The following is a 71,623-nucleotide window of genomic DNA, read 5'->3' on the forward strand; positions in this document are numbered from 1 at the left end:
GCTGGGACTGGCCTGGGTTTGCCTGAGCTTCCCTCTCGGCTAAAGGCTGAAGCAGGGATTTTTCTTGCATCAGCAGAAGGCTAGGCAAGTCCTGCATGCTAGTGGCCAAACCAAAGAGAATTTTTAGCTTCCTAATTTCCCCTTAGACTCCTGACTTCCAACCAGTCATCAGAGCAAAAAATCTTCACAGAAATTTTATGGTTTTGGACTTTTGTCTTTTTGGTTGGGGATTTTTTTTTTAGGGGGCTGGTGGTTTGGGGTTTTTTGCTTTTTCCCTGTTTATTTTTTATGGGGTTGTTTTTTTGGTTTTCTTTTTGCTGGGTTTTTTGATTTTGTTTGTTTCTTTGTAGGGGTTTTTTTTTGGTGGAGTTGGTTTATCTCCATCCTGAAGGAGCCCTTCTGCCCCACATGTCTTATTGATGTCATTTTTATGACATTTTTATGTTGCCACTACTACATATACAGTTTCTTTTCGTGAGAATGCTATATTTTTGTCAATAAAAAATACTGTGAAAGAATATCAGGTTACAGGAGAAATAGAGAGCAGGAGGTGTTTCCCGTGTGCCCCCAAAGAAAAAAACAGATACTTTTATAAAAATCTGTATTTCATATCCTAGTTTTATGCCTCTAAAGATGTGTCCAAGAGAGACACATCGAAGTGGCGCGATCAGATAAATCTGTACTGCAGGCATTTCTCAGGAGACAGCCTCCAGCCCATCCATGGTATATTCCTCAGATCCATGGAACTTTTTCGTACCTTCCCCACTCTTTCCCATGACTCTTAGAATCCTACCCATTGGCCCGAGCCCTGCTCAGATCCGTCTCTAGGAAAACACATCAAGTCCTCTGGGATTCTGCAGCACAGCCCAATGAATCTGCTTCTTGCCCATAACAGCTGCCAGTGCTGAACTCTCAGATAAGACCTGGTGGGGCTGAGAACAGAGCCCAGTGGATTCTGTGTCTACCATCACCTGTTGGGACAAAAATGGCATTGATCTGCACCTCGGTGTGTCTGATCTCAAAGCCCATCCTGTTGTGGCATGAATGGGGGCAACACTTTGTACGGGGCCCAGGCTGCCTGTGGCTTCTTCCCATTGCTTGTCAGTACACATGCTTGGGCTTTGCCAGCCTTGTTGTGGTCGCTGCCCTGTCCCTGAGGGCTGGCGGGACAGGGCTGGAACCTTCCTTAGCTCCAAGATGGGTGTCTGTGAGCTCAGCCTGCTCATGAAGGGTGAGGGTCCCGATGCTGAAAGCACTGTCGACATTGGTTATAGCATGAGCTGCTCTGGATTACAACTGGAAAGGCATTGTTTGGGCAATGTTTTGGCTGAAAGCTGGAGAAGATGTGCTCCTCTCCTGGGAATGCATCTCTCTGTGCTTTGTTTCCTGTCAAGAGAACTCTTCCAAGGGCTCTACACAATCAGTCTCTGTGCCAGCCATCTGCACTGCAGGGCTGCCTGTCCTGTTGATGTTGTTGCTGTTGTTGCAAGTAGCTGACTGCCTCCAGACACTGGGGCTGCCTTTTGTATCTCCTGGAAGCTGGGATCTATGCTTTAAAGTGAGCATCTTGCATTTTGTTTCCCTCAGGGAAAATGGTGAACGTGGAAAATCCCAAGATGAAATACACTGAAATGGAATATATTGGCAAGGGGTGAGTCCAGCCACACTTACTTCTACACAACCATGGGCCAGGGGTTCTTCTGCTATATCACTGGTATATCAGGTGTTCCACTGGAATATCTATCCAGTGTGAAGTCAGGTCAGCTGCAAACATGTTCAGACACTGGAGATAGATTGTCCTATCTCTTCAGTGCTGCTCAGAACTTGTGAGTGTGCTCAGAAGGCATTGTCAGAGACATCTCCATGCTGCCAAAGTCTGCCTACATCAAGGAGCAGGACCTGGAAGATCTCCTTGTCTCTCAAGTGTGGGACAGCTCTGTGTTAATTTCTTCAGTATTTTTGTATGTCTCAAAACCACACTGCCACACTAATGAATAAAGAAGAATCTTGCTTGCCTGAAAGGGCAACCTAGCCCCTCTCAAAGCTATGAGATAACAGTTCCCAGGAGAATTTCATTCAATCCACGGTTCTTGGAAGGAAATGCTCCATGCTCAGAATAGGAACCACAGAGTTTAGAAACTCAAACCTAAGATGAAAGAATAAATTCCCTTTAGGAGCTGAGGCAGTAAACCCCAGCGCTTCTGCAACCAGCCCAGGCACTGCCCATGCACTTGAGAGGAAAAAGCATCATCTGCCTTCTGGCAGAGCCCTCCTGCATCCTGCAGGTTTTAGGCATTTACAGCAGAGATCTCCTGTGTGGGCCAGCTTTCACTCTAAGAAATAAGCAGCTTCTCCTTTCTCTGCTTCTGTTTTGTTTCTAGGCATTTTGGATCTGTGGTTAGAGCACTCAACCAAGCCACAGGAGGAGAGGTAAATGTCAACATCCCCCACAGACTCTGCTGCACTCAAGGCCTTTCCCCTCTGGTGCGAGCAGCTGTGGCTGGAGCTTTGGGTCGAGCTGTGCTGAAGAGGCACAAGAAACACAGACTGGTACCAGCCTGCAAAATACATTGGGGACAGTCTTTGTCCTTTTCAGCTGCCAGAAGGAAGTCACGCAGGGCAGCAGTTCATTTCAGAGAAGGATGTGCTCACTCGCTCTCAATTGCTAAAACAAAGGTGGTGCCTTAGAGCATCTCACTGCTCTTTGGGGCTACAGCTTCAGAGTCCTGAATTCTCACTTCTGGTTGCCAGCAAATACATCTGAAAGTTACTGGTAGTTCTTTAGCCACCTGCAGTGCTGCACTTGGGAACTGCACATAGGGAGAGATCTAAGAGGTGTCCCTAGAAACTCGAAGCCCTGCCCATAGCCCAAGATGTAGCCACAGAGCATTAAGGCATGGATTACTTCTTCTGAATCCCATACAAAGCAGCAGGGAGTGGGCTCAGAGGTTTGTGGGTGATAGTTGAGACACCAGTGTCACCAAGTGTTCAGGGCAAAACCTCAGTGGCCACATGTCCTGTAACTGGCCCCCAAGGGAGTGGAGAAATGGGCTATTGCAATGTCATTTCCTAATTACTGCAATGCCTAATCACAAGGCAGTTTGGCACAGCTCAACTGTGTCATTGCAAAATCACTTGCTCCATGTGCCTTGTGGCCTTGTGCCACCAGCTTCTCAAGTTACTGATTTTCAGTGTCATTTTAGGTGGCCATAAAGAAAATAAGCCTTAAGGGACAGCAGAGGAAGCAACTAACTGTTAATGAAATCACAATCATGAAGAAGCATAGGAGTCCCAGTGTTGTGAATTATTTAGACAGGTGAGTGGTCATGGTCTTATCCTGTGAATATGCATGTACATACTGCAAACATGAGAGGTTAAAAATCCACTTTGGTCACTTCTAGAAAGTAGAGCTGTTAATTATAATGTATTAATATTTCTCTACTCATCTGCAATGGATGAGAAGAGAGTGCATCTTGTCTGCATGAGTCTTCCCTGGCACACGTAGTTTGAAAATTATTCCAAAATTATTCAAAACCTGGATCAGCTGTATCATACGAAGTTAATACATTCTAAGTTCACTGCCTCCACATTCTTTTGGGATTGATTTTTTAAAGTTTCTTCAATGCTGAATGATGAACCATCCTAAAGTGGATTTCCCTTGGATTGTTGCCCCTCTTTTTCTTTGCTATGCATGCCAGGAAGACTAGGTGCTTATTTCCAGAAACACCACACGTGACAGGCTTTTGATCTGGGCTCTTACTAAACCACACTTTTCACTTGCTGGCCATCTAAGACATCTCCTTTTTCACAGCTGTGCCTTTCTCCCTGAGACTGCACAGATTGCAAACAAAGCACAGCCAGGAGGGAATGTCTATTCCTTTTATTCTGTCCTTGTCACAAAGGGCCTTGGAAACAAGAAGCCCGGAAGCAAAAAATCAACCTAGCCATGCATGTTTATCTTCACGCCCTTGTTTCTTTCCTTCAGCCACCTTCTGGGTGAGGAACTCTGGCTGGTCATGGAGTACATGGATGGAGGCGCTCTGAGCGATGTCATCAGGAAGACCTTCCTGACTGAAATCGAGATAGCAGTCATCAGTCGGGAGGTCAGCAAGCCCACCTGTGCTTCCAAGGGTTTGGGCAGGATTATCTGAGAAATAGGGGCTCAGAACAGGAGAGGTTTCACGTGCCAAACTTTGCTTCTGCGTTGCTGGTATGCTATGGGCACGTAAAAGCATCTCCAGTGAAATGCCTGGAGTGCCCCTGCACTCACTCTACTCAGTTCTTGTACTCTTATCTCCTGCTGTTGTATTCTCACTCTGCCTCTTGTATCTGCTGTTCTCCATCTTGCCTCCCTAAATTTTTGCCTGTCTTCACTGCATTCCTCACTTGTAGAAGCAAGGTGCTGGTAGCAGGATTTGAAATGAACAGCAAAGGTAAAAAGAGAGACTATTTACTTTCAGTCCTCAGCTAAAAAGGATACTAGTGCAGCCAAAATGCTCTTTGCTTCTGAGCACATTCACTGCAGCAGCAGTCATCCTGGCTGGTTTGCAGGGGACAGTCTACAACAGCAGGTGCTGTTGCTCTTTCAAAAGGTGACATGCCTTTCCTTAGAAAGGTCCTGCTCTGCAAGTGTTGGAGCAGCAAATCTTCCTCTCAATGGCACTGTGTTCTGCCATTACTCGCCATTCTCCTGGGGAATGGGAACCTTTTAGAGTCTCTGTTTCTTTTCTGGTGTGATGAAATCACTGGGTTTGTCCCTCCTGGTTCTGTTTACTCTCTCAGTGCTTGCAAGGATTGGCTTTTCTTCACTCAAACCAAGTGATCCACAGAGACGTGAAGAGCGACAACATCCTTCTCAGAACCGACGGCTCTGTCAAGCTGGGTCAGTATATTCCTGGTCAGGTGCAGCTTTCAGGGATGTGGGGTGAGGGGCTGCTTTGAGTGGCTGCCAGCTCCCCAGGAATGGTGCTGGTGGCAGTGCGGGGACCCCCCGCTCTGAGCTGATGACATGGTTGCAAGGTGCACAGAGGTATGACAAGGAACAAGCAGTCAAAAGGGGTGTTGCTCCGTGTGTGTCCATTGCAGAGGGAGGGAGCAACAAGTCTAAAGCTTCCATAGAACAAAAGCCACTGCTGAAGGCAGTATACAAAATGTGGGGATTTGGCTAAAATCCTGAGGAGACAGAGCAGGGACAGTTGTCCAGGAGATTCAACAGCACATTCTCAAAGTTCTTTTGTTTGGCAAATTCTTTTGTTTGGTTTCCTAATTGCACAGAATTCAAATAAAAGCAGTATTTTGCTTTCCCCTCAGCTGATTTTGGCATCTCTGTTGAGCTCAGCCCTGGGAAGAATAGACCGTCCTCGGTGGCCGGGACTCCTTGGTGGATGGCGCCTGAAGTGGTGATGCGTCAACCATATGGCCCCAAAGTGGACATATGGTCTTTTGGAATTGTGGGAATCGAAATGATAGAACGGAAAGTTCCCTACTGGAGCCGAAGTCCTGCCACGGTAAGGAGCAAATACTCACTGATCCCGCTTGTCTTTCTCACCTGCCCTGTGTTCTGCATGCCATTGGACAAAATCCCATTGCTATCTGCTGGAACTACTGCCACCAAGGTCCACTCCTTAAAATGTCCCTGCAACACATCAGCATCTGCTGTAGTTTTGGTTGCATCAGTGTGGAACTCAAGCTATACCACATGCAAACAAACCCCATGCTCAGGCAACATTTTCCTTTGGGCTGTAAGTGGTTCCAGTTCTTTGGTCTGTGTAGATGGCCACAATAACAGGAAACAAGCATCTTAGAATTGGTGCTATACTTCCAGAAATGAAGGAAAGAAAGCCAAACCTAACAGAGTTTCTAAAAGAGTGGTTTTAGTGAGGAACTGCATCCCCTGTGCAGTTTCTGCACACTGAGAAACATGCCTGGAACCTGAGCATGAGGCTGCAAGGGCCACAGAGTCTCTTCTACTTCTTGTGCAGTGTTGCTGAAACACTTAGTGACTGTGTTTCTCTCATAGCCCAAGCCACCTTCTCCACATCACCAAGCTGGAGCCTGGTGAGAGGGAGAGCCTGCCAAAACCTCCTGTTTGTTTCCTGGCATTTTCTGGGATGGGCCTTCCATTCATGCATTGACTTGTGTAGCTAAATGAGCAGAGGGTGTCCACAGGGATGGCACCTCTCCATCTTCGGAGCAGGAAAAGCTTTTCTGTTGCTGCGTAAGGAAGCTGAAATTTTCAGGCTGCTGAGAGACAGAGCTGCAGTGGCTCCTGTGTGCCCAAGCAGGCATTTTCATCCCCATACATTAGTGCATGCACCTTAATGTGTCTGTGTTGAATATGAGATTATAAATGTTTGTTTCCTTAGCTGGGGGTTAACTGATGGATTTCCTTTCTCTTCTTCCAATTACCATTGTTTTCAAGAACAGGGCAAAAAACTTGATGAGTCTTGTTGTATGGCAACTGGGCTGAAGGGACCCACAAGCACTGCAGAGATGCCTTTCATGTCCTAATCCTTGGAAAGAGTTAACATAGCAAAGTCCCCCTTCCAAAATGCTGCCAAGTTGGTGTGAATCTTCAGAGAAGCAAATGTGCTTTTGCTGATGTAGTTCCCAACTAACTAGGTCAATCAATGAAATTGGCTGCCAAGGCAAGATCTGTGGGATGATGGCAAAGCTGTGGCTGCATCAGAGTTTGTTTTTTTGTTGGTAAAGGAAAGTCATCTCTGGGTCTCTGCCAGGGCAGAAACTGCCACTGAAGAAGAGAGGTTAAACAATGGGTTCTGGGAGGGCAGTTAGAGATGGGAAAGAAGCAGGTGTAGCCTTGTGTTTCCTGTTTCTCCAGACTAAATTCCTGATAGCCACAGCAGGGACGCCACAGCTGCGGCAGCCCAAGCTCCTCTCGGCTTGGCTGCGTGACTTCCTGAGCTGCTGCCTGCAGAGAGACGAGGAGCGGCGCTGGTCTGCCAACGAGCTGCTGCAGGTAAAATGCCAAGGGGCTGAGGTGAAACAGTGTGCAAGGGATGGGCTCCTCCTCCACCAAGGTCCGAGGCCTCAGATGAGCCCCCTTCCTCCTCACCTCCACTCATGGTGCTCTTCAAATGAAAATGCTGAGGAGTGCTAGACTGGGCTGGGCTGGCAGGGCTCTGTAATGTCCTTTGGTCCAAGTGTCCTGCAATGAGCAGGGACATCTTTAGAGGGATCAGGTTGCTCAGAGCCCTTTCCCACCTGACCTGGAATGGTTCCGGGGATGGGGCACCTACCAGCTCTTGGGACAGCCTGTGCCAGGGTGGCACCCTGCTCTGAGTAAACAAGGTCTTCCTTAGACCTACTCTGATTAGATCCCCTTTGTGTTTGAAACTATTTGCCCACATTCTATTGTAACTGGCCCTGTTAAAAACGGTGTCCCCCACTTTCTTCAAAGCCACTCTGAAGTCTTGCAAAGTGGCAATAAAGTCTCCCTGAGTCCCGTTCTTCACAAAACTGAATACTTCCACCTCTCTCTGCAGAAGATAGGACAGGTGTTCTATTTTCTTATTCTTTCTGTTGCCCTGTTTTTTAATTTGGTGGTGTATTCTGTTTTATCTAACAGCAAAAGAATTGACGTAGAGCATTGTAGAGAGACATGAAATGGTGGTGGAGGAAGCCACGGCTGCCAGTCCTGGCAGAGCACTCTGGAGAGATTTGGCTGTGGGCAGGAGGGGCTGTGAGGGACTCACTGTGAGCCTCTGAGGGGCCCTGGTTTGTGCCCCCCACCCCACCCTTAGAGGTTTCTGGCACACAAACAGGGACAGCTGAGAGGAACTTGTCCCAGCCCCATGTGCTGCCTGGCATGCTCAGGCAGAGGGGAACTGGCCCAGGCTGACTGCCAGGTTGTGTGGCAGAGAGGGAACTGCAGGACCCAGCGCCACTCGGCTGGCCCTGCTGGGAAGGAAGGTGCCATGCAGCACAGGAGGGGCAGGGCATGGAAAGGCAGACACTGCTCTGTGTGCCTGTGGAAATTAGCACAAGACAGGGACCTATGGGAGTCATTGGAGCTTCTTGAAAGGAAGAAACCCCAGGGACAGAAAGCACCATTTCTAGAGCACTGGCAGGGCAAAAACCCCAGCAAGATGGAGAAACCAGAATAAATGGATGAGTGGGATTCTGGGCCGGGTTTGCCTGTGATGGCAAGGTCCTGCACATGACAATTGAGGAGCAGATGGTCCCATTGTTTTCCTTTCTGGGTCTTTCTAGGACCTAGAGGAATCCTGATGGAGTATGTGAGGCACTGAGCTTGGAAGGTCATGGTTCACTGTTCTTTGTTGTTTTTTTTTCCCTTTGGACAGCATCCATTTGTAACATCAGCCAAGCCAGTATCCATCCTGGCACCACTTATCACCGTCCTGAAGAGGATGCAGCAGAGAAGAATGTAACAAACACGTAGAGATGTCATCACCACAAGGAATTTTGAGGACTGGAGGATTATAGGAGGAGGATTGTTGATAAGGTTTTATAGAATAGGATTTTAGAGGAGGATTGTAGAGTAGGATTTTTGGAGAGTTTTGTGGAATAGGATTGTAGAGTAAGATTGTTGAAGAGTTTTGTGGAATAGGATTGTAGAGGAGCATTGTGGAGTAGGATTGTTGAAGAGTTTTGTAGAATAGGATTGTGGAGTAGGATTGTGGCGTAGGATTGGTAGAGTAGGATTGTTGAAGAGTTTTCTGGAATAAGATTGTAAACAAGGATTTTCATTAAATAAAATTTCTGAAAAATAAACTCACTTGGAAGACTGCCCTCTTTCTGACCCCTTCAGAAAACTCAACATTTCCTTCTGAATTACCAGCTGGTTTTTATGGGTGTTAAGTCACACTTATGGCTTCTTTTGTATGTTTTTTAAGTAGGGGAAGGCTCTTCTTCATTCATCCTTTCCAGACCACACTGTCTTGGGAATGTGGCCAACTAGGCAGCTTTTGGCCAGCTGTAGTATTTCTAGTTGAGGCAGAAAGGGCAATGGCATTTGCAGGAAAAAGCAAAGGGCAAGTGGTGCAGCCAAAACATCCTGTGCAGATGCAGGCCTTCAGCTGTGACTCGAGAGCATTTGGGTGCCTGCCACTTGGATTTGTATCGTGAAGGGCAATGTCTTTGGCTGGAGGAGAGCCTCGCTCAGCGGAGAAAGCAGAAAGATCAGAGAGGTGCTCTGAAAGGTCTCCTGCGGTGCAGAGCTGTCAGCGAGTGTGAGCTGAGAGCGGGCCCGGCCCTGCCCGGCGTGGAGCCGCAGCAGAGCCCTGGCAGAGCCCGGAGCAGCCTGAGCCTCGGCAGGGCCAGGCTGCAAGGAGGCCCTGGTAGCTGCAGGAGGCACAGCCCGGCCCTGCGTGCCTCTTGCTGGCAGCGGGCGCATCCTCCGCTCTCAGAGCCCAAGCGCAGCCGGCTGCTCCCGAGGGCAAGCGGAGCCCTGCTGGGCACAGCCCAGCCTGGAGGCATTGGCCCTCTGGAGTCTGCCCGAGGAGAGAAAGGCCAAGGGCAGCCGAGGCCCGCTGGCCTGGCTCAGCATTCCCACTCTTGTGCCGCTGCCCTGCGACTCCTGGCAAAGGTCAGCAGTGTGTGCAGCACCCTGGGCACCGGGGCAAGGAGCCGGGCTGCTCGGCAGGCTGGAGCACAGGGCAGCGTCCTTCGGGCACGGCACTTGTGCCAGGGGAGCCGAGGCCAGCGGGAGGCAGGGACAGCTTGTCAGCTCACGGCTGCAGGAGCCAGTGCCTCACACAGCTCTGGGAGGCAGCGCCTGCAATCCTGCAGCTCTGCACTGAGCCACAGCAAAGCTGGGAGCTGCAGAGTGCTCTGCAGAAATATTCAGGGCCGGCAGGCCAGCCTGCTTTGTGCTCCCTGGCACACAGCAAGCGCTGTGCCACACCGCAGCTCGGAGCTGCTGGGAGAGAGGTGTTAGAGATAAACTCTTAGGTACAATTAAATGGTGGCAAAGTCATTAAAGTAAAAGAGAACCTTCTTCTTAGCAGAAGGCTCCTCTTGAAGCCAATAGCAGGTTTCTGAATATAGCAGGAATTGGATTAAACCTAAAAGTCTGCCACTGCTATGACTGAAATACCAATTTGCATGTTTTCTTATTTCGGAATCAAAATATGACCATGGGCTTTTAATGTTGGGTTTTTTGCAGCTAAGAGTGCAGATGCAATAATCACAGAACTCAGGTCATTTGAGATTACAGAAAGGTTAAAAACTATGCATGGGAAGGTAATAACAGGAATTTCTATCTAATAACAAATGGATTGTCCTGCAGCCTTGAGGTCATATCCTTCTACCCTTCCCAAATGAAAACCTATTCACTGAAGACCCATCATCATCCCAAAACCATGTTTAAATTAATTGGACCTGTTGATTAGCCCATGTAAATTAGATCTTTCCCTTTTATTTTCACTGACAAACTCTGATTCAATGTCAAATTATCAATCTTTCAAGGAAAAACTGTACCATGCAGAGTAAAACCCAGGGCAGAGGCTTCTATACATAGGGTTGCCAAACCCTCTGTGACAGCTCCTGCTAGCTTCCTACATCAGCCAGAAGGCAACTTCGCTGCAACACAGACTTTCTTTGTATTGGTGACATTTTCAAATCCATAGACACTGCTTGTTTTCAAAGTCCTGAAAAGTGCATTCTAAGTTCATGAAAGCAAACACAGAAGCACTGATTTGGTTTAGGAGAGAAGGTGTTTGTACAGTTGGATAACAGCTTACATGTTGAAGTGTCGGGGGGGATTTCTATGTTTGCGCTCACCTTGTTTGAGACAATGAGCGCAGTGTCACCTGTGCATCCCTGGATATGCCTTGAAGGTGCAATGATTAATTTGCAATCAAAGGGGAAATGTATCTAAATTTATTAGGATAACCAGTTACTTTGTAAATAGACTGATAGAGAATCTTAGCAATTTTTGCTGGAGAATGGTTGCAGGAGAGGGGTCATGGATCAATGGAACAGTTATTCATTGATACCACTGTTTAAGACCCCAGAATCAGAATCAGCCTGTGTCTGGCCTGGGAACAAAGCTTGGGAAACAGGCTCTGTGTCTAGGCCTGGGAAACTGTACAAGGTCTCTCTAGGCCTGGGAAATAGAGCAAGTTCGGAATGAGATAATAAGGACAGGCATAAGGACAGCCTCGAAGATATGCTCTGTCCTTGGAAGGCATGACTTAGCAATGAGAACTTGGCTTGGAGAACTTAGCTACATCTGTAACCACCCGTAGGAGAAGTAAAACAAAGACCTTTGTAAACTTGACCAATGAGAGCTGTTGCTGACTTTGCTTGTAGCAAACCCTCTATAAACTGACAGGATTTTTGAATAAAAGAAGCTTGCTTATCAATCATACTGACTGTGCTTGTCTTCCCTGCACCCGCGTAATCACCACTTGTCCATTCTTTGTACAGAACAATCTTCTAAACCTTTTTAACTTAATGTGACCATGATACATTCCTAACCTTCATATTGCAATATATTTTCTAATTACATGATTCTGTAAGCCCTTGTAGACCATGTGCAATTTCTACCGGAGGTTGTCGTCAGCCTCTGGTGGTCGTTTTGGATGAAGGCTCAGAAGGCTTCCTCGGGCTTCAGCTGTTTTACCTCTGTTTCTGCACATGCTCTACAAGATTGTCTGCTCAAATAGGCACTGGTGAGTCTTTTGAAGTTAGCTTGTTCTGCTAAATTTGCTGATTTCTAGAAAGTGCTTCATTCCCATCCCTGGGTACAAAGTAACTACTTCTTTCTGCACAGCTTTTAGCATAGCTCAAGCATTATCTCATTGCCTCGGCACCTAAAAGAAGGTAGGGAGGAGGGGGCAAACCAGTGAGAGTGATGGGTCATTATCTTGTTAGCCAGGTATCAATTCTTAGATTAACTAAGGGCTATTCTTGTCCATAAAGTACGTGCGGGGATACCACAAGGACAGAGGCAACGCGTGGATTTGGAGCGCTGGGCTTGGCACCAAAGTCCTGCTCTTGAGAGGGGTGCAGGGACACAGGGAATGTCAGAGGACAATGAGAGACGGGGACATGAGGCCCTAATGGGCCAGGCATGATCCTGCACAGGATGGCAGCAAAGACACTTCCTCACCATGGCTCTGGCACTCCAGGGCACCCCAGAAAGGGCCGAGGAGTCCTATGTGTAACCAGGAGAGAAGACTGACATCACTGTGGGTCCCAGCATTCCCCAGTCCCTTGCTGGCCAATCAGTGCACACTGGGGACGCTGGGCATGTGTGGGACATGGGGATGGGGTGCACGAAGTTAAAGGGGGAACCCAAAGTGGAAGGAGTGGAAGCCAAAAATCGCTGGGTGGAGATGCCCAAAGAGGAGGTGTGGTATCCCAAAATGAACGGAGGACACCAGAAAATTGGAGCGATCCCTCAAAAGGACACACAAAGCTGTTCCCTCCCTCCATTACTTACCAACAAGAACTATCTACCAACTGTGATAATCACATCAGGACCATTTACTCCATAACCAGCTAAGAACAGGACTGAAGAGTAGTTTTGTAGAGTAGGATTGTAGAGTAGGATTATAGTTTAGGATTGAAAATAAAGCTTCTGAAACTTTAACTTGCCTGGAAGATTCCCTTTTTTTCAGCCTGTGAATACACTCAGCATTTCCTTCTGAGTTGTCAGCTGTCTCTTAAAGCTACAAAGTGACATTTCTTGGTGCCTTTGGTAAGGTTTAAAAGTGGGGATGGCTCTTCTTCACTCATGCCCTCCAGACTACACTGCCCTTGGCATATGGGCCACTGGCCCCACTTGGCACATCTGTGGCACTTCTAGATGCAGGCAGGAACCAAAGCAGAAGTGGTGCAGCCACAGATATCTCTGTGATGTCACTTCGATCCTATGAGCTCCCACAGCTTTTTGTGATGTCACAATGACATCACTGTGATGTCACAGAGCTGCCTGCGATGTCGCATGGACATCCCTATGATGTCATACTGACTTCTCTGTGATTTCACACAGCTGTCTGTGATGTCACACTGACCTCTTGGTGACGTCACACAGCTCTCTGTGATGTGACATGGACATCACTGTGATATCACACAACCTCCTGTTATGTCACACAGACATCTCTGTGATGTCACACAGCTCTCAGCGCTGTCACATCCACATTTCTGTGATGTCAGGATGACATATCTGTGATGTCACACAGCTGTCTGTGATGTCACAGTGACATTTTTGATGTCACAATGACATCATTGTGATGTCACACAGCAGTCTGTGATGTAACCCTGACATCTCTGTGACATCACACAGCTCTCTGTGATGTCACACAGACATATCTGTGATGTTACACTGACATCAGAGTTCTGTCAAACAGCTGTCTGTGATGTCACACTGACATTTCTGGGATGTCACACAGACATCTCTGTGATGTCACTTGGACTCCATGAGGTGTCACAAAGTCATCTCTGTGATGTCACACAGCTCTCTTTGATGTCAGAATGACATATCTCTGATGTCACACAGATTTTTGTGACATCACAATGACATCACTGTGATGTCACACAGCTGTATTTGATGTCACACAGACATCACTGTGATGTCATTTCCACCCCATGAGGCCACCCAGCTTTTTGTGGTGTCACATGGACATCTCTGTCATGTCACACAGCTGTCTGTGATGTCACACTGACATCTGTCTGATGTCACACAGATTTTTGTGATGTCACAATGACATCACTGTGGCATCACACTGCTGTCTGTGAGGTCACACAGACATCTCTGTGATGTCACGCTTACATTTCTCTGACGTCACACAGCTCTGTGATGTCACAATAACATCTCTGTGATATCACACAGCTGTCTTTGATGTCACCCTTACATCTCTGTGATGTCACACAGCTCTCTGTTACGTCACACAGACATGTCTGGGCTGTCACAATGACATCACTCTGATGTCACACAGCTGTCTGTGATGTCACACAGACATCTCTGTGATGTCACACTGACATCTCTGTGATATCACACAGACATCTCTGCGATGTAACTTTGTCCCTATGAGGTCACACAACTTTTTGTGGTTTCACACTCACATCTCTGTTGTGGGAACTTAAAATGTCTCTCAGACATTTTTAGAGGTTCCAGGCCTTGGTCAGAAGCATTCTAGACCCCAGCAAGCAGCTGGAAACAGCTGTGATTTCGAGTTTGAGCCATGGAATGAATTACCAGCTCTGAAGGTGGAACGAGCAGTCACAAAGGGTTAGATAGTATAGTAAAAGAAGTTACAAAACAGAGGGGAAAATGTTTTAGTATTGTACAGGGGGGTTTTAGCACCTGTTCAGGGGGGTTTTTACTTTGTACATAGGGGTCAGAAGTTCTAAGATGGAGGAAAGTGGGCTGATCGTATTCTTCCTCATTCTTCTTCCTTGCCTCCATGTTCTTGGTGATGTTGGCATTCACAGATTGGTTTAGAGTAGAAAAGCACTTGGTAATATTGGTAGTAGGTATTGGGGAATAATTGTAAACATGTTATATGTAATATATCTTATAAAAATAGCAGCAGCCCTGGGTGGGGGGGGGGAGAAGAAGAAGACACTGGACAGTGAGGGTGTCAGGAGTGTGTGTGTCTCTGCCGGGGCCGCTGATCAAACAGCCGCAGCCCGCGAACACAATCTGTTAGATAACTCGCAATAAACTGCCTTGAGACCAAACAATAAGAGGCTGTGGAGTTTTTCTTTGGAAGCACGGGTTGGAGGAGAGACTTTACCACCACTCGAGACCCCAAACCAAACCCGGGCTTCTCACAGGGGATCAGAAAATTCTTTTGGGGTTTGGCTCATTCTCTCTTATTTTCTGCATTACTCAGAATTCTCCCCATTTGGGTCTACTTCTGGATTAGGAGTCTCATCAGCTCCTCTGGACATCTTAGCCCTCAGTTTAGAGAAGCTGTAGACTGTATAGAGGAAGCTTACTAGATTAAATATGACGAAAGTGGTCTCTTTAACATTCAGGGAAAACTGACCATTTTCAAAAAGGGAAATAACAGATTCAGAGAAGAAGGAAAGGAAAGGCTGGAAAGCTTCATCCCTTGTTTCTCCTCTAATCAACTGGGTGTCATTTCTAATAAACCCCCAAAACATGCTACTGGAACTGGGACCTAGGCTAGGATGAAGAAACTATAAACCAAATATATCTTGGACAGACTTCAGTACTTTTGTTATCAATAGTGCAAATTCTTTATTGCTAAAGTTCAATACTAAATTCTGTAATCTTAGACTAACTAATCCTATGTTTTTAACAAATAATCATCTACTCAATCCTAACTTGAAGAATCCTAAAAACGTAATCTTCTTTTATAATAAAACAGCCTGAGTTCATAGATGTTTCCTTGCTGAAGCAGACGACTGGTGCCAGGACTCCACTTGCTGCTTGCCAAATTCAGATACTCATTGCTAAATGCGGGAAAGCTTTTTGTGGAGGTACTGGCATCTGCTCTTCATCTCAGAGTAGCTGGGGCTACCCTAGGAAGAAGAAATAAATAAAAAATAAAAAAAATCAGGCATGTCAGCATTTCTGCAGACTGACTGACTCAGCTCATTTCCAAGTGCAGAAAGGGGTGCTCTGGCCACACCAGTTGCTGCAGTAGCTTTGCAAACCAGGGCTAATGGAGTGTTTCTGCACAAAAGTGCTGCACTTGGCTCTCTCTGAGGCAAAAGAGCAGCTTAACACCCCTATCCAGGGCAGCAAGGTGCAGCCCCCCCAGCACTGGGCAATCCTGTCATGGACCAATCAGTCTGTGAGGCTTCCAGCACATACACAGTCACTCAAATATTATCTCTTTGACAAAACCCCCTGACCTTTCCTCATCCCAGTCTCCTAAAAGGAAACAAGTCAGCAGCATGCCCAGGCTCCCATGTGCTGTGCAGGAGGAGCTGACATGGAAAGGCTCATGCTGGCCCTGAGCACAGTTACAGGTTGATAATTATGCTGACTGCAGCTGGCCATTGAAGTTACTGACACATGTAGATAACATTTTATACTCAGTTTATGATGGTTTTATTGTCATTTTCCCCCTACCCAAGATTATTCTTGATTTAAGTCAGCTGGCACCAAAAAAACGATGTCCAGTCATTACCAGGAGAGATAATAAGAGCATGTAGTTAATATTACCATCCAAAGCACATTTTCAATGACATCTTGTATTTTTTTTCAAGACCATGTCTAGATCTCCCCATGTCTCATCTCCTGGCTGCCTCACTCACAAGGACAGTGCAGTCTGGGGAAAGAAAGGGAGGAAGCAATTTGTCAAACACCAGAGGCCACATCTGTGTCCCTTTTTGGGAATGACTGGATGGTGTTGATTATGGATCCTCAGTTATGAACTATTGGAAAGGCCTGTGTATGAGTCATGAAAGGATTCCATGGAGGTGTTACACTGGACTCCAGAATGTCCAACAACCTTTCTATATATTTTAAAGGTTATAGATGACAACTCCTGCTCTGGAGTTACCAGATGTGACTGACCCCTTTGCACTGTTCATACATGAGTACCTTTGCCTTGCACAGTAATTCCATCTTTAGCTCAAAGAATGGGAATGAAGGAAGTAACCCTGTGGTATTTTGAGCCTATTTCTCAAAAGACAGCTAACCTATGTATAGAGGGATGGCCACTGCATCTCAGAGCAGGAGCCACCATGGTCCTGATTGATAGAATATATTTGAAAATAAATGGGAAAAAATGTGACAGTTTATGTGCCACACATGGTTATGTCTCATGTAGAACAAAAAGGACATCACTGGTTATCCCTGAGCAGAATCTGAAAGTAACAGGTGGTAGTCCTGGAACAAAAGACCTTGAGACCCAGGCCCCTCAAAAACTTTCTTTGTCCGTGCTGCACATGTGCCTAGAGTGACATGTGGGTCACCTTCCTGCCAGTTCAGAATGTGCAGAACTGTACCTAAGTACTACTTCTGTTCAAAGTTTTCTAGAGGCAAAAAGGTTGCTGGGACAGGGGCACTGGGGGAATGTCAATAAGTAGTAGGTTGTCCTGAAGTCCCTTTTGCCGGGCAGATGCCATGGAGGTCTCTCACCCAGAAGAAGAGCCAGGACCCGCAGGGCAGATCCCATGTCCTGGATCCAGCCAGAACGGGGGTAAATTTTTCACCAGCCAGGAGGAGCATGGCCAGAACCTTGGGGTAATTGGATATCACCTGCCACGTGGCAGGGGGAAGTGGAAGGGGTTTGTTCTTCCTCCGCCGGTGTGCCATTAGTCATGGGGTGTGCCAAGTTCTGTATGGTGAACAATCATGTGTGACTTGTTCACCTCTTGTACACTCTCCTTTTAGTGTTATTATTACCATAAGGCTGGGCAGTTATCCCAGCTGGGCAAAGAGTAGTCCCAGAATCACTCTTACATGAAAAAGTGGATTGCAAACACAAAGCCATTAATTGGAGTACTGAAAAACTTTTGAAACATTGGAAAGATCTATATTTGGGTCTGAAATGGCTCAGATTGTACAATCAAGACTCCAAAAATGTATAGTTTGTAAAAGAGACAACCCTAACACAGCTTACAATGTAGTGCTGAGAGCCATAAAATCTGGGGATGTTCCAAGTGAATAGTGGCAGATGGATTTTACAGAATTTCCCAGAAAATAGGGGTCTAAATCTCTCCTAGTTATGGTGGGTACCTTTTCTGTGTGGCCAGAAGACTTCCCTTGTCACACCAATCAGTCTAGGGAAGTGGTTAAAATATTGTTGAATAAAATAATACTTAGATTTGAGGTGCCTTTAGGAATGTCATCAGATAGAGGTTCCCACTTTAGTGCAGAAGGGGTACAAGAAGTTAGGAAAGCCTTGGGAATAGCTTGGGATCTTCATACTCCTTATAGGCCCCAAGCTAGTGGCAAAAGAGAGAGAATGAATTATACCATCAAATTGAACTTGGGTAAAATATGTTAGGAAACCTCCTTGATATAGGTCCAAGCTTTACATGTTGCTCTACTTTAAATTAGAATTCAATTAGCCCTGGGAAATGAAGCCTAGGTTCTTAGAATATGCTGAGGTAGCAGGGACCTGCCAGGATCCTAGCCCTGCACAGAATCACACCAGGTGCCCAAGAGTGCTGTCCAAACACTTCCTGAAGCCTTGCTGCAGTGACCACTGGCCTGGGGAGCCTGCTGCAGTGCTCAAGCACCCTCTGGGACACGCATGTTTTCCTGATATCCTGCCTAAAGCTCCTTCAACTCATCTTCATGCTGTTTCCTTGAGTCCTGGCACTGAAGCTCTGCAAGGAAAGGACTATGACAGTTGATATTTAGGCCTTGTAACTTGAAATATTGGACCATCCTTACAGAAAAACAGCTCCATCTCAGAGCCCCACCAGCAGCAGCCAAGCAACATCTCCAGGGCCTTCAGAGAGAAACGCTCCAGCAAGACCTGCTCAGGTATTTTGTGCATTTTTAATATTCTGTACTCTCTGTAAAGTTTCAGCAGACTTGCTGGTGGTATAAAAGCTGTGATGTGAATGTGCAGGAGCAGGCCTAAGCATGTTTTGCCTCAGACATTCCAAGTGCTGTGACAGAAAGGCTGTGGTGAGAAGAGAGGATCCTGCAGGGGTGGAGCAGCACTGTCCTGAGCCAAATTTCTCCTCTGCCTGAAGACTTGAGTTCAGTCCCCACCTCAACTCATTCCCTGGAGGAGGCCTCAAAAGGCTGGCTCTGCAGGAAAAATCTCCTGTACATAAGAGGCTGCCCCAGGGCCGGGCAGATGGGGCCCTCTCGCCCTCTTGTCCCTCTGTCTCTCTGTCACCCTCATTGCTGACTCCAGCTCTGCACTATCCACGTGGCTGCACCAACACAGGATCTACAGAATGGTGATATTCCCTCAGTCCCTCCTCTGTCTCTGTTTCACTCCTCCCTCACTCTGCCTGGGCACACACGGCTGTCCTGTTCTACTCCATGCTCAGTTCAGAAGTTTGCAGTGGGTGTGGGGAGCTTGTGGCCATGTGCTGTGGCTTGTGAGTCAGCAGCTTTGAGAAGGTCCTTGGGAGGAGCTGAGAGATGATTGAAGGGCACTGAGCAGCACTGAGGGCTTATTGGGAAGCACTTGTGAAACTCTCTTGTGCAAATTTAAGGGTTTGTTCGCCAACAGCTTTTGAGTCTGCACAGCAGGTAGCCTGCTGGACCTTAGACTACTGTACCTAAAAGCACAAGAGTTTCCTGACATGTGGCTGCTGTCTTTGTTCATCCTGATGAGAATTCACAACCAGCCATCACACCCCGCACTCCTGTATTCTTATAGCGAAGCACTAATCTGATTTTTAACACATAAAACTCTAAAACAGCCTGGTGCCTCTTCAGTAAGTCATGTGGGAGTTTGACAGCAAAAGCTGAGTATTTTCCTGGTGTGTACAAGCAGAAATTGGGACCTAGATAAAACTTACAGGACATCCCCTTTGGGGGAGGCTTTGCTGGAGATGCTGAAGGGAGTGGGAGCTACCTCCCAAAGCCTTTTAACAGTAGACATGGAGAAGGACTTGCTAAGTCCTAAGATGAGAAACTAGGAATGCAATAGAGCAGATATTTTCCTGGAGGTCTTCCATTATTTAACAGGTATTTAAAAAAAAAAAAAAACATGTTTTTTCAACCATTGCTAGTTCACAAATCCTGCTTTTTTAGAATGGAGCAAAACCTGATCTGGGTCAGAGAGTAATGAATTGTTTTGTTATTGTTGTAGAAACGGGGTTCTGTCTTGACCAGACCTGTGATGAGCAAGAAGCAGAGGATTGAGCAGTAGCTCAGTTACCTCCAGCCAGCACCTGGTGGCCGCTCTTCTTCCTGGCTGCTGGCTTTGACATCCCATTCTACTTCCTACCTGTCTCCAAATGTCGGCTCCATTTCCCCTGCACCTTTTGGGTTTAAGAAAGACACAAATTTCTGAGTTCTACAATGACAGCAATCATGTGCTGAAGACTACCATGTGAAAAAAGATGTGAAAAGAATTCGGGAGGCTGAAGTAGTAGTGTCCCTTGGATCTCAATGAAGGTATCAGTGTACAGCTTTTCCTAACTCCAGTGTGGATAATGATGGAGTAAAGATTTGATGATTAAGGGAAGCCTCTGCATGAATTAAGGTGCAAGAAAGACTCTATTCCAGAGTCACTAGTACAGACATTATTTAATAGTAAATGTGAACTAGAGGGATAGAAAGCTAAAGGAGGAGATGGGCCAGGCAGGGAGAAAAGCTGAGATGAACACCGAGGTGGGTTAGGCCCGCATAGGCCCTCCCTTCCTGCAGTGCAGTTGCACAGGCTCAGCTGCAGCAGTGGTGCTGCATCCCCTCATTGCATTTGCAGTGCAGGAGGGGAGGGAGAACTGTCTGTGTGTGTGTGTGTGTGTGTGTGTGTGTGTTTGTGTGTGTGTGTGTGTGGTATAAAACACTGGAAATTGCGCCCAGCTTGTCTCAGAGCAGTGATGTTGGCAAGGGCAGTCAGGCCCCTGCAGCTCTGGGGCTGTGGGGCAGCTGTGGCCTTTGGAGCAGGCAGGGCCCTGGCTCGCACTGGATGCAGCCAGGGATGCTCTGTGGAAGGCTGAGGGCAAGCCTGGCCCTGCAGGGGAGCAGTGCAGTGAGGCCCGTGCTAGGGCTCTTGCTAGCTAATGTCACTGGGCAGAGGCCAGTAGTCCAAGCTACTGCTTCTCAGGAACCTCTCAAAATGTTGAAAGGCAACTGTAGTTTTCTCTTCTAACTTGTCCTGCACACCAGTCAGGTGCATCTGGCCTGGGATGCATCCCTGGCATTTGTTGTTGTCTCTTCTTGTACTGAATTTTAACTTGGTAAAGATTTATTGCTTGTAAATATTTATCTCAAGATGGTTTGAAGTGTTCATTCCCATGTGGAATGAGTTTTTGTCATTCCAAAGAGAACCAGATCTTCAGGCCCAGAAGAGCAGAAGCTTTGGTGTGACAGTATTATTCTCATTGCCACTTCATCTTGGATTTGTATCATGAGCTTGATAAACCTCACACCTGTTGATTTGATGGAGAAGGTTTGAGTCCCTTCAGTGGCTTTAAGCATGAATGAGTTTTGCCCTCTTTAGCAGCTGCTGGGCTTTGGGTTGTTGTTGTGGTTTTAGACTTGTCTAGAGTTTGTTGTAAAAGAACAGCCTCAGTTTGCAAACTTCCCAGAAGGCTCCAAAGTCAATCTGAGAGTATTTTTACTGCTTTACATGAATAAAACCAGACTGGCCTGGCTTGGTAACCTCTGAGTCTGCCTCAAGGCTATTTTAAAGAAAAGGTCAGGAAATCCTAAACTCTGCAGAAATGCTGACATGCCTGATTTTTTTTATTTTTTATTTATTTCTTCTTCCTAGGGTAGCCCCAGCTACTCTGAGATGAAGAGCAGATGCCAGTACCTCCACAAAAAGCTGTCCCACATTTAGCAATGAGTATCTGAATTTGGCAAGCAGCAAGTGGAGTCCTGGCACCAGTCGTCTGCTTCAGCAAGGAAACATCTATGAAATCAGGCTGTTTTATTTTAAAAGAAGATTAAGTTTTTAGGATTCTTCAAGTTAGGATTGAGTAGATGATTATTTGTTAAAAACATAGGATTAGTTAGTCTAAGATTACAGAATTTAGTATTGAACTTTAGCAATAAAGAATTTGCACTATTGTTAACAAGAGTACTGAAGTCTGTCCAAGATATATTTGGTTTATAGTTTCTTCATCCTAGCCTAGGTCCCAGTTCCAGTAGCATGTTTTGGGGGTTTGTTAGAAATGACACCCAGTTGATTAGAGGAAAAACAAGGGATGAAGCTTTCCAGCCTTTCCTTTCCTTCTTCTCTGAATCTGTTATTTCCCTTTTTGAAAATGGTCAGTTTCCTCTGAATGTTAAAGAGCCCACTTTTGTCATATTTAATCTAGTAAGCTTCCTCTATACAGTCTACAGCTTCTCTAAACTGAGGGCTAAGATGTCCAGAGGAGCTGATGAGACTCCTAATCCAGAAGTAGACCCAAATGGGGAGAATTCTGAGTAATGCAGAAAATAAGAGAGAATGAGCCAAACCCCAAAAGAATTTTCTGATCCTCTGTGAGAACCCTGGGTTTGGTCTGGGGTCTTGAGTGGTGGTAAAGTCTCTCCTCCAACCCGTGCTTCCAAAGAAAAACTCCACAGCCTCTTGTTGTTTGGTCTCAAGGCAGTTTATTGCGAGTTATCTAACAGATTGTGTTCGCGGGCTGCGGCTGTTTGATCAGCGGCCCCGGCAGAGACACACACACTCCTGACACCCTCACTGTCCAGTGTCTTCTTCTTCTCCCCCCCCACCCAGGGCTGCTGCTATCTTTCGTAAGATATATTACATATAACATGTTTACAATTATTCCCCAATACCTACTACCAATATTACCAAGTGCTTTTCTACTCTAAACCAATCTGTGAATGCCAACATCACCAAGAACATGGAGGCAAGGAAGAAGAATGAGGAAGAATACGATCAGCCCACTTTCCTCCATCTTAGAACTTCTGACCCCCATGTACAAAGTAAAAACCCCCCTGTACAGGTGCTAAAACCCCCCTGTACAATACTAAAACATTTTCCTCTCTGTTTTGTAACTACTTTTACTATACTATCTAACCCTTTGTGACTGCTCGTTCCGCCTTCAAAGCTGGTAATTCATTCCTTGGCTCAAATTCGAAATCACAGCTGTTTCCAGCTGCCTTCTGGGGTCTAGAATGCTTCTGACCAAGGCCTGGAACCTCTAAAAATGTCTGAGAGACATTTTAAGTTCTCACAACAGAGATGTGAGTGTGAAACCACAAAAAGTAGAGTGACCTCATAGGGACAAAGTTACATCACACAGATGTCTGTGTGATATCACAGAGATGTCAGTGTGACCTCAAAGAGATGTCTGTGTGACATCACAGACAGCTGTGTGACATCACAGTGATGTCATTGTGACATCCCAGAGATGTCTGTGTGACATCACAGAGAGCTGTGTGACGTCACAGAGATGCAAGGGTGACATCACAGACAGCTGTGTGACATCACATAGATGTCATTGTGACATCCCAGAGATGTCTGTGTGACATCACAGAGAGCTGTGTGACGTCACAGAGATGCAAGGGTGACATCACAGACAGCTGTGTGACATCACAGAGATGTCATTGTGACATCCCAGAGATGTCTGTGTGACATCACAGAGAGCTGTGTGACGTCACAGAGATGCAAGGGTGATATCACAGACAGCTGTGTGACATCACAGAGATGTCATTGTGACATCACAGAGAGCTGTGTGATGTCAGAGAGATGTCTGTGTGACGTCAGAGAGATGTAAGCGTGACATCACAGAGATGTCCATGTGACACCACAAAAAGCTGTGTGACCTCATGGGGTCAAAGTGACATCAAAGAGATGTCTCTGAGACATCACAGAGATGGCTGTGTGACATCACAGAGATGTCAGTGTGACATCAGAGAGAGATGTGTGGCATCACACAGACATCTGTGTGACATCACAGGAGGTTGTGTGATGTCACAGAGATATCCAGGTGACATCATGGAGAGATATCAGTGTGAAATCACAGACAGCTGTATGCCATCACAGAGATGTAAGGGTGACATCAGGGAGATGTCTGTGTGACATCAGTGTGGCATCACACCGATGTCATTGTGGCATCACAAAAATCCGTGTGACATCAGACAGATGTCACACTGACATCACAGACAGCTGTGTGACATCACAGAGATGTTATTGTGACATCACAGAGAGCTCTATGACGTCAGAGAAATGTAAGCGTGACATCACAGAGATGTCTGTGTGACACCACAAAAAGCTGTGTGACCTCATGGGGTCGAAGTGACATCAAAGAGATGTCTCTGAGACATCACAGAGATGTCCGTGTGACATCACAGAGATGTAAGGGTGACATCAGGGAGATGTCTGTGTGACCTCACAGACAGCAGTGTGATGCCACAGTGATGTCATTGTGACATCACAAAAATCTGTGTGACATCAGACAGATGTCAGTGTGACATCACAGATAGCTATGTGACATCACAGAGATGTCCATGTGACACCACAAAAAGCTGGGTGGACTCATGGGGTGGAAATGACATCACAGCGATACCTGTGTGACATCACATGCAGCTGTGTGACATCACAGTGATGTCATTGTGAGTCACAAAAATCTGTGTGACATCAGACATGTCATTGTGATATCAAAGAGAGCTGTGTGACATCACAGAGATGTCAGTGTCACATCACAGAGAGCTGTGTGATGTCACAGAGATGTCATTGTGACCTCAGAGAGAGCTGTGTGACATCCCAGAAATGTCAGTACGTCATCACAGACAGCTGTGTGACATCAAAGTGTTGTCATTGTGACATGCCAGAGAGCGGTGTGACATCACAGACAGCTCTGTGACATCACAGAGATGACTTTGTGACACCAAAAAAAGATTTTTTACCTCATGGAGTCCAAGTGACATCACAGAGATGTCTGTGTGACATCCCAGAAATGTCAGTGTGACATCACAGACAGCTGTTTGACATAACTCTGATGTCAGTGTAACATCACAGATATGTCTGTGTGACATCACAGAGAGCTGTGTGATGTTACAGAGATGTCAGGGTTACATCACAGACTGCTGTGTGACATCACAATGATGCCATTGTGACGTCAAAAATGTCAGTGTGACATCACAGACAGCTGTGTGACATCATAGATATGTCATCCTGACATCACAGAAATGTGGATGTGACAGCGCTGAGAGCTGTGTGACATCACAGAGATGTCTGTGTGACATAACAGGAGGTTGTGTGATATCACAGTGATGTCCATGTCACATCACAGAGAGCTGTGTGACGTCACCAAGAGGTCAGTGTGACATCACAGACAGCTGTGTGAAATCACAGAGAAGTCAGTATGACATCATAGGGATGTCCATGCGACATTGCAGGCAGCTCTGTGACATCACAGTGATGTCATTGTGACATCACAAAAAGCTGTGGGAGCTCATAGGACCGAAGTGACATCACAGAGATGTCTGTGGCTGCACCACTTCTGCTTTGGTTCCTGCCTGCATCTAGAAGTGCCACAGATGTGCCAAGTGGGACCAGTGGCCCATATGCCAAGGGCAGTGTAGTCTGGAGGGCATGAATGAAGAAGAGCCATCCCCACTTTTAAACCTTACCAAAGGCACCAAGAAATGTCACTTTGTAGCTTTAAGAGACAGCTGACAACTCAGAAGGAAATGCTGAGTGTATTCACAGGCTGAAAAAAAGGGAATCTTCCAGGCAAGTTAAAGTTTCAGAAGCTTTATTTTCAATCCTAAACTATAATCCTACTCTACAATCCTACTCTACAAAACTACTCTTCAGTCCTGTTCTTAGCTGGTTATGGAGTAAATGGTCCTGATGTGATTATCACAGTTGGTAGATAGTTCTTGTTGGTAAGTAATGGAGGGAGGGAACAGCTTTGTGTGTCCTTTTGGGGGATCGCCCCAATTTTCTGGTGTCCTCCGTTCATTTTGGGATACCACACCTCCTCTTTGGGCATCTCCACCCAGCGATTTTGGCTTCCACTCCTTCCACTTTGGGGTCCCCCTTTAACTTTGTGTACCCTATCCCCATGTCCCACACATGCCCAGTGTCCCCAGTGTGCACTGAATGGCCAGCAAGGGACTGGGGAATGCTGGGACCCACAGTGATGTCAGTCTTCTCTCCTGGTTACACATAGGACTCCTCGGCCCTTTCTGGGGTGCCCTGGAGTGCCAGAGCCATGGTGAGGAAGTGTCTTTGCTGCCATCCTGTGCAGGATCATGCTTGGCCCATTATGGCCTCATGTCCCCGTCTCTCATTGTCCTCTGACATTCCCTGTGTCCCTGCACCCCTCTCAAGAGCAGGACTTTGGTGCCAAGCCCAGCGCTCCAAATCCACGCGTTGCCTCTGTCCTTGTGGTATCCCCGCACGTACTTTATGGACAAGAATAGCCCTTAGTTAATCTAAGAATTGATACCTGGCTAACAAGATAATGACCCATCACTCTCACTGGTTTGCCCCCTCCTCCCTACCTTCTTTTAGGTGCCGAGGCAATGAGATAATGCTTGAGCTATGCTAAAAGCTGTGCAGAAAGAAGTAGTTACTTTGTACCCAGGGATGGGAATGAAGCACTTTCTAGAAATCAGCAAATTTAGCAGAACAAGCTAACTGCAAAAGACTCACCAGTGCCTATTTGAGCAGACAATCTTGTAGAGCATGTGCAGAAACAGAGGTAAAACAGCTGAAGCCTGAGGAAGCCTTCTGAGCCTTCATCCAAAACGACCACCAGAGGCTGATGACAACCTCCGGTAGAAATTGCACATGGTCTACAAGGGCTTACAGAATCATGTAATTAGAAAATATATTGCAATATGAAGGTTAGGAATGTATCATGGTCACATTAAGTTAAAAAGGTTTAGAAGATTGTTCTGTAAAAAGAATGGACAAGTGGTGATTACGCGGGCGCAGGGAAGACAAGCACAGTCAGTATGATTGATAAGCAAGCTTCTTTTATTCAAAAATCCTGTCCGTTTATATAGGGTTTGCTACAAGCAAAGTCAGCAACAGCTCTCATTGGTCAAGTTTACAAAGGTCTTTGTTTTACTTCTCCTACGGGTGGTTACAGCTGTAGCTAAGTTCTCCAAGCCAAGTTCTCATTGCTAAGTCATGCTTTCCAAGGACAGAGCATATCTTCGAGGCTGTCCTTATGCCTGTCCTTATTATCTCATTCCGAACTTGCTCTATTTCCCAGGCCTAGAGAGACCTTGTACAGTTTCCCAGGCCTAGACACAGAGCCTGTTTCCCAAGCTTTGTTCCCAGGCCAGACACAGGCTGATTCTGATTCTGGGGTCTTAAACAGTGGTATCAATGAATAACTGTTCCATTGATCCATGACCCCTCTCCTGCAACCATTCTCCAGCAAAAATTGCTAAGTTTCTCTATCAGTCTATTTGCAAAGTAACTGGTTATCCTAATAAATTTAGATACATTTCCCCTTTGATTACAAATTAAGCATTGCACCTTCAAGGCATATCCAGGGATGCACAGGTGACACTGCGCTCATTGTCTCAAACAAGGTGAGCGCAAACATAGAAATCCCCCCTGACACTTCAACATGTAAGCTGTTATCCAACTGCACAAACACCTTCTCTCCTAAACCAAATCAGTGCTTCTGTGTTTGCTTTCATGAACTTAGAATGCACTTTTCAGGACTTTGAAAACAAGCAGTGTCTATGGATTTGAAAATGTCACCAATATTAAGAAAGTCTGTGTCGCAGCGAAGTTGCCTTCTGGCTGATGTAGGAAGCTAGCAGGAGCTGTCACAGAGGGTTTGGCAACCCTATGTATAGAAGCCTCTGCCCTGGGTTTTACTCTGCATGGTACAGTTTTTCCTTGAAAGATTGATAATTTGACATTGAATCAGAGTTTGTCAGTGAAAATAAAAGGGAAAGATCTAATTTACATGGGCTAATCAACAGGTCCAATTAATTTAAACATGGTTTTGGGATGATGATTGGTCTTCAGTGAATAGGTTTTCATTTGGGAAGGGTAGAAGGATATGACCTCAAGGCTGCAGGACAATCCATTTGTTATTAGATAGAAATTCCTGTTATTACCTTCCCATGCATAGTTTTTAACCTTTCTGTAATCTCAAATGACCTGAGTTCTGTGATTATTGCATCTGCACTCTTAGCTGCAAAAAACCCAACATTAAAAGCCCATGGTCATATTTTGATTCCGAAATAAGAAAACATGCAAATTGGTATTTCAGTCATAGCAGTGGCAGACTTTTAGGTTTAATCCAATTCCTGCTATATTCAGAAACCTGCTATTGGCTTCAAGAGGAGCCTTCTGCTAAGAAGAAGGTTCTCTTTTACTTTAATGACTTTGTCTCCATTTAATTGTACCTAAGAGTTTATCTCTAACACCTCTCTCCCAGCAGCTCCGAGCTGCGGTGTGGCACAGCGCTTGCTGTGTGCCAGGGAGCACAAAGCAGGCTGGCCTGCCGGCCCTGAATATTTCTGCAGAGCACTCTGCAGCTCCCAGCTTTGCTGTGGCTCAGTGCAGAGCTGCAGGATTGCAGGCGCTGCCTCCCAGAGCTGTGTGAGGCACTGGCTCCTGCAGCCGTGAGCTGACAAGCTGTCCCTGCCTCCCGCTGGCCTCGGCTCCCCTGGCACAAGTGCCGTGCCCGAAGGACGCTGCCCTGTGCTCCAGCCTGCCGAGCAGCCCGGCTCCCTGCCCCGGTGCCCAGGGTGCTGCACACACTGCTGACCTTTGCCAGGAGTCGCAGGGCAGCGGCACAAGAGTGGGAATGCTGAGCCAGGCCAGCGGGCCTCGGCTGCCCTTGGCCTTTCTCTCCTCGGGCAGACTCCAGAGGGCCAATGCCTCCAGGCTGGGCTGTGCCCAGCAGGGCTCCGCTTGCCCTCGGGAGCAGCCGGCTGCGCTTGGGCTCTGGGAGCGGAGGATGCGCCCGCTGCCAGCAAGAGGCACGCAGGGCCAGGCTGTGCCTCCTGCAGCTACCAGGGCCTCCTTGCAGCCTGGCCCTGCCGAGGCTCAGGCTGCTCCGGGCTCTGCCAGGGCTCTGCTGCGGCTCCACGCCGGGCAGGGCCGGGCCCGCTCTCAGCTCACACTCGCTGACAGCTCTGCACCGCAGGAGACCTTTCAGAGCACCTCTCTGATCTTTCTGCTTTCTCCGCTGAGCGAGGCTCTCCTCCAGCCAAAGACATTGCCCTTCACGATACAAATCCAAGTGGCAGGCACAAAAATGCTCTCGAGTCACAGCTGAAGGCCTGCATCTGCACAGGATGTTTTGGCTGCACCACTTGCCCTTTGCTTTTTCCTGCAAATGCCATTGCCCTTTCTGCCTCAACTAGAAATACTACAGCTGGCCAAAAGCTGCCTAGTTGGCCACATTCCCAAGACAGTGTGGTCTGGAAAGGATGAATGAAGAAGAGCCTTCCCCTACTTAAAAACATACAAAAGAAGCCATAAGTGTGACTTAACACCCATAAAAACCAGCTGGTAATTCAGAAGGAAATGTTGAGTTTTCTGAAGGGGTCAGAAAGAGGGCAGTCTTCCAAGTGAGTTTATTTTTCAGAAATTTTATTTAATGAAAATCCTTGTTTACAATCTTATTCCAGAAAATTCTTCAACAATCCTACTCTACCAATCCTACGCCACAATCCTACTCCACAATCCTATTCTACAAAACTCTTCAACAATCCTACTCCACAATGCTCCTCTACAATCCTATTCCACAAAACTCTTCAACAATCTTACTCTACAATCCTATTCCACAAAACTCTCCAAAAATCCTACTCTACAATCCTCCTCTAAAATCCTATTCTATAAAACCTTATCAACAATCCTCCTCCTATAATCCTCCAGTCCTCAAAATTCCTTGTGGTGATGACATCTCTACGTGTTTGTTACATTCTTCTCTGCTGCATCCTCTTCAGGACGGTGATAAGTGGTGCCAGGATGGATACTGGCTTGGCTGATGTTACAAATGGATGCTGTCCAAAGGGAAAAAAAAACAACAAAGAACAGTGAACCATGACCTTCCAAGCTCAGTGCCTCACATACTCCATCAGGATTCCTCTAGGTCCTAGAAAGACCCAGAAAGGAAAACAATGGGACCATCTGCTCCTCAGTTGTCATGTGCAGGACCTTGCCATCACAGGCAAACCCGGCCCAGAATCCCACTCATCCATTTATTCTGGTTTCTTCACCTTGCTGGGGTTTTTGCCCTGCCAGTGCTCTAGAAAGGGTGCTTTCTGTCCCTGGGGTTTCTTCCTTTCAAGAAGCTCCAATGACTCCCATAGGTCCCTGTCTTGTGCTAATTTCCACAGGCACACAGAGCAGTGTCTGCCTTTCCATGCCCTGCCCCTCCTGTGCTGCATGGCACCTTCCTTCCCAGCAGGGCCAGCCGAGTGGCGCTGGGTCCTGCAGTTCCCTCTCTGCCACACAACCTGGCAGTCAGTCTGGGCCAGTTCCCCTCTGCCTGAGCGTGCCAGGCAGCAGATGGGGCTGGGACAAGTTCCTCTCAGCTCTCCCTGTTTGTGTGCCAGAAACCTCTAAGGGTGGGGTGGGGGGCACAAACCAGGGCCCCTCAGAGGCTCACAGTGAGTCCCTCACAGCCCCTCCTGCCCACAGCCAAATCTCTCCAGAGTGCTCTGCCAGGACTGGCAGCCGTGGCTTCCTCCACCACCATTTCATGTCTCTCTACAATGCTCTACGTCAATTCTTTTGCTGTTAGATAAAACAGAATACACCACCAAATTAAAAAACAGGGCAACAGAAAGAATAAGAAAATAGAACACCTGTCCTATCTTCTGCAGAGAGAGGTGGAAGTATTCAGTTTTGTGAAGAACGGGACTCAGGGAGACTTTATTGCCACTTTGCAAGACTTCAGAGTGGCTTTGAAGAAAGTGGGGGACACCGTTTTTAACAGGGCCAGTTACAATAGAATGTGGGCAAATAGTTTCAAACACAAAGGGGATCTAATCAGAGTAGGTCTAAGGAAGACCTTGTTTACTCAGAGCAGGGTGCCACCCTGGCACAGGCTGTCCCAAGAGCTGGTAGGTGCCCCATCCCCGGAACCATTCCAGGTCAGGTGGGAAAGGGCTCTGAGCAACCTGATCCCTCTAAAGATGTCCCTGCTCATTGCAGGACACTTGGACCAAAGGACATTACAGAGCCCTGCCAGCCCAGCCCAGTCTAGCACTCCTCAGCATTTTCATTTGAAGAGCACCATGAGTGGAGGTGAGGAGGAAGGGGGCTCATCTGAGGCCTCGGACCTTGGTGGAGGAGGAGCCCATCCCTTGCACACTGTTTCACCTCAGCCCCTTGGCATTTTACCTGCAGCAGCTCGTTGGCAGACCAGCGCCGCTCCTCGTCTCTCTGCAGGCAGCAGCTCAGGAAGTCACGCAGCCAAGCCGAGAGGAGCTTGGGCTGCCGCAGCTGTGGCGTCCCTGCTGTGGCTATCAGGAATTTAGTCTGGAGAAACAGGAAACACAAGGCTACACCTGCTTCTTTCCCATCTCTAACTGCCCTCCCAGAACCCATTGTTTAACCTCTCTTCTTCAGTGGCAGTTTCTGCCCTGGCAGAGACCCAGAGATGACTTTCCTTTACCAACAAAAAAACAAACTCTGATGCAGCCACAGCTTTGCCATCATCCCACAGATCTTGCCTTGGCAGCCAATTTCATTGATTGACCTAGTTAGTTGGGAACTACATCAGCAAAAGCACATTTGCTTCTCTGAAGATTCACACCAACTTGGCAGCATTTTGGAAGGGGGACTTTGCTATGTTAACTCTTTCCAAGGATTAGGACATGAAAGGCATCTCTGCAGTGCTTGTGGGTCCCTTCAGCCCAGTTGCCATACAACAAGACTCATCAAGTTTTTTGCCCTGTTCTTGAAAACAATGGTAATTGGAAGAAGAGAAAGGAAATCCATCAGTTAACCCCCAGCTAAGGAAACAAACATTTATAATCTCATATTCAACACAGACACATTAAGGTGCATGCACTAATGTATGGGGATGAAAATGCCTGCTTGGGCACACAGGAGCCACTGCAGCTCTGTCTCTCAGCAGCCTGAAAATTTCAGCTTCCTTACGCAGCAACAGAAAAGCTTTTCCTGCTCCGAAGATGGAGAGGTGCCATCCCTGTGGACACCCTCTGCTCATTTAGCTACACAAGTCAATGCATGAATGGAAGGCCCATCCCAGAAAATGCCAGGAAACAAACAGGAGGTTTTGGCAGGCTCTCCCTCTCACCAGGCTCCAGCTTGGTGATGTGGAGAAGGTGGCTTGGGCTATGAGAGAAACACAGTCACTAAGTGTTTCAGCAACACTGCACAAGAAGTAGAAGAGACTCTGTGGCCCTTGCAGCCTCATGCTCAGGTTCCAGGCATGTTTCTCAGTGTGCAGAAACTGCACAGGGGATGCAGTTCCTCACTAAAACCACTCTTTTAGAAACTCTGTTAGGTTTGGCTTTCTTTCCTTCATTTCTGGAAGTATAGCACCAATTCTAAGATGCTTGTTTCCTGTTATTGTGGCCATCTACACAGACCAAAGAACTGGAACCACTTACAGCCCAAAGGAAAATGTTGCCTGAGCATGGGGTTTGTTTGCATGTGGTATAGCTTGAGTTCCACACTGATGCAACCAAAACTACAGCAGATGCTGATGTGTTGCAGGGACATTTTAAGGAGTGGACCTTGGTGGCAGTAGTTCCAGCAGATAGCAATGGGATTTTGTCCAATGGCATGCAGAACACAGGGCAGGTGAGAAAGACAAGCGGGATCAGTGAGTATTTGCTCCTTACCGTGGCAGGACTTCGGCTCCAGTAGGGAACTTTCCGTTCTATCATTTCGATTCCCACAATTCCAAAAGACCATATGTCCACTTTGGGGCCATATGGTTGACGCATCACCACTTCAGGCGCCATCCACCAAGGAGTCCCGGCCACCGAGGACGGTCTATTCTTCCCAGGGCTGAGCTCAACAGAGATGCCAAAATCAGCTGAGGGGAAAGCAAAATACTGCTTTTATTTGAATTCTGTGCAATTAGGAAACCAAACAAAAGAATTGCCCAGTAGAACTTTGAGAATGTGCTGTTGAATCTCCTGGACAACTGTCCCTGCTCTGTCTCCTCAGGATTTTAGCCAAATCCCCACATTTTGTATACTGCCTTCAGCAGTGGCTTTTGTTCTATGGAAGCTTTAGACTTGTTGCTCCCTCCCTCTGCAATGGACACACACGGAGCAACACCCCTTTTGACTGCTTGTTCCTTGTCATACCTCTGTGCACCTTGCAACCATGTCATCAGCTCAGAGCGGGGGGTCCCCGCACTGCCACCAGCACCATTCCTGGGGAGCTGGCAGCCACTCAAAGCAGCCCCTCACCCCACATCCCTGAACGCTGCACCTGACCAGGAATATACTGACCCAGCTTGACAGAGCCGTCGGTTCTGAGAAGGATGTTGTCGCTCTTCACGTCTCTGTGGATCACTTGGTTTGAGTGAAGAAAAGCCAATCCTTGCAAGCACTGAGAGAGTCAACAGAACCAGGAGGGACAAACCCAGTGATTTCATCACACCAGGAAAGAAACAGAGACTCTAAAAGGTTCCCATTCCCCAGGAGAATGGCGAGTAATGGCAGAACACAGTGCCATTGAGAGGAAGATTTGCTGCTCCAACACTTGCAGAGCAGGACCTTTCTAAGGAAAGGCATGTCACCTTTTGAAAGAGCAACAGCACCTGCTGTTGTAGACTGTCCCCTGCAAACCAGCCAGGATGACTGCTGCTGCAGTGAATGTGCTCAGAAGCAAAGAGCATTTTGGCTGCACTAGTATCCTTTTTAGCTGAGGACTGAAAGTAAATAGTCTCTCTTTTTACCTTTGCTGTTCATTTCAAATCCTGCTACCAGCACCTTGCTTCTACAAGTGAGGAATGCAGTGAAGACAGGCAAAAATTTAGGGAGGCAAGATGGAGAACAGCAGATACAAGAGGCAGAGTGAGAATACAACAGCAGGAGATAAGAGTACAAGAACTGAGTAGAGTGAGTGCAGGGGCACTCCAGGCATTTCACTGGAGATGCTTTTACGTGCCCATAGCATACCAGCAACGCAGAAGCAAAGTTTGGCACGTGAAACCTCTCCTGTTCTGAGCCCCTATTTCTCAGATAATCCTGCCCAAACCCTTGGAAGCACAGGTGGGCTTGCTGACCTCCCGACTGATGACTGCTATCTCGATTTCAGTCAGGAAGGTCTTCCTGATGACATCGCTCAGAGCGCCTCCATCCATGTACTCCATGACCAGCCAGAGTTCCTCACCCAGAAGGTGGCTGAAGGAAAGAAACAAGGGCGTGAAGATAAACATGCATGGCTAGGTTGATTTTTTGCTTCCGGGCTTCTTGTTTCCAAGGCCCTTTGTGACAAGGACAGAATAAAAGGAATAGACATTCCCTCCTGGCTGTGCTTTGTTTGCAATCTGTGCAGTCTCAGGGAGAAAGGCACAGCTGTGAAAAAGGAGATGTCTTAGATGGCCAGCAAGTGAAAAGTGTGGTTTAGTAAGAGCCCAGATCAAAAGCCTGTCACGTGTGGTGTTTCTGGAAATAAGCACCTAGTCTTCCTGGCATGCATAGCAAAGAAAAAGAGGGGCAACAATCCAAGGGAAATCCACTTTAGGATGGTTCATCATTCAGCATTGAAGAAACTTTAAAAAATCAATCCCAAAAGAATGTGGAGGCAGTGAACTTAGAATGTATTAACTTCGTATGATACAGCTGATCCAGGTTTTGAATAATTTTGGAATAATTTTCAAACTACGTGTGCCAGGGAAGACTCATGCAGACAAGATGCACTCTCTTCTCATCCATTGCAGATGAGTAGAGAAATATTAATACATTATAATTAACAGCTCTACTTTCTAGAAGTGACCAAAGTGGATTTTTAACCTCTCATGTTTGCAGTATGTACATGCATATTCACAGGATAAGACCATGACCACTCACCTGTCTAAATAATTCACAACACTGGGACTCCTATGCTTCTTCATGATTGTGATTTCATTAACAGTTAGTTGCTTCCTCTGCTGTCCCTTAAGGCTTATTTTCTTTATGGCCACCTAAAATGACACTGAAAATCAGTAACTTGAGAAGCTGGTGGCACAAGGCCACAAGGCACATGGAGCAAGTGATTTTGCAATGACACAGTTGAGCTGTGCCAAACTGCCTTGTGATTAGGCATTGCAGTAATTAGGAAATGACATTGCAATAGCCCATTTCTCCACTCCCTTGGGGGCTAGTTACAGGACATGTGGCCACTGAGGTTTTGCCCTGAACACTTGGTGACACTGGTGTCTCAACTATCACCCACAAACCTCTGAGCCCACTCCCTGCTGCTTTGTATGGGATTCAGAAGAAGTAATCCATGCCTTAATACTCTGTGGCTACATCTTGGGCTATGGGCAGGGCTTCGAGTTTCTAGGGACACCTCTTAGATCTCTCCCTATATGCAGTTCCCAAGTGCAGCACTGCAGGTGGCTAAAGAACTACCAGTAACTTTCAGATGTATTTGCTGGCAACCAGAAGTGAGAATTCAGGACTCTGAAGCTGTAGCCCCAAAGAGCAGTGAGATGCTCTAAGGCACCACCTTTGTTTTAGCAATTGAGAGCGAGTGAGCACATCCTTCTCTGAAATGAACTGCTGCCCTGCGTGACTTCCTTCTGGCAGCTGAAAAGGACAAAGACTGTCCCCAATGTATTTTGCAGGCTGGTACCAGTCTGTGTTTCTTGTGCCTCTTCAGCACAGCTCGACCCAAAGCTCCAGCCACAGCTGCTCGCACCAGAGGGGAAAGGCCTTGAGTGCAGCAGAGTCTGTGGGGGATGTTGACATTTACCTCTCCTCCTGTGGCTTGGTTGAGTGCTCTAACCACAGATCCAAAATGCCTAGAAACAAAACAAAAGCAGAGAAAGGAGAAGCTGTTTATTTCTTAGAGTGAAAGCTGGCCCACACAGGAGATCTCTGCTGTAAATGCCTAAAACCTGCAGGATGCAGGAGGGCTCTGCCAGAAGGCAGATGATGCATTTTCCTCTCAAGTGCATGGGCAGTGCCTGGGCTGGTTGCAGAAGCGCTGGGGTTTACTGCCTCAGCTCCTAAAGGGAATTTATTCTTTCATCTTAGGTTTGAGTTTCTAAACTCTGTGGTTCCTATTCTGAGCATGGAGCATTTCCTTCCAAGAACTGTGGATTGAATGAAATTCTCCTGGGAACTGTTATCTCATAGCTTTGAGAGGGGCTAGGTTGCCCTTTCAGGCAAGCAAGATTCTTCTTTATTCATTAGTGTGGCAGTGTGGTTTTGAGACATACAAAAATACTGAAGAAATTAACACAGAGCTGTCCCACACTTGAGAGACAAGGAGATCTTCCAGGTCCTGCTCCTTGATGTAGGCAGACTTTGGCAGCATGGAGATGTCTCTGACAATGCCTTCTGAGCACCCTCACAAGTTCTGAGCAGCACTGAAGAGATAGGACAATCTATCTCCAGTGTCTGAACATGTTTGCAGCTGACCTGACTTCACACTGGATAGATATTCCAGTGGAACACCTGATATACCAGTGATATAGCAGAAGAACCCCTGGCCCATGGTTGTGTAGAAGTAAGTGTGGCTGGACTCACCCCTTGCCAATATATTCCATTTCAGTGTATTTCATCTTGGGATTTTCCACGTTCACCATTTTCCCTGAGGGAAACAAAATGCAAGATGCTCACTTTAAAGCATAGATCCCAGCTTCCAGGAGATACAAAAGGCAGCCCCAGTGTCTGGAGGCAGTCAGCTAGTTGCAACAACAGCAACAACATCAACAGGACAGGCAGCCCTGCAGTGCAGATGGCTGGCACAGAGACTGATTGTGTAGAGCCCTTGGAAGAGTTCTCTTGACAGGAAACAAAGCACAGAGAGATGCATTCCCAGGAGAGGAGCACATCTTCTCCAGCTTTCAGCCAAAACATTGCCCAAACAATGCCTTTCCAATTGTAATCCAGAGCAGCTCATGCTATAACCAATGTCGACAGTGCTTTCAGCATCGGGACCCTCACCCTTCATGAGCAGGCTGAGCTCACAGACACCCATCTTGGAGCTAAGGAAGGTTCCAGCCCTGTCCCGCCAGCCCTCAGGGACAGGGCAGCGACCACAACAAGGCTGGCAAAGCCCAAGCATGAGTACTGACAAGCAATGGGAAGAAGTCACAGGCAGCCTGGGCCCCGTACAAAGTGTTGCCCCCATTCATGCCACAACAGGATGGGCTTTGAGATCAGACACACCAAGGTGCAGATCAATGCCATTTTTGTCCCAACAGGTGATGGTAGACACAGAATCCACTGGGCTCTGCTCTCAGCCCCACCAGGTCTTATCTGAGAGTTCAGCACTGGCAGCTGTTATGGGCAAGAAGCAGATTCATTGGGCTGTGCTGCAGAATCCCAGAGGACTTGATGTGTTTTCCTAGAGACGGATCTGAGCAGGGCTCGGGCCAATGGGTAGGATTCTAAGAGTCATGGGAAAGAGTGGGGAAGGTACGAAAAAGTGCCATGGATCTGAGGAATATACCATGGATGGGCTGGAGGCTGTCTCCTGAGAAATGCCTGCAGTACAGACTTATCTGATCAAGCCACTTCGATGTGTCTCTCTTGGACACATCTTTAGAGGCATAAAACTAGGATATGAAATACAGATTGTTATAAAAGTATCTGTTTTTATCTTTGGGGGCACACGGGAAACACCTCCTGCTCTCTATTTCTCCTGTAACCTGATATTCTTTCACAGTATTTTTTATTGACAAAAATATAGCATTCTCACGAAAAGAAACTGTATATGTAGTAGTGGCAACATAAAAATGTCATAAAAATGACATCAATAAGACATGTGGGGCAGAAGGGCTCCTTCAGGATGGAGATAAACCAACTCCACCAAAAAAAAACCCCTACAAAGAAACAAACAAAACCAAAAAACCCAGCAAAAAGAAAACCAAAAAAACAACCCCATAAAAAATAAACAATGAAAAAGCAAAAAACCCCAAACCACCAGCCCCCTAAAAATAATCCCCAACCAAAAAGACAAAAGTCCAAAACCATAAAATTTCTGTGAAGATTTTTTGCTCTGATGACTGGTTGGAAGTCAGGAGTCTAAGGGGAAATTAGGAAGCTAAAAATTCTCTTTGGTTTGGCCACTAGCATGCAGGACTTGCCTAGCCTTCTGCTGATGCAAGAAAAATCCCTGCTTCAGCCTTTAGCCGAGAGGGAAGCTCAGGCAAACCCAGGCCAGTCCCAGCTGTCTTCAGAGGCAGCAGGAGCACCCAGAGCTCTCTCTCGCTGCCTCGGAGCACAGCACTTCCTCTCGGGAGTCCTAAATGGCCCTGTGACACCAAACTCAGGAGGAACATTTGGTACAGCTCTGCTGACACCTGGACACAATCCACTGACCCTGAGACAAGAAATACACCAGACGTACGGAGCATACGCAGGTACTGCTCCTCAGTCTCCTGGTTCTCAGAAGCCACGTGGAGGGAGATGAAGGAGCTGAGAAGGAGGAGATCACCAAAGGCTGAGATTGAGTTCACAGGTTCCACATCATAGGTTCCTTTAAGTAATGCTGCTGCAGAGCGAGGATTGGGACCAGAGCCCGTGCAGACGTGCTGAAACAGCATCACTTTTCGAGGAGGGGGAAGTTCCAGTGGTCCGGGACAAATTTGGTGATCTTCACGGCCAGTGTGTTCTTGGAGGTCTTTGGAGGCTGCCTGGTGAGATATCAACACATGCACCTCAAGTCAAACAGAATATAGCAGTCAGAGACAACAGCTTATCCCTCTCAGACAAGAGTGACTGACTGTGAGGAAAGGGAAAGGACAGATTAACAAGGAATACAGACAGCTTGGAAAAGAATGGGGCCTCACAGATTCCTGGAAAACACAATCATCTTCTTCCAGCTTAGCAAAAGCCAAAAGAGACTGTACAAGTGAAGAAGTGCTCCAGAAAACTGCAGAACACTTCCACAAACCAAACACACCTTTCCACAAAGGAAAACAGACAAAAAAAGCCCTGCCACCTGCAGCACTGCCATGTGTGCCCTTGGCCACGACGCTGCAGAAGCCCAGAGATCGACCTTCCCTGAGCCGAGCAGCCAGAAGCTCAGCCAGAGTCCCCAGACCTTCAGTGCTTCAAAGTGACAGGTCAAAGGCCAATTTCTAGCTGGAGGCCACTGCCTGCAGGAAATGGCTACGTCCCACAGGATTGCAGCACTCGGCATCCTCAGCAAGCAACATGCAAGTGCTGGCTGGTCAGAAACTTGCCGCTCTGCCTTGCACTAAAGACAGCACCACCCACAACTGGCACTTACTGTCTTGGATCGATCGGCCACAGCTGCAGGCTTGTGGTCATCTTGCTCCTTTTGCTCCTTTTTGGCTCCTTCTCCAGGAGCAGAGGGAGCCGGGGCAGAGACCGCTGTTCCTTCTGCCATCTGCGGCAAGAGAGAAGCATGAGGGACAGGCCGTTACCTCTCATTTATGACCTCGTTTCTCCTCAGATCCACAACCACCTTTTCAAAGGAGAAATCCTCAACTTTGTTAGCAATGGGATTCTAAGTCACTCCAACCAGATGAAAATGGGCCAACTCAACAGAACTCTATTTGATGCACTCTATGAATTTGATAGTCCTCCCCGGCTGCCATCAGCAAGCAATGGTGCCCCTGCACAACAATGGAGCTTTGAGCTCTTTTATTTATTGGCCTGAAATGGAAAAGGAGGAAATAGCCAGCAAGGCCATTGCTATTGCTGCAGCAGATATGGAAAAGTCAAACTGGATCAGAATGCCATCCAGTGCGTGAAAAGGGCAGGAACGTTTGTGCAGAAGCATCTGTGCTTGTTGTAAAAGAGAGAAAATGGGCAGGGCTTCACCTCCTAGCAAGCCAACAAGCCACAAGACAAAAGCGTCCCCTCCTCAGGTGGCTAAAGCACTTGGAGGCAGTGAGGGCATGTTTGGCAGGGAAACAGCCCTGGTGGTGAGCACTGTCACATATGGATCTATGGAAGTGTGCCTGAAGGTCCCTCAGGAGGCTCCCGTTGTCCAGGCTGAAACCCCTCCCTAGCTCTCGTGTCCTTCTCTGCACACGCTCCAGCCCCTCAAGGACTTTCAGCTTCAGAGGGGCCAACAAGTGGACACACACTCCCAGGTCTGGCCGCACCGCTGCCCAGCCCAGGGGGACGGCCACTGCCCTGCTCCTGCTGCCCCACTGCTGCTGACACAGGCCAGGATGGCCTTGGCCTTCTTGGCTATGTGGCCAAGCGCTAGCCCACATTCAGCTGCTCTTGACTGGCACCACTGGGTCCTTTTAACCTACTCAGGTCCCTCACCACAAAATTGCCCCTTTGACTTCAAATACAGCATCCCCGGTTCCAAGATGTCCTGCCTCTTCTCAGCCAAACAAGACAGCAGTCAAGGACTTGCAGCTTCACCCCCACCCTAGGCCCTAATGCCATTTCCAAAGCTGCAGGCTTCATCGCAAAAGGCGTCCACAGAAACTTGCTGCTTCTTCTTTCTGCCACACAAGAAGTCTTCCCAACGAGGCGATTAGTTTCTTTGGCCACACTCAACAAGAATGGCACCCACAGATTCCTAGACAACTCAATCATCTCCTTGCAGCTTAGCAAAAGCCAAAAGAGACTGTACAAGTGAAGAAGTGCTCCAGAAAACTGCAGAACACTTCCACAAACCAAACACACCTTTCCACAAAGGGAAAACAGACAAAAAAGCCCTGCCACCTGCAGCACTGCCACGTGTGCCCTTGGCCACGACGCTGCAGAAGCCCAGAGATCGACCTTCCCTGAGCCGAGCAGCCAGAAGCTCAGCCAGAGTCCCCAGACCTTCAGTGCTTCAAAGTGACAGGTCAAAGGCCAATTTCTAGCTGGAGGCCACTGCCTGCAGGAAATGGCTACGTCCCACAGGATTGCAGCACTCGGCATCCTCAGCAAGCAACATGCAAGTGCTGGCTGGTCAGAAACTTGCAGCTCTGCCTTGCACTAAAGACAGCACCACCCTCACTGGCACTTACTGTCTTGGATCGATCGGCCACAGCTGCAGGTTTGTGGTCATCTTGCTCCTTTTGCTCCTTTTTGGCTCCTTCTCCAGGAGCAGAGGGAGCCGGGGCAGAGACCGCTGTTCCTTCTGCCATCTGCGGCAAGAGAGAAGCATGAGGGACAGGCCGTTACCTCTCATTTATGACCTCCTTTCTCCTCAGATCCACAACCACCTTTTCAAAGGAGAAATCCTCAACTTTGTTAGCAATGGGATTCTAAGTCACTCCAACCAGATGAAAATGGGCCAACTCAACAGAACTCTATTTGATGCACTCTATGAATTTGATAGTCCTCCCCGGCTGCCATCAGCAAGCAATGGTGCCCCTGCACAACAATGGAGCTCTGAGCTCTTTTATTTATTGGCCTGAAATGGAAAAGGAGGAAATAGCCAGCAAGGCCATTGCTATTGCTGCGGCAGATATGGAAAAGTCAAACTGGATCAGAATGCCATCCAGTGCGTGAAAAGGGCAGGAACGTTTGTGCAGAAGCATCTGTGCTTGTTGTAAAAGAGAGAAAATGGGCAGGGCTTCACCTCCTAGCAAGCCAACAAGCCACAAGACAAAAGTGTTCCCTCCTCAGGTGGCTAAAGCACTTGGAGGCAGTGAGGGCATGTTTGGCAGGGAAACAGCCCTGGTGGTGAGAACTGTCACATATGGATCTGTGGAAGTGTGCCTGAAGGTCCCTCAGGAGGCTCCCGTTGTCCAGGCTGAAACCCCTCCCTAGCTCTCGTGTCCTTCTCTGCACACGCTCCAGCCCCTCAAGGACTTTCAGCTTCAGAGGGGCCAACAAGTGGACACACACTCCCAGCTCTGGCCGCAGCGCTGCCCAGCCCAGGGGGACGGCCACTGCCCTGCTCCTGCTGCCCCACTGCTGCTGACACAGGCCAGGATGGCCTTGGCCTTCTTGGCTATGTGGCCAAGCGCTGGCCCACATTCAGCTGCTCTTGACTGGCACCACTGGGTCCTTTTAGCCTACTCAGGTCCCTCACCACAAAATTGCCCATTTGACTTCAAATACAGCATCCCCGGTTCCAAGATGTCCTGCCTCTTCTCAGCCAAACAAGACAGCAGTCAAGGACTTGCAGCCTCACCCCCACCCTAGGCCCTAATGCCATTTCCAAAGCTGCAGGCTTCATCGCAAAAGGCGTCCACAGAAACTTGCTGCTTCTTCTTTCTGCCACACAAGAAGTCTTCCCAACGAGGCACTTGGTTTCTTTGGCCACACTCAACAAGAATGGCACCCACAGATTCCTAGACAACTCAATCATCTCCTTGCAGCTTAGCAAAAGCCAAAAGAGACTGTACAAGTGAAGAAGTGCTCCAGAAAACTGCAGAACACTTCCACAAACCAAACACACCTTTCCACAAAGGGAAAACAGACAAAAAAAGCCCTGCCACCTGCAGCACTGCCACGTGTGCCCTTGGCCACGACGCTGCAGAAGCCCAGAGATCGACCTTCCCTGAGCCGAGCAGCCAGAAGCTCAGCCAGAGTCCCCAGACCTTCAGGGCCTCAAAGTGACAGGTCAAAGGCCAATTTCTAGCTGGAGGCCACTGCCTGCAGGAAATGGCTACGTCCCACAGGATTGCAGCACTCGGCATCCTCAGCAAGCAACATGCAAGTGCTGGCTGGTCAGAAACTTGCAGCTCTGCCTTGCACTAAAGACAGCACCACCCACAACTGGCACTTACTGTCTTGGATCGATCGGCCACAGCTGCAGGCTTGTGGTCATCTTGCTCCTTTTGCTCCTTTTTGGCTCCTTCTCCAGGAGCAGAGGGAGCCGGGGCAGAGACCGCTGTTCCTTCTGCCATCTGCGGCAAGAGAGAAGCATGAGGGACAGGCCGTTACCTCTCATTTATGACCTCGTTTCTCCTCAGATCCACAACCACCTTTTCAAAGGAGAAATCCTCAACTTTGTTATCAATGGGATTCTAAGTCACTCCAACCAGATGAAAATGGGCCAACTCAACAGAACTCTATTTGATGCACTCTATGAATTTGATAGTCCTCCCCGGCTGCCATCAGCAAGCAATGGTGCCCCTGCACAACAATGGAGCTTTGAGCTCTTTTATTTATTGCCCTGAAATGGAAAAGGAGGAAATAGCCAGCAAGGCCATTGCTATTGCTGCGGCAGATATGGAAAAGTCAAACTGGATCAGAATGCCATCCAGTGCGTGAAAAGGGCAGGAACGTTTGTGCAGAAGCATCTGTGCTTGTTGTAAAAGAGAGAAAATGGGCAGGGCTTCACCTCCTAGCAAGCCAACAAGCCAAAGTGTTCCCTCCTCAGGTGGCTAAAGCACTTGGAGGCAGTGAGGGCATGTTTGGCAGGGAAACAGCCCTGGTGGTGAGCACTGTCACATATGGATCTATGGAAGTGTGCCTGAAGGTCCCTCAGGAGGCTCCCGTTGTCCAGGCTGAAACCCCTCCCTGGCTCTCGTGTCCTTCTCTGCACACGCTCCAGCCCCTCAAGGACTTTCAGCTTCAGAGGGGCCAACAAGTGGACACACACTCCCAGCTCTGGCCGCAGCGCTGCCCAGCCCAGGGGGACGGCCACTGCCCTGCTCCTGCTGCCCCACTGCTGCTGACACAGGCCAGGATGACCTTGGACTTCTTGGCTATGTGGCCACACCCTGGCTCTTGTTCCACTTCTCTTGACCGGCACGCCTTCATCCTTTGGGCCCACGCAGCTCCCCCACCACAAAGTTGCCCCTTTGACTTCAAATACAGCATCCCCTGTTCCAAGATGTCCTGCCTCTTCTCAGCAACAAGACACCAGTCAAGGACTTGCAGCTTCACCCCCGCCTCCAGGCTCCAATGCCATTTCCAAAGCTGCACTGTAACCCTAAAAATGCATCTACAGAACCTTGCTCCTTGAGCTTTTTGCCTCACAACAGGGCTTCACATCTACACACTTTGTTTCTGTGGCCACAGGTCTTGTTCCCCACAGATTCATGGACAACACACTCGTCTCCTTCCATCTTATTAAAAGTCACAAGACAGCTGGGCCACACACTTTGTAGAACTGAATAAATTCTCAAGAAATCTGAAGAGCAATTTCACCAGCCAAACACATGTTTCCACAAAGAGAAAGCAAACAAAGCAAACAAATGAAGCTCCAGCACCACCTCATGTGCACTTGGCAACAGCACTTCAAAAACCAAGAGACAGAGCTTCACTGAGCCGAGCAGACAGATGGTCACCCTGAGGCAAACAGGCTTTGGTGCCTCAACATGACAGGTCCAAGGCCAATTTCTGGCTGGTGGTCACTGCCTGCAGGAAATCGCCGGGTCCTGGCAGGACTCCAGCACTCAGCATCCTCAGCCAAGCAGCAGCAAGAGCTGGCTGGTCAGAAACTTGCAGCTCTGCCTTGCACTAAAGACAGCACCACCCACAACTGGCACTTACTGGCTCAGAAAATTCAGGCTCTGCTGTGACCACTGATGGAGCCTTGCAGTCATACTCCTCAATTTGCTCCTCTTTGGCTTCTTCTCCAGGAGGAGAGGGAGCTGGGGCAGACACTGCTCTTTCCTCTGTCATCTGTGACAAGAAAGAATTATTAGGGACGGGCCGTTACCTATAATTTATAACCTTCTATATTCTCACATCTACCACCATTTCTTCCAAGGAAAATTGGGAAACTTTAATTGCAATGGGATTCCAATGCGCTCTTATGGCATTAAAATTGGCTAATCCACCTGTAATGCAAATTCCTCTGAAATAAATATTCCACCCTCCCTACTATCATGGAGCAATGATCTCTTTGTAACTGACTTTTTAATTCTTGAAAGCTCTGAAATGCAAAAGGAAATCTTGCTGCTCTGTGTTGCACGATAGACAGCACCACCCACAACTGGCACTTACAGAAGTGTCAGGCTCTGCTGTGACCACTGATAGAGCCTCGCGGTCATGCTGCTCAATTTGCTCCTCTTTGGCTTCTTCTCCAGGAGCAGAGGGAGCCGGGGCAGACACTGCTGTTGCCTCTCTCAGCTGTAGCAAGAGAGAACCATGAGGGATGAGCCATTACCTCTCATTTATAAGAATCTTTCTTCTCCCATATAACACTAAATCTTCCGAGGAATATTAAGAAACTTTGATTGCAATGGGATTCTATGGTTGTCTCATGGTATTAAAATTGGCAGATCCATCTGTAATGCAAATTGCTCTGACGTAAATATTCCACCCTGCCTACTACGAGGAAGCAATGATCTACTTGTTTTTCTGATCTTTTGAATCTTGAAAGCTCTGAAATGCAAAAGCGAAACTTGCAGCTCTGCCTTGCACTAAAGACAGCACCACCCACAACTGGCACTTACTGGCTCAGAAGATTCAGGCTCTGCTCTGACCACTGATGGAGACTCGCGGTCATTCTGCTCAATTTGCTCCTCTTCATCTTCTCCAGGAGCAGAGGGAGCTGGGGCAGACACCGATGCTGGTTTTGTGCTCTGGGACAAGAGAGAAGTGTGTGCGACAAGCTATTACCTATCACGTATAACCTCCTTCCTTCTCACATCTACGACCGTATCTTCCAAGGAGAAATCATAAAATTCCAGAGTAAAAGGATAGTAAAAGGATTCTAAGCCACACCGATCAAATTAAACCAGGCCAATTCAACAGAACTGCATATGGATATGAAGCTGATATTCCTCCCTGGCTGCCATCAGCAAGCAACATTGTCTCTGCAATGCAGAGTTTTAGCTTTTGAAAGCTCTGCAATGGAAAAGAAAGAAAGAGACAGCTACACCTTTGCTATTGCTGCTGCAGACATGGAAGCCTACAACTGGATCTGAATCTCATCCAGTGCTGGAAAAGGGCAGGAAACGTTGTGCAGAAGCATATTTGCTTGTTGGAAAATGAGAAAATCAACAGGACTTTTCCTCTACTAAACCAGCAAAACAAAAATGCAACCAGCAACAAGCAGGGAGTGTCTCTGACACCAGGGTCTAAAGCACTTGGAGGCAGTGAGGGCATGTTTGGCAGGGGAACAGCCCTGGTGGTGAGCACTGTCACCTATGGAACCATGGAAGTTTGCCTGAATGTGCCTCAGGAGGCTCCCGTTGTCCAGGCTGAAACTGCCTCCGCACCTCCTCCTTGGCCTTGTGCTCCACAGCATTCCCCAGCTCTTGTGTCCTTCTCTGCACATGCTCCAGCCCCTCCAGGGCTTTCTGCTTCAGATGGGCTCACAAGTGTTTACGTTAATAAAAAGATAAAAATCTTTCTAAAGTGTAAGATGACTTTAGAATATAGACATAATTTTGAGAAATGTTGGGAAATTTGAAATTAATAAGCACAATCAGGATCATAAAATCAGGATCTAAATCATTAAGGAAAATTAAAATTTATAAAGCTGAGACTGCGAGTTGCTATAGTAAGAATTTAGTAAGGAACCAAGCTGAGACTTCTTTCAGCAGAAAGCCCAGAACTGTGTCTAGAAACCAAGACAGATTTCTCTCAGAGCTCAGTTGCTACAACAATAATCTGCCTAGTTCAGAACATGATGTAGCAACATCTGATTAGAAAAAAATAGGGTTATATCTTTTGGAAAAAAAAGAGGTTTTAAGTTTTTAAACGAACAAATTTTATCCATGCCAGTCTCTTATGGGAGGGATAATAGTAGGCCTATGTATTAATCACTCTCACATTATAACTCTTGTTTTTTGACATGGAAAAAGAATTTTCTCGGAAGGCAGAGGTCAATTTGGATATTGACCAATTGAAGGTGGACACGCCTCTGAGAACACAGAGGGGTTAAAATCAGAATTCCCAGGAGAACTGGCTCTCTTTGGTTCCGGTCAGCGTGCAGTGCAGGACTCTCCCCTGCCCGGCCGTGGCTGGGTGGGGAGGGGGAGGCCCATGGCCTGACTGAGGTGGGCCCAGGGGTGGAGGGACTGGAACTGGGCTGGCCCCTGCAGATGGAAGGGTGGAGAAATCTGGGATGTCTCCATTTCCCCCCAGAGTCGAGAGAGAGAGAGAGAGAGAGTGAAGAGACAGCGGTGGTTTTATCAGCATCAGCAGTACGCCGCAGGAAAGGAGAAGAGCGAGGGGCCGCAAGGTGCCCAGCTGCCTGTGGGAGCCAGAGCCTGAGCATCGAGCCAGCCCTGGGAGTCAGGACTTTTAACCCTTCCTTGAGAAATGAAAGCTTGGTGAAATTTCACTCCTCCTCGGTTTGAAAGAGAGGAAGAGAGACAGCTTGGACCCTGGGATGTTAGAAGGAGGAATTCTAGGTGGGAGGAGATGAGGAGTGTTTTTTTTGGCTGGACTTTTCCTTGTTGGCCATAGACTGAACCGATTTTTCTCTTTCAAGAGAGACTGTATTTTAGGAGGATGCCAGTGAGCCAAGAGACCTGCTTCAGCTGGGAAAAGACAGAAGTGGAGCAAACAGAGAAGAGTTAGGGGGTTTGTGGTGGTGTCCCCTGACCTCAAAGAAGAAGAAGAGAAGAAGATCTCTGTTCTTGGACCCTCGGCCCCAGGGGAAAATGGGGGGAACTGTCGTCCCAAAAAATGAAAAAACTGAGCTGTTGTTTTCCCCCTCTTGGAAAGCATCCTTGAAAGAAAAAATCCTAAAAGCAGTCGGTCCATCCAGGCATTGGTGGTGAGAGCACTGTGCATGGAAAGGAGCAGGGTCACCATGGCAAACTTTTTCTCCGGGCGGTGCCATGTGTGACATGGAAACACAGGATGTGGCAGTGTGTTTATTGGGGGGGTCTGTGGCACAGAGGAGACTCCTGTTCTCCCTTGATGGACTGAGTATCGATTGTCTGCAGGGTGGAAACCTGATTGGGGTCCAGATTGTGTCTCACTGTGGTTTGTTGGAGTTGGTGGTGGGAGGAAGAATACTTTGCAAGGTTTTCATTTTGATCTTTGTGTGGTTTTTTTCTCTCTTTTTTTTCCCTTTTATAGTAGTAGCTTGATAAAGTTTTTTCCTTGTTAAAAAGCTTTGGCTTGCTTTGCTCTGTCCTCGATTGCATTACAGCATTCAATTGAGAGATTGAATTTTCATGGGGGCACTGGCATTGTGCCAGTGTCAAACCATGACAAGAACATCAAAGAGTGAAATCAAACTTTGAAAGAAAGCAGAATTAACTCTCTTTATTTTTAATTATGTGTTAAAAAGTATTTTTTTACTCTTATGAACTCATGCCAACTGATTATCGCATTGTGGCAAGACTGATTTTAACTAATTCACAATTTATGTTATTTATGAAAACTCCAGCAGAAAATACTTACTAAGGTTTTAAGGGAAAAATATGTTAGTAGTACATATGAAACATTTTCAGAAGCTAAATTGTCTAGCAAACTGCCATATGATAAACCAGACACAGAAACTTTTTTCCTAGGTCAGTGCTGAGAGATATTAAACAAGCTGCAAGAAAAACTTTCATTTCTGTCAAATCAACAGGTACTCCTCTTAAAGCATATTCGACCATGACACAAAGAACAAATGAATCATATCGTACATTTTTAATTAAGTTAACACAAGCTGTTGAATAACAACGCCCTGATAAAGCAGCTCATTCTTATATTCTCCAAAACCTAGCATTTGTAAATGCAAATGATGATTGCAAAAAAATTATTTCTACATTACCCAAACAGCCTCCAACTGTTACTCAAATGCTTTCAACTTACAGTAAAATTAGCACTCCAAGGTATCTTGCTACAGCACAAGCTAGTGCCTTTAGAGAGCAAATTACTAAATCTCATGATTCACTAAAAAACAAAGTTTAAAAAGCAATGGAAGAACAAATAAAACTTTTTGAAAAAACTCTTGCTGCTGTTCAATGAAATTCTACTAAAAAGTCGTGCTTCAGATGTGAGAAGACTAGTCATGTGATAAAGACTTACCTTGATCCAATAATAAAATCTGAAGAATACCTTCTCTTAGTCCTCAATATCAAAAAGGGAAACATTATGCAAAAAATTGTCATTCTAAATTTGATATAGATAGTAATCCCCTACCGTTAAACTCCAAGCAAAGCGCGACCCACCACGCAGTGAAACAAGCATTAGTAACCCAGAATCCAGGGAATTTTGCCCCCTTAGCCTTAACTAGGAGACCTCAAAGCCAAACACCTTTACCACCAGTACCACAAGATGTTCCTTCTTATTACCTCCAAGGACAAAACTGGACTTGGCCAACTCAAAATTAATACGGTTTTTAAAAAATTTCTGTTACGAATGTATACCTACAGGTGTGATTAAGAAATCACAACAAAGACAAGAATTTTAAATTCTTATAGGTTAAGACAACAATACAAGTCTTGGACTATTAATTTTTCCAGTTATCATTTCAGTAAACTACAATGAAGAGCTAATAGTTTTAGCTCTTCTCCTCAAAGCCCCAACAATAATTCAACCTAAGACGCCTCTTGCTTTTACAATTGCTTTACCTATAGACATACTCAAACAAAATGTATCTCAACAAGATGCTTTGTTAACCAATCAAACGGTGTACCAAGGTGTTCCAGATGTGATTTCTACTCCAATGCTAGGTGTCTTCTAAGTAGAACATACTTAGAAGTATGTTCTAAACCAACCAGAACTGACTTGTGCCCTAACTCATCGTGGTAGAACAATTTATGTTACAGGCATACCAGATACGGTGCAGATGTCTCTGTAATTTCTCTCCTGTTTTAGCCCAGTAGCTAACACTTAGTATCACCTATGAGAACACTCACAAGGATCAGAAGAACTACTGTTTGCTTACAAAGTGAATCCATAATTACTAGTACAAGTCCTGAAAGGAAGACAGCTGCTGCACGTCCCTCTCTATCAATAATTTCTAGAAACTGGCCTCTTGTCATTATCGCTATAAAAGACTGTTTCTTCAACATACCACCACTTCATCCTGAAGATGCCCCAAGATTTGCCTTCTCAGTTCCAGTCATCAATCAAAGAAAGCCAATGCAAAGATAGCACTAGAAATCTTTACCACAAGGGATGAAGACTTCTCTAACAATTTAACAATATTTTGTCACACAAGTACTGTGCCCAACTTGACAGAAGCATCCACAATCCACAATTCTACACTACATAGATGATCTCCTCATTGCAGCACTGACACAGACAAAGATGAAACAAACTCGTGACAGTGCTGTCACTGAAATCCAAAAGACTGAACTAGAACTTCTACATCTAAGATACAAGAAATCCCACTCTAAAAATATCTAAGATAGAAGATAGCAAAACAAACAATTTCACTACAAAAGATACACCTTCAAGTCAACATCAACACTTTGCAAGATTTACAGCAACTTTTAAGAGAAATGAACTAGATGAAACCTATTTTGAAAATTGCCAACAATGAACTTGCTCCACTTTTTGATCTACTGAGAGAAAACTGTGACATTAAATCTCCCAAGATTTTAACACCTGAAGCTCAACTCACCATAAAAAGTCACAAAAACTTTCCAAAGAAGACAAGCCCATCATTATGCTCCCAAGAAACCTTTCTTCCTGACTGCTTTGAGACAGAAGCTACAACTTTATAGCCTCATTTTTCCATGAGATCCATCTGAGAAAGATCCATTATTAATAGTAGAATAATAAGTTTTTCTTCCCTACAAGTCTCCAAAAACAATTTCTACAACCCTAGAGATAGTAGCACAAATTGTAATTAAGGCCAAAGCAAGAATATTAACCTTAATAGGTAAAGATTTTACAGTTCTCTAATTACCTTTAAATAAAGATTATTTAGATTAGGCATTACAAAATTCAGATGATTTACAAAATGCATTCTTAAATTTTGCAAGTGTTTGTGCTATTCATTATCCAAGTCACAAATTATTACAAACAAAATTGAGTTTCAAAAAATAGCCCTTGCTAAGTGAAGGGCCTTTAAGTAATACAACGCTCTTCGCTAATAAGTCAAGAAAAACACATAAATCAGTAATTGTATAGTTAAATCAAACTACAAAAAATTAGAAATCAAATATCCAAATAGTTGAAAGTTCTCCTCAAGTAGTTAAAATAGCTGCTGTTGTTAAAGCTCTTCAGCTATTTTCAAAGCCTTTCAGTTTAATTACAGATTCTACCTCTGTTACTAATGTAGGTAAAAATATAGTTTTAAAAAATATTAGTAATAATAATGTATATTGCTAGCTCTCATGTCTTCATAAAAATTTACAACACAGAACTAACCTATATTTTATTTCTCATATTACAACTCATTCATCTTTACCAAGATGTTTAGCAAAAAGAAATACAAGAACAAAAAAACTGGCCATAGTTATCTCAAACACATTAGCAAACATTTTTCAGCATGCAAAATTGAGTCATACCTTTTTCCTCAATATACACAAGTACTTGTACAGACGTTTTGTATCTCTAAATCCCAAGCTAAAGCTATTATTAACAGTTACCCTGATTGTCACCTTGTGCAAACCCCTGTTTCTACAGGAACTGTTAATCCACAAAGTTTATAAAGAGTACAATTATAACAAACATCACTAAATACCCTTCTTTGGGGAGATTTAAAAGTATTCATGTTTCAGTAGATTCACTATCAAGTACAGTTTTTACCTCTATCCACACAAGAGAACAAGTAATCGTACCTATCAACATTTTTTACAAACATTTACTTCATTAAGTGTACTCCAGGAAATGAAAACAAACAATAGCCCCACATATCTATCTCAAAAAGTAACAACATTCCTAATAAATTAAAATGTTCATCACACCTGTAGTATTCCCCACTCCCCCACAAATCAAACAACTGTTAAAAAGACATATCACATATTAAAACACATTTAGATCAACAGAAGAGGGGAGCAGAAGTAATACTACAGATAAAATTGAGTCAAGCTTTATATGTTTATAATTTTTTAAACAGTTCTTTTGCAGAACCAGATCCACCAATTCTTAAGCATTTTACAAATAACACACAAACAAAACTAAAAAAAAATTCTCTTGTTTTAATTAAAAGACCTGAAAGAAGACAAATTAAAAGTCCTCGCCAATTAATAACTTAAAGCAAAGAGTATACTTGTATTTCTCCAAGTACTAGAAAAGCAAAGTGAATTCCAATAAAGAGCATCAAACCATACAACACACCAAAACACACTAACAAACCCAAAAGTAAAAAAGCAATCACACAAACGTAAGCTAAACAGAGACTACAAGTCACGCCCAGTGTTCCTATGTCACCTGTAGAATCTGCAAACTTCAATCTAATGATAATGATACATGTGTAGAGCTTGTTTCGTAGAGCTCTTTTAACAAAAACATGAAAAGAAAGATTTCTTATCATTAGATTCTAAAAAATTAATATTCTAAACTCTCCAAAAAATGCAGTTTAAAAGTTAAAATATTATCGAAAATTCTTTTAACAAAGAGTAACTCAACAAAAAAGATATGAAAGAAAATCAGTTCACTTTGTATTTTCTAACTTTGCTTACTTTTTATCATGCAAATTTTCCTATACAACACCAAAACCAAATGTCTAAGTCACATTAACCAAAGCTACAAGATCAGATACCATATGTATGTCTCACTCAAATCCAAAAAAGCCTTTTTCAACCTGTTTAGTTAGTGTACCACTAAAAATTAGCCAATACCTATATAACATGATCTTTTAACAAAAAAGTGATTTAACAACAAGCTAAGTGAAATTACTAATAGAAACAATCGCACAAGGGATTAAAGCCTCTAGACCAAACAACTCCTCAAAACAAGTTCAGAACCCCAAGAATTAAAGATCCGTAGTTCCTTGGCAATAAATTTCCGTGTCACATTTTCAAGAAACAATTAGAAAAAAAATAATTCTCCAAAATACAGTGCTATTCACTCTTACTATGAATACAAAAATTTAAGGCTTTAGTGCAATTACTCATACACTGTAGATAAAAATCTAAAGTTAACAAATATCCACGGAAATTACCAAAATGTTATTAGTTCATTTGTAGAAATAAAACATAGCAAAACATTCTATCATACCCTAAAGACAAACCATGTAACATTAGCACACTCACTGTAATAACACCTAGTACTAAAACAGTTTCAAAAAAGACAAGAAAAGACAAAAGATCTATTCATATATACCCAAAAAATTACAGCAGTAATTTCAGTCTTTCAAAAAAAACCACAAAATATTTCAACAAGCTTCTTCTTACCTACAATTGCTTCAGAAAAAACATTAAGACAAATAGACAAGATTAAATATTAACTAAACAAACAAATACCACATCCAGTGCGCTCAGTAACACGCAGACTGACATCAGCAGTGTCCAACAAATTCCAAAATCAAACAACAGTTAATTTTCTTTTCTAACACATAAACAGAGTTGAAAAGAATTCAAAAGAATGTGCTACATAAATTTGTCTAATCATTCTAAATCCATTCACAAAAATATACAAAAACTTAAAAACTTTACAATCTACAATTAAAAATAAAGAAACATAGTTAAACAATTTATTCAGGAAGTAGAGCTTAACTCCTTAATCAAAAGAACTTTACAAGTTCAGTAAAATCTTGTTATTAGAATATTAATATTAATACCACATACACTTCATTATTCACAACAAATTACAAACTCATCAAAAAAGTTTTTATTTTCCAAAAGAAAAAAATTTTAAAAAATTATAGACAATTCACAAAACCTCGCAAAAACAATTAAAGTCACTCACAAATTTAACCTTTACATTGAGACCTTAAAAAAGTCAAAATTTATCAGAACCTAATACAGATATTAAACCTAACTTTACCCAACATTAAGAATGGTTTAACTTAGAATTATAGAGCTTAAAACAAACAAAAAAGTACCTTCATGTAAAAAGTTTATAACTTTTTTCCTACATGAATAAATATATGCAGTAGTAAAGCTATGGAACACAAAGTAATAAATAAGTGACAAGTCAAAAATAGTTTATTTAAAAAGAGAGGGGGAATTGTAGGAATATATAAAAGGTAAAAAACTTTAGAAAGTGCAAAAAGGCCCCAGAAAGTAGACATAAAGCTGAAAAAGGCTGGGAAATTTCAAAACCTTCTCATGGGAAGCTAGGAAAATAAGAACCAAGTGAATTCATTTATATTTATCATAAGGAGCAAGAAAGAACAAGAACTTAGTGATAGTTTGAGATGTCAAAAGTCCTAGATATATGCTTTGCAAAAATAGAAAAAGTTTCAGTCTTATATAATGAATTACTCTATATCGTTTGAGGTTCATAGAAGTCCTTCTGGTAATGTTAAACCCACATGGGTCCTTTTCTTATTGGTTAGGGTATAATGACTCTGCACCTTTTCTTTTATGTTATAGGTTCAAAGAATATGTAGAAAAAGGCTTTGCATCAACTGCCATCTTGCCTTTGATCTAGATTTGCATAGATGTTCATTTCTCTGTGTCTCTGGCTTTTTGCTTGGAGGATACAGACATAATAAATGCTAAGTCTGCAACCAGTCCGGGTCCCATCTTGTTTTGTGAGACGCAGACCGACCGGGCAGAAAGTGGACACACACTCCCAGCTCTGGCCGCAGCGCTGCCCAGCCCAGGGGGACGGTCACTGCCCTGCTCCTGCTGCCCCACTGCTGCTGACACAGGCCAGGATGCCCTTGGCCTTCTTGGCTACCTGGCCAGGCGCTGGCCACCTTCAGCTGCTCTTGACCAGCACCCTGGGCTCCTTTGGCCCACGCAGCTGCCCAGCCACAAAATTGCCCGTTTGACTGCAAATACCGCATTAAATTGTCCTTCTAATTCTACAACCACATCTTCTAAGGAAGTATCATGAAGTTTTATAGGGATAGGAATCTAAGTTGCTGTGACTTCATTAAAATGGGCTTATTCAACTCTCTGCAAAACTGAGTTTGTAGGTCTTCGAGGCTCTGAGTTGGAAATTAGGAAATATCCAGCTATGCCTTTGTATTTGTTGTGGAATGCCTGAAAATGGATTTTCTTTCAGCCTGCATGCCTGGCCCTCTACAGCCTACTGGTTCTGGCTAAGCACACAGCTTCCTCTGCAATTGCCAAACAGCACAAACATGAAATGTTCCTTTCTTACTCACCTTAGGACCAGCACCGCTGAATACATGCTTCAGGTGACCTGTAGTAGGCAAGGGAAAATGAACCAGATGCTGTGAGAAAATTGTCTGGGCTGGTGAAACCCACAGAACAAGCACCACGAACAGAGAGTTTTCCCTTTCACAACATCCCTTCAGCAGACACATTTCATTCATACAACCAGCAAGAGATCCAGATAATATTCTTGGGCATGCCTACCCTTTGGCCTGTTTAGCCATTAAATGAACACAAACATGATGAAGAAAATGCAAATTGTTCTCTAACACTCAATGCTCCTGTTCTACCAAACACATAACACCTCTTTTAAAAATCCTCTCCTTCTGGTACCTAGGGTTTTTTTTAATCAGATGCATGCACAACTTCTCATTAACTTGCTGGAAACAGTTGCCCAGAAAAGCTTTTCCAAAATTCCACTCTGATGGGGCAGGCTCTATTGTGACACAACACAGCAGCAGCTCCAAGTTCCAGGAGCAGACACTCACTGCTTTGGAGTTTGCTCTTCCTTGCAAAGGGAATCACTATTTAACACTCAGTCAAGGCTCAAGTTAGACAGTCAAATCCTTTCATGACAAAATGTAGAAAGAAAGAAGCTTTCCCTGAATTCTGGGAAATACTGCACAGTTGTTAGAAGGCCTTCCAAGAAGGTCTCCAGTTTACATTTTCAAAGCTGTCTTGCATGTCCCAGCAAACTGAGGAAAAGACAGACTCTGCTGCCTCAGACTCTCCCGTGGAGGGAAAAGAACCCCTGCAGGTTCCCTTGCAAATGCTGCCCCTGTGGCTGCAGAAATCCCCTTGTACCTGGATGCCTTGACAGGAGCTTTACCAAACCAGTGGCACTCTAGTGTTCTTTCTGTTTTGAAATAACTCAGGCACTAACAAAGAGCAGGAAGACATACAGAAGCCAGGTTCGGGTACACCCAGGGAAAACCTGTACTTACGTGCCAGGTTAGTGAGGTAATAGCCAGAATAAACAACGCCATAAGCTGTGAAAGCTGCAGCAGCAAGTTGCTCAATCATTGTAGCACTGCTGTGCAGATTTGTCCAACACTAGAAAAAACAAGGCTCTTGTCAGTGGGCAGCTCTCACTGACAAGCACCTCAACCAGGAGGATGCTCCTGCACTGAGCAAGCCCTAGGGTTGCTCTGACACTGAGGCCTTCCGTGCACCAAGACAACCTTCTGCTGTCACCATGACCACATGGCAACCATGCCCTGACATCACAGTGCAAGCACTCTATATTGGCCTGTGAATTTATGCAGAGCAATAACCACCCTTCCGTACAGCAAACGCAAAATAACCGGGGAAGTTCTTCTCTGTCACAAAGCAGCACAAATTCACTTTGTGGCCAAACCCTGTTGTTCAAGGAATCCAAGAGTAACTCCAGAAGTGCACCAAACACCTATAGCCTGTACCCCAACTGAGTACTCAGATGGGACCCAAGCAAAGGAAACCAGACCAAGAAAATGGCCCAAAGCATTGCACTTCTGAGAAACAACCCTTACTTTTAAAAAATTTAAATGTTTATTAAATCTTAACAAAGGACTGAATAAGGAAAATTTGCAGCACTGGGAGTCTCTGACCATTACAAGCAGCACATCTATAGAATGGATGCTCTGCCTTTTATACCCTTAACCCCTCCAAAGTTTTGTCAAAGTTTTGCCATCCACTGGTGGAGATTCCTTTCTTACATTCTTATTGGAGGTCAGATGTTGCTACACCACCCACACCTCCTGGTCACAAGCCAGCCCTCCCCAAAACCCCTGACTACCAAGGCTATTGCAAGGGGCAGGGGAAATAGGACTCTGGGAGGATGTATTACAATAACATCACTATACATTTTTACATCCCCATAATATCTACCTCTTAACAGTGAGAGCCAACTGTTACATGACTCATCTATAACACACAGAACCAGGAGAGAAGGCACTGTTGGCATAACAGCTGAAACAATTCCTAATCTCCCACATATTTGCATGTTTATTGGATATGCCCAGGGCTCCTGAGCATGTACATCTCTGCCTTTATTCCCCTTTGGAAGCAGTCAAACTGGCAGCATCTGCCTGCCAGCAGGAGCTGCTCCAAGCTTGGAAGACGACTGGTGGTGCTGATTTCCAGAGGCTTCTGTGTCCCAGGAGAAGATAAGGAAGGAGTGGATTGAAAGGTGCTGGCGCTGCTGCTGCTCTGTGCCAGACAGCCCTGGCTGAGCAGGGCACGGCGCTGCAGACTCTTGCTCCTGTCAGAGCTGGGCACACCTGGGAACAAGGCATGGCAACTTGTGGGGAAACCAAGGACTTCATGGGGACTGCACTGCTCAGCACACACCCAGGCCATCTGTGACCCAGAGTTCTGGTGCCTAAAAAGATAAAGCAGACGGAAATAGCTGGGAAAGGTTTCATTTTGACCTTTCTTACCTGTTCACAGAAGTGGCCAAAATGAAAGTTACAGAGCAGGGCCTGATCCCTGCAGCCAGCTCAGGCTTGCAAAGGAGGCATTCATTGATTTCAGTATTCGGTGCCTAGGGAATCACTCCTCTGACACCTGTACACCCACCAATCTCACTTACTACTTTGTATCCATGGAATGAAGACATATTTGGTACTTTGCTGAAATTCACAGGCTAAACATTACTCCAAATTATTTGACATATTTAAATAATTTCTCAGAATTTATTGGCATAGGGGTACGAGTATCCTGTAGGTCCCTGGTGGTCATTGCCACAGGTTCAGGAGGAGACTCATGAACAAAAGAATCAAAGACACAACTGGGCTTGCCAGGCAAATCTATTCCATTAGTTGCAGTAGCAAGTAATACATACTTGGATTCCCAAAAATCCACTGAGCAGGAGAAGGAGATGGAGTTATTATGGAGTCAAAATTATGTCTACATTCTAAAGACATCTTACAATTTAGAAAGATTTTTACCTTTCTCTATGCATTAACACTTGTGGGCCCCTCTGAAGCAGAAAGCCCTGGAGGGGCTGGAGCATGTGCAGAGAAGGACACGAGAGCTAGGGAGGGCTGTGGAGGGCAAGGCCAAGGAGGAGGTGCGGAGGCAGTTTCAGCCTGGACAACGGGAGCCTCCTGAGGCACATTCAGGCAAACTTCCATGGTTCCATACGTGACAGTGCTCACCACCAGGGCTGTTCCCCTGCCAAACATGCCCTCACTGCATCCCAGTGCTTTAGACACTGGTGTCAGAGACACTCCCTGCTTGTTGCTGGTTGCATTTTTGTTTTGCTGGTTTAGTAGAGGAAAAGTCCTGTTGATTTTCTCATTTTCCAACAAGCAAATATGCTTCTGCACAACGTTTCCTGCCCTTTTCCAGCACTGGATGAGATTCAGATCCAGTTGTAGGCTTCCATGTCTGCAGCAGCAATAGCAAAGGTGTAGCTGTCTCTTTCTTTCTTTTCCATTGCAGAGCTTTCAAAAGCTAAAACTCTGCATTGCAGAGACAATGTTGCTTGCTGATGGCAGCCAGGGAGGAATATCAGCTTCATATCCATATGCAGTTTTGTTGAATTGGCCTGGTTTAATTTGATCTGTGTGGCTTAGAATCCTTTTACTATCCTTTTACTCTGGAATTTTATGATTTCTCCTTGGAAGATACGGTCGTAGATGTGAGAAGGAAGGAAGTTATACGTGATAGGTAATAGCTTGTCGCACACGCTTCTCTCTTGTCCCAGAGCACAAAACCAGCATCGGTGTCTGCCCCAGCTCCCTCTGCTCCTGGAGAAGATGAAGAGGAGCAAATTGAGCAGAATGACCGCGAGTCTCCATCAGTGGTCAGAGCAGAGCCTGAATCTTCTGAGCCAGTAAGTGCCAGTTGTGGGTGGTGCTGTCTTTAGTGCAAGGCAGAGCTGCAAGTTTTGCTTTTGCATTTCAGAGCTTTCAAGATTCAAAAGATCAGAAAAACAAGTAGATCATTGCTACCTCATAGTAGGCAGGGTGGAATATTTACGTCAGAGCAATTTGCATTACAGATGGATCTGCCAATTTTAATACCATGAGACCACCATAGAATCCCATTGCAATCAAAGTTTCTTAATATTCCTCGGAAGATTTAGTGTTATATGGGAGAAGAAAGATTCTTATAAATGAGAGGTAATGGCTCATCCCTCATGGTTCTCTCTTGCTACAGCCGAGAGAGGCAACAGCAGTGTCTGCCCCAGCTCCCTCTGCTCCTGGAGAAGAAGCCAAAGAGGAGAAAATTGAGCAGCATGACCGCGAGGCTCCATCAGTGGTCAGAGCAGAGCCTGAATCTTCTGAGCCAGTAAGTGCCCGTTGTGGGTGGTGCTGTCTTTAGTGCAAGGCAGAGCTGCAAGTTTCTGACCAGCCAGCACTTGCATGTTGCTTGCTGAGGATGCAGAGTGCTGCAATCCTGTGGGACGTAGCCATTTCCTGCAGGCAGTGGCCTCCAGCTAGAAATTTGCCTTTGACCTGTCACTTTGAGGCACTGAAGGTCTGGGGGCTCTGGCTGAGCTTCTGGCTGCTCGGCTCAGGGAAGGTCGATCTCTGGGCTTCTGCAGCGTCGTGGCCAAGGGCACACATGGCAGTGCTGCAGGTGGCAGGGCTTTTTATGTCTGTTTTCCCTTTGTGGAAAGGTGTGTTTGGTTTGTGGAAGTGTTCTGCAGTTTTCTGGAGCACTTCTTCACTTGTACAGTCTCTTTTGGCTTTTGCTAAGCTGGAAGAAGATGATTGTGTTTTCCAGGAATCTGTGAGGCCCCATTCTTTTCCAAGCTGTCTGTATTCCTTGTTAACCTGTTCTTTCCCTTTCCTCACAGTCAGTCACTCTTGTCTGAGAGGGATAAGCTGTTGTCTCTGACTGCTATATTCTGTTTGACTTGAGGTGCATGTGTTGATATCTCACCAGGCAGCCTCCAAAGACCTGCAAGAACACACTGGCCGTGAAGATCACCAAATTTGTCCCAGACAACTGGAACTTCCCCCTCCTCGAAAAGTGCTGCAGTTTCAGCACGTCTGCACGGGCTCTGGTCCCAATCCTCGCTCTGCAGCAGCATTACTTAAAGGAACCTATGATGTGGAACCTGTGAACTCAATCTCAGCCTTTGGTGATCTCCTCCTTCTCAGCTCCTTCATCTCCCTCCACGTGGCTTCTGAGAACCAGGAGACTGAGGAACAGTACCTGCGTATGCTCTGTACGTCTGCTGTATTTCTTGTCTGAGGGTCAGTGGATTGTGTGCAGGTGTCAGCAGAGCTGTACCAAATGTTCCTCCTGAGTTTGGTGTCACAGGGCCATTTAGGACTCCCCAGAGGAAGTGCTGTGCTCCGAGGCAGCGAGAGAGAGCTCTGGGTGCTCCTGCTGCCTCTGAAGACAGCTGGGACTGGCCTGGGTTTGCCTGAGCTTCCCTCTCGGCTAAAGGCTGAAGCAGGGATTTTTCTTGCATCAGCAGAAGGCTAGGCAAGTCCTGCATGCTAGTGGCCAAACCAAAGAGAATTTTTAGCTTCCTAATTTCCCCTTAGACTCCTGACTTCCAACCAGTCATCAGAGCAAAAAATCTTCAGAAAAATTTACTGGTTTTATAGTTTTGTCTTTTTGGTTGGGGATTTTTTTTTTTAGGGGGCTGGTGGTTTGGAGCTTTTTGCTTTTTCCCTGTTTATTTTTTTTATGGGGTTGTTTTTTTGGTTTTCTTTTTGCTGGGTTTTTTGGTCTTGTTTGTTTCTTTGTAGCGGTTATTTTTTGGTGGAGTTGGTTTATCTCCATCCTGAAGGAGCCCTTCTGCCCCACATGTCTTATTGATGTCATTTTTATGACAATTTTATGATGCCACTACTACATATACAGTTTCTTTCCATGAGAATGCTATATTTTTGTCAATAAAAACTACTGTGAAAGAATATCAGGTTGCAGGAGAAATAGAGAGCAGGAGGTGTTTCCCGTGTGCCCCCAAAGAAAAAAACAGATACTTTTATAACAATCTGTATTTCATATCCTAGTTTTATGCTTCTAAAGATGTGTCCAAGAGAGACACATCGAAGTGGCTTGATCAGATAAATCTGTACTGCAGGCATTTCTCAGGAGACAGCCTCCAGCCCATCCATGGTATATTCCTCAGATCCATGGCACTTTTTCGTACCTTCCCCACTCTTTCCCATGACTCTTAGAATCCTACCCATTGGCCCGAGCCCTGCTCAGATCCGTCTCTAGGAAAACACATCAAGTCCTCTGGGATTCTGCAGCACAGCCCAATGAATCTGCTTCTTGCCCATAACAGCTGCCAGTGCTGAACTCTCAGATAAGACCTGGTGGGGCTGAGAGCAGAGCCCAGTGGAGAGCCCAGTGGATTCTGTGTCTACCATCACCTGTTGGGACAAAAATGGCATTGATCTGCACCTCGGTGTGTCTGATCTCAAAGCCCATCCTGTTGTGGCATGAATGGGGGCAACACTTTGTACGGGGCCCAGGCTGCCTGTGGCTTCTTCCCATTGCTTGTCAGTACTCATGCTTGGGCTTTGCCAGCCTTGTTGTGGTCACTGCCCTGTCCCTGAGGGCTGGTGGGACAGGGCTGGAGCCTTCCTTAGCCGCAAGATGGGTGTCTGTGAGCTCAGCCTGCTCATGAAGGGTGAGGGTCCCGATGCTGAAAGCACTGTTGACATTGGTTATAGCATGAGCTGCTCTGGATTACAATTGGAAAGGCATTGTTTGGGCAATGTTTTGGCTGAAAGCTGGAGAAGATGTGCTCCTCTCCTGGGAATGCATCTCCCTGTGCTTTGTTTCCTGTCAAGAGAACTCTTCCAAGGGCTCTACACAATCAGTCTCTGTGCCAGCCATCTGCACTGCAGGGCTGCCTGTCCTGTTGATGTTGTTGCTGTTGTTGCAACTAGCTGACTGCCTCCAGACACTGGGGCTGCCTTTTGTATCTCCTGGAAGCTGGGATCTCTGCTTTAAAGTGAGCATCTTGCATTTTGTTTCCCTCAGGGAAAATGGTGAACGTGGAAAATCCCAAGATGAAATACACTGAAATGGAATATATTGGCCAGGGGTGAGTCCAGCCACACTTACTTCTACACAACCATGGGCCAGGGGTTCTTCTGGTATATCACTGGTATATCAGGTGTTCCACTGGAATATCTATCCAGTGTGAAGTCAGGTCAGCTGCAAACATGTTCAGACACAGGAGATAGATTGTCCTATCTCTTCAGTGCTGCTCAGAACTTGTGAGTGTGCTCAGAAGGCATTGTCAGAGACATCTCCATGCTGCCAAAGTCTGCCTACATCAAGAAGCAGGACCTGGAAGATTTCCTTGTCTCTCAAGTGTGGGACAGCTCTGTGTTAATTTCTTCAGTATTTTTGTATGTCTCAAAACCACACTGCCACACTAATGAATAAAGAAGAATCTTGCTTGCCTGAGAGGGCAACCTAGCCCCTCTCAAAGCTGTGAGATAACAGTTCCCAGGAGAATTTCATTCAATCCACGGTTCTTGGAAGGAAATGCTCCATGCTCAGAAAAGGAACCACAGAGTTTAGAAACTCAAACCTAAGATGAAAGAATAAATTCCCTTTAGGTGCTGAGGCAGTAAACCCCAGCGCTTCTGCAACCAGCCCAGGCACTGCCCATGCACTTGAGAGGAAAATGCATCATCTGCCTTCTGGCAGAGCCCTCCTGCATCCTGCAGGTTTTAGGCATTTACAACAGAGATCTCCTGTGTGGGCCAGCTTTCACTCTAAGAAATAAACAGCTTCTCCTTTCTCTGCTTCTGTTTTGTTTCTAGGCATTTTGGATCTGTGGTTAGAGCACTCAACCAAGCCACAGGAGGAGAGGTAAATGCCAACATCCCCTGCAGACTCTGTTGCACTCAAGGGCTTTCCCCTCTGGTGCGAGCATCTGTGGCTGGAGCTTTGGGTCGAGCTGTGCTGAAGAGGCACAAGAAACACAGACTGGTACCAGCCTGCAAAATACATTGGGGACAGTCTTTGTCCTTTTCAGCTGCCAGAAGGAAGTCACGCAGGGCAGCAGTTCATTTCAGAGAAGGATGTGCTCACTCGCTCTCAATTGCTAAAACAAAGGTGGTGCCTTAGGGCATCTCACTGCTCTTTGGGGCTACAGCTTCATAGTCCTGAATTCTCACTTCTGGTTGCCAGCAAATACATCTGAAAGTTACTGGTAGTTCTTTAGCCACCTGCAGTGCTGCACTTGGGAACTGCACAAAGGGAGAGATCTGCAAGGTATCTCTAGAAACTCGAAGCCCTGCCCATAGCCCAAGATGTAGCCACAGAGTGTTAAGGCATGGATTACTTCTTCTGAATCCCATACAAAGCAGCAGGGAGTGGGCTCAGAGGTTTGTGGGTGATAGTTGAGACACCAGTGTCACCAAGTGTTCACAGCAAAACCTCAGTGGCCACGTACCCTGTAACTGGCCCCCAAGGGAGTGGAGAAATGGGCTATTGCAATGTCACTTCCTAATTACTGCAATGCCTAATCACAAGGCAGTTTGGCACAGCTCAACTGTGTCATTGCAAAATCACTTGCTCCATGTGCCTTGTGGTCTCATGACACCAACTTCTCAAGTTACTGATTTTCAGTGTCATTTTAGGTGGCCATAAAGAAAATAAGCCTTAAGGGACGGCAGAGGAAGCAACTAACCGTTAATGAAATCACAATCATGAAGAAGCATAGGAGTCCCAGTGTTGTGAATTATTTAGACAGGTGAGTGGTCATGGTCTTATCCTGTGAATATGCATGTACATACTGCAAACATGAGAGGTTAAAAATCCACTTTGGTCACTTCTAGAAAGTAGAGCTGTTAATTATAATGTATTAATATTTCTCTACTCATCTCCAATGGATGAGAAGAGAGTGCATCTTCTCTGCATGAGTCTTCCCTGGCACACATAGTTTGAAAATTATTCCAAAATTATTCAAAACCTGGATCATCTGTAGAGTACGAAGTTAATACTTTCTAAGTTCACTGCCTCCACATTCTTTTGGGATTGATATTTTAAAGTTTCTTCAATGCTGAATGATGAACCATCCTAAAGTGGATTTCCCTTGGATTGTTGCCCCTCTTTTTCTTTGCTATGCATGCCAGGAAGACTAGGTGCTTATTTCCAGAAACACCACGCGTGACAGGCTTTTGATCTGGGCTCTTACTAAACCACACTTTTCACTTGCTGGCCATCTAAGACATCTCCTTTTTCACAGCTGTGCCTTTCTCCCTGAGACTGCACAGATTGCAAACAAAGCACAGCCAGGAGGGAATGTCTATTCCTTTTATTCTGTCCTTGTCACAAAGGGCCTTGGAAACAAGAAGCCCGGAAGCAAAAAATCAACCTAGCCATGCATGTTTATCTTCACGCCCTTGTTTCTTTCTTTCAGCCACCTTCTGGGTGAGGAACTCTGGCTGGTCATGGAGTACATGGATGGAGGCGCTCTGAGCGATGTCATCAGGAAGACCTTCCTGACTGAAATCGAGATAGCAGTCATCAGTCGGGAGGTCAGCAAGCCCACCTGTGCTTCCAAGGGTTTGGGCTGGATTATCTGGGAAACAGGGGCTCAGAACAGGAGAGGTTTCATGTGCCAAACTTTGCTTCTGCGTTGCTGGTATGCTATGGGCATGTAAAAGCATCTCCAGTGAAATGCCTGGAGTGCCCCTGCACTCACTCTACTCAGTTCTTGTACTCTTATCTCCTGCTGTTGTATTCTCACTCTGCCTCTTGTGTTTGCTGTTCTCCATCTTGCCTCCCTAAACTTTTGCCTGTCTTCACTGCATTCCTCTCTTGTAGAAGCAAGGTGCTGGTAGCAGGATTTGAAATGAACAGCAAAGGAAAAAAAAGAGACTCATTTCTCTCAGTCCTCAGCAAAAAAGGATACTAGTGCAGCCAAAATGCTCTTTGCTTCTGAGCACATCCACTGCAGCAGCAGTCATCCTGGCTGGTTTGCAGGGGGACAGTCTACAACAGCAGGTGCTGTTGCTCTTTCAAAAGGTGACATGCCTTTCCTTAGAAAGGTCCTGCTCTGCAAGTGTTGGAGCAGCAACTCTTCCTCTCAGTGGCACTGTGTTCTGCCATTACTCGCCATTCCCCTGGGGAATGGGAACCTTTTAGAGTCTCTGTTTCCTTTCTGGTGTGATGAAATCACTGGATTTGTCCCTCCTGGTTCTGTTTACTCTCTCAGTGCCTGCAAGGATTGGCTTTTCTTCACTCAAACCAAGTGATCCACAGAGATGTGAAGAGCGACAACATCCTTCTCAGAACTGACGGCTCTGTCAAGCTGGGTCAGTATATTCCTGGTCAGGTGCAGCGTTCAGGGATGTGGGGTGAGGGGCTGCTTTGAGTGGCTGCCAGCTCCTAATAAATGGTGCTGGTGGCAGTGCAGGGACCCCCCGCTCTGAGCTGATGACATGGTTGCAAGGTGCACAGAGGTATGACAATGCACAAGCACTCAAGAGTGGTGTTGCTCTGTGTGTGTCCATTGCAGAGGGAGGGAGCTACAGGTCTAAAGCTTCCACAGAACAAAAGCCACTGCTGAAGGCAGTGTACAAAATGTGGGGATTTGGCTAAAATCCTGAGGAAACAGAGCAGGGACAGTTGTCCAGGAGATTCAACAGCACATTCTCAAAGTTCTACTGGGCAATTCTTTTGCTTGGTCTCCTAATTGCACAGAATTCAAATAAAAGCAGTATTTTGCTTTCCCCTCAGCTGATTTTGGCATCTCTGTTGAGCTCAGCCCTGGGAAGAATAGACCGTCCTCGGTAGCCGGGACTCCTTGGTGGATGGTGCCTGAAGTGGTGATGCGTCAACCATATGGCCCCAAAGTGGACATATGGTCTTTTGGAATTGTGGGAATCGAAATGATAGAACAGAAAGTTCCCTACAGGAGCCAAAGTCCTGCCACGGTAAGGAGCAAATACTCACTGATCCCGCTTGTCTTTCTCACCTGCCCTGTGTTCTGCATGCCATTGGACAAAATCCCATTGCCATCTGCTGGAACTACTGCCACCAAGGTCCACTCCTTAAAATGTCCCTGCAACACATCAGCACCTGCTGTAGTTTTGGTTGCATCAGTGTGGAACTCAAGCTATACCACATGCAAACAAACCCCGTGCTCAGGCAACACTTTCCTTTGGGTTGTAAGTGGTTCCAGTTCTTTGGTCTGTGTAGATGGCCACAATAACAGGAAACAAGAATCTCAGAATTGGTGCTGTACTTCCAGAAATGAAGGAAAGAAAGCCAAACCTAACAGAGTTTCTAAAAGCGTGGTTTTAGTGAGGAACTGCATCCCCTGTGCAGTTTCTGCCCACTGAGAAACATGCCTGGAACCTGAACATGAGGCTGCAAGGGCCACAGAGTCTCTTCTGCTTCTTGTGCAGTGTTGCTGAAACACTTAGTGACTGTGTTTCTCTCATAGCCCAAGCCATCTTCTCCACATCACCAAGCTGGAGCCTGGTGAGAGGGAGAGCCTGCCAAAACCTCCTGTTTGTTTCCTGGCATTTTCTGGGATGGGCCTACCATTTATGCATTGACTTGTGTAGCTAAATGAGCAGAGGGTGTCCACAGGGATGGCACATCTTCATCTTTGGAGCAGGAAAAGTTTTTCTGTTGCTGCATAAGGGAAGCTGAAATTTTCAGGCTGCTGAGAGACAGAGCTGCAGGTGGCTCCTGTGTGCCCAAGCAGGCATTTTCATCCCCATACATTTGTGCATGCACCTTAATATGTCTGTGTTGAATATGAGATTATAAATGTTTGTTTCCTTACCTGGGGATTAACTGATGGATTTCATTTCTTTTCGTTCAATTACCATTGTTTTCAAGAACAGGACAAAAAACTTTTAAAGTTTTGTTCTATGGCACCCAGGCTGAAGTGACCCACAAGCACTGCAGAGATGCCTTTCATGTCCTAATCCTTGGAATTATTTAGTATAGCAAAGTCCCCTTCCAGAAAGGCTGCCAAGCTGGTGTGAATCCTCAGAGAAGCAAATGTGCTTTTGCTGATGTAGTTCCCAACTAACTAGGTCAATCAATGAAATTGGCTGCCAAGGCAAGATCTGCGGGATGTTGGCAAAGCTGTGGCTGCATCAGAGTTTGGTTTTTTGTTGGTAAAGGAAAGTCATCTCTGGGTCTCTGCCAGGGCAGAAACTGCCACTGAAGAAGAGAGGTTAAACAATGGGTTCTGGGAGGGCAGTTACAGATGGGAAAGAAGCAGGTGGAGCCTTGTGTTTCCTGTTTCTCCAGACTAAATTCCTGATAGCAACAGCAGGGACGCCACAGCTGCGGCAGCCCAAGCTCCTCTCGGCTTGGCTGCGTGACTTCCTGAGCTGCTGCCTGCAGAGAGACGAGGAGCGGCGCTGGTCTGCCAACGAGCTGCTGCAGGTAAAATGCCAAGGGGCTGAGGTGAAACAGTGTGCGAGGGATGGGCTCCTCCTCCACCAAGGTCCGAGGCCTCAGATGAGCCCCCTTCCTCCTCACCTCCACTCTTGGTGCTCTTCAAATGAAAATGCTGAGGAGTGCTAGACTGGGCTGGGCTGGCAGGGCTCTGTAATGTCCTTTGGTCCAAGTGTCCTGCAATGAGCAGGGACATCTTTAGAGGGATCAGGTTGCTCAGAGCCCTTTCCCACCTGACCTGGAATGGTTCCAGGGATGGGGCACCTACAAGCTCTTGGGACAGCCTGTGCCAGGGTGGCACCCTGCTCTGAGTAAACAAGGTCTTCCTTAGACCTACTCTGATTAGATCCCCTTTGTGTTTGAAACTATTTGCCCACATTCTATTGTAACTGGCCCTGTTAAAAACGGTGTCCCCCACTGCGGTGGTGTGTTTTTATTTCATTTAATATTTGTTCAGTGTCTGTTCACCCCCCAACCCCTCAATCTCCTCCTCTCCCCAGCTGTCAATCTCCCCAAGCTCTTCCCTAACCCACTCCTCTCCAAGTTGTCAATCCTCCCTTTCCCTGCCCCTTTCCCCAGAACATTCCCTGTCATTCCTCTCAGCCTCCTCCCCTGCTTCCAGACCATTCCCTGTCTATTTAGTGAGGCTCAACACCCTATTGGTTACTTTGTGTTACTCCACTCCCCTGTTTCCCCTGATAGGTTTGTCATATGTTAGTCCTGCCTTAAACTCCTCCCCAGCCCTACCCTCAGTGGTTGTTGTTTCTACTCCCCTCCTCTTGAGTTCTATATAAAACCTTTGTTCACCCTCTCCATAAGGTCTTGGGGCTCACTGAATAAATCCATCTTGTTCACCCCCAAGTCCCGTGTCGCCTCCCTCTGTTCCCGCGCCACCGACTGGGACAGCAGAGCACCCCGGGGGGAGCGGCTGCCCGTTCTCTTCCCTCTCGCCGCCCAGCACGCCACCGCTCGGGGTATCGCGGCGAGGGGGGGCGCATGCCGCGCCGCGACACCCCACTTTCTTCAAAGCCACTCTGAAGTCTTGCAAAGTGGCAATAAAGTCTCCCTGAGTCCCGTTCTTCACAAAACTGAATACTTCCACCTCTCTCTGCAGAAGATAGGACAGGTGTTCTCTTTTCTTATTCTTTTTGTTGCCCTGTTTTTTAATTTGGTGGTGTATTCTGTTTTACCTAACAGCAAAAGAATTGACGTAGAGCATTGTAGAGAGACATGAAACGGTGGTGGAGGAAGCCACGGCTGCCAGTCCTGGCAGAGCACTCTGGAGAGATTTGGCTGTGGGCAGGAGGGGCTGTGAGGGACTCACTGTGAGCCTCTGAGGGGCCCTGGTTTGTGCCCCCCACCCCACCCTTAGAGGTTTCTGGCACACAAACAGGGAGAGCTGAGAGGGACTTGTCCCAGCCCCATCTGCTGCCTGGCACGCTCAGGCAGAGGGGAACTGGCCCAGGCTGACTGCCAGGTTGTGTGGCAGAGAGGGAACTGCAGGACCCAGCGCCACTCGGCTGGCCCTGCTGGGAAGGAAGGTGCCATGCAGCACAGGAGGGGCAGGGCATGGAAAGGCAGACACTGCTCTGTGTGCCTGTGGAAATTAGCACAAGACAGGGACCTATGGGAGTCATTGGAGCTTCTTGAAAGGAAGAAACCCCAGGGACAGAAAGCACCATTTCTAGAGCACTGGCAGGGCAAAAATCCCAGCAAGGTGAAGAAACCAGAATAAATGGATGAGTGGGATTCTGGGCCGGGTTTGCCTGTGATGGCAAGGTCCTGCACCTGACAATTGAGGAGCAGATGGTTGCATTGTTTTCCTTTCTGGGTCTTTCTAGGGACTAGAGGAATCCTGATGGAGTATGTGAGGCACTGAGCTTGGAAGGTCATGGTTCACTGTTCTTTGTTGTTTTTTTTTTTTCCCTTTGGACAGCATCCATTTGTAACATCAGCCAAGCCAGTGTCCATCCTGGCACCACTCATCACCGTCTTGAAGAGGATGCAGCAGAGAAGAATGTAACAACCAATTCAAGATGTAATCACCACAAGCAATTTTGAGGATTGGATGATTATAGGAGGAGGATTGTTGATAAGGTTTTATAGAATAGGATTTTAGAGGAGGATTGTAGAGCAGGATTGTTGGAGAGTTTTGTGGAATAGGACTGTAGATAGGATTGTTGAAGAGTTTTGTGGAATAGGATTGTAGAGGAGCATTGTGGAGTAGGATTGTTGAAGAGTTTTGTAGAATAGGATTGTAGAATATGATTGTGGCATAGGATTGTAGAGTAGGATTGTTGAAGAGTTTTGTAGAATAAGATTGTAAACAAGGATTTTCATTAAATAAAGTTTCTGAAAAATAAACTCACTTGGAAGACTGCCCTCTTTCTGACCCCTTCAGAAAACTCAACGTTTCCTTCTGAATTACCAGTTGTTTTTTATGGGTGTTAAATGGCACTTCTGGCTTTTTTTTGTATGGTTTTTAAGTAGGGGAAGGCTCTTCTTCATTCATCCTTTCCAGACCACACTGTCTTGGGAAAATGGCCAACTAGGCAGCTTTTGGCCAGCTGTAGTATTTCTAGTTGAGGCAGAAAGGGCAATGGCATTTGCAGGAAAAAGCAAAGGGCAAGTGGTGCAGCCAAAACATCCTGTGCAGATGCAGGCCTTCAGCTGTGACTCCAGAGCATTTGGGTGCCTGCCACTTGGATTTGTATCGTGAAGGGCAATGTCTTTGGCTGGAGGAGAGCCTCGCTCAGCGGAGAAGGCAGAAAGATCAGAGAGGTGCTCTGAAAGGTCTCCTGCGGTGCAGAGCTGTCAGCGAGTGTGAGCTGAGAGCGGGCCCGGCCCTGCCCGGCGTGGAGCCGCAGCAGAGCCCTGGCAGAGCCCGGAGCAGCCTGAGCCTCGGCAGGGCCAGGCTGCAAGGAGGCCCTGGTAGCTGCAGGAGGCACAGCCCGGCCCTGCGTGCCTCTTGCTGGCAGCGGGCGCATCCTCCGCTCTCAGAGCCCAAGCGCAGCCGGCTGCTCCCGAGGGCAAGCGGAGCCCTGCTGGGCACAGCCCAGCCTGGAGGCATTGGCCCTCTGGAGTCTGCCCGAGGAGAGAAAGGCCAAGGGCAGCCGAGGCCCGCTGGCCTGGCTCAGCATTCCCACTCTTGTGCCGCTGCCCTGCGACTCCTGGCAAAGGTCAGCAGTGTGTGCAGCACCCTGGGCACCGGGGCAGGGAGCCGGGCTGCTCGGCAGGCTGGAGCACAGGGCAGCGTCCTTCGGGCACGGCACTTGTGCCAGGGGACCCGAGGCCAGCGGGAGGCAGGGACAGCTTGTCAGCTCACGGCTGCAGGAGCCAGTGCCTCACACAGCTCTGGGAGGCAGCGCCTGCAATCCTGCAGCTCTGCACTGAGCCACAGCAAAGCTGGGAGCTGCAGAGTGCTCTGCAGAAATATTCAGGGCCGGCAGGCCAGCCTGCTTTGTGCTCCCTGGCACACAGCAAGCGCTGTGCCACACCGCAGCTCAGAGCTGCTGGGAGAGAGGTGTTAGAGATAAACTCTTAGGTACAATTAAATGGAGACAAAGTCATTAAAGTAAAAGAGAACCTTCTTCTTAGCAGAAGGCTCCTCTTGAAGCCAATAGCAGGTTTCTGAATATAGCAGGAATTGGATTAAACCTAAAAGTCTGCCACTGCTATGACTGAAATACCAATTTGCATGTTTTCTTATTTCGGAATCAAAATACGACCATGGCTTTTAATGTTGGGTTTTTTGCAGCTAAGAGTTCAGATGCAATAATCACAGAACTCAGGTCATTTGAGATTACAGAAAGGTTAAAAACTATACATGGGAAGGTAATAACAGGAATTTCTATCTAATAACAAATGGATTGTCCTGCAGCCTTGAGGTCATATCCTTCTACCCTTCCCAAATGAAAACCTATTCACTGAAGACCCATCATCATCCCAAAACCATGTTTAAATTATTTGGACCTGTTTATTAGTCCATGTAAATTAGCACTTTCCCTTTTATTTTCACTGACAAACTCTGATTCAATGTCAAATTATCAATCTTTCAAGGAAAAAATATACCATGAAGAGTAAAACCCAGGGCAGAGGCTTCTATACATAGTGTTGCCAATCCCTGTGTGACACCTCCTGCTAGCTTCCTACATCAGCCAGAAGGCAACTTCGCTGCGACACAGACTTTCTTTGTATTGGTGACATTTTCAAATCCAAAGACACTGCTTGTTTTCAAAGTCCTGAAAAGTGCATTCTAAGTTCATGAAAGCAAACACAGAAGCACGGATTTGGTTTAGGAGAGAAGGTGTTTGTGCAGTTGGATAACAGCTTACATGTTGAAGTGTCGGGGGGGATTTCTATGTTTGCGCTCACCTTGTTTGAGACAATGAGCGCAGTGTCACCTGTGCATCCCTGGATATGCCTTGAAGGTACAATGCTTAATTTGTAATCAAAGGGGAAATGTATCTAAATTTATTAGGATAACCAGTTACTTTGTAAATAGACTGATAGAGAAACTTAGCAATTTTTGCTGGAGAATGGTTGCAGGAGAGGGGTCATGGATCAATGGAACAGTTATTCATTGATACCACTGTTTAAGACCCCAGAATCAGAATCAGCCTGTGTCTGGCCTGGGAACAAAGCTTGGGAA

At 46.3% G+C, this 71,623-nt stretch overlaps 1 protein-coding gene across 1 annotated transcript; it reads right to left on the minus strand.

Annotated features, from left to right (window-relative positions):
* Window positions 1–28,801: 28,801 nt before the first annotated feature.
* On the minus strand, window positions 28,802–55,670 carry LOC146763640 (serine/threonine-protein kinase PAK 3-like). Its single transcript, XM_085567015.1, has 14 exons — window positions 55,572–55,670; window positions 54,618–54,655; window positions 44,941–45,069; window positions 44,033–44,164; window positions 42,319–42,438; window positions 38,010–38,319; window positions 36,182–36,245; window positions 35,403–35,451; window positions 34,517–34,629; window positions 33,730–33,847; window positions 32,951–33,050; window positions 32,330–32,526; window positions 30,858–30,995; window positions 28,802–29,512 (listed from the first exon to the last, which is right to left on the minus strand). Exons 1-14 carry the CDS (start codon window positions 55,648–55,650, stop codon window positions 29,426–29,428), a joined length of 1,674 nt encoding a protein of 557 aa, XP_085423141.1. The 5' UTR covers window positions 55,651–55,670; the 3' UTR covers window positions 28,802–29,425.
* Between the last annotated feature and the right edge of the window lie 15,953 nt (window positions 55,671–71,623).

The sequence above is a fragment of the Lonchura striata genome, chromosome Z (assembly GCF_050655825.1).
Source record: "Lonchura striata isolate lonStrDom1 chromosome Z, ASM5065582v1, whole genome shotgun sequence".
Taxonomy (NCBI): Eukaryota; Metazoa; Chordata; class Aves; order Passeriformes; family Estrildidae; genus Lonchura; species Lonchura striata.

Coding starts and splice junctions, on each gene's coding strand:
- LOC146763640 (XM_085567015.1), bottom strand. CDS start 55,650: ATGATTGAGCAACTTGCTGCTGCAGCTTTCACAGCTTATGGCGTTGTT. Junction 33,051..33,729: donor TAGCAGTCATCAGTCGGGAG/GTCAGCAAGCCC, acceptor TGACTCTCTCAG/TGCTTGCAAGGATTGGCTTT. Junction 32,527..32,950: donor CGACGGCTCTGTCAAGCTGG/GTCAGTATATTC, acceptor CTTTCCCCTCAG/CTGATTTTGGCATCTCTGTT.